General features: G+C 38.5%; 1 protein-coding gene across 1 annotated transcript; it reads left to right on the top strand.

Annotated features, from left to right (window-relative positions):
- The first annotated feature begins 27,192 nt into the window (after positions 1-27,192).
- On the top strand, positions 27,193-28,491 carry LOC149250936 (uncharacterized). Its single transcript, XM_089453794.1, has one exon. It carries the CDS (start codon positions 27,193-27,195, stop codon positions 28,489-28,491), a length of 1,299 nt encoding a protein of 432 aa, XP_089309920.1.
- The last annotated feature ends 43,598 nt before the right edge of the window (positions 28,492-72,089 follow it).

Below are 72,089 nucleotides of genomic sequence, written 5' to 3' on the forward strand. Positions count from 1 at the left end.
CTTATTGTCCATGGCATCTTATATGTAATTCATACTGGATATGAAAAGTTGGAAGTTTACAATGCAAGAATGGGTATGGATGCTCTTTAGGTTTTTCCTACAAGCAGAGATGCAGCAGATCAATGTGTTGGTAGAGTAGGTAGGATAGGTTCTGGGACATGCTATCGTTTGTACACCGAGATAGCATATCAAAATGTAATGCTGCCAAATATGGTGCCTGAAATCCAACGTACCAACCTTGGAAATGTTCTTTTACTACTCAAGTCGTTGAACATTGAAAACCTTTTGGATTTTGATTTTATGGATCCTCTTCCACAAGACAATATTTTCAATTCAATGTATCAGCTTTGGGTACTTGGTGCACTTGATAATGTGGGAAGATTGACTACTCTTGGAATGAAGATGGTTGAGTTTCCTCTTGATCCTCCCCTTGCAAAAATGGTATTAATTGGGGAACAACTTCATTGTGTCAATGAAGTCTTGACAATTGTTTCTATGCTTTCTATTCCTTCTGTTTTTTTCCATCCTAAAGGTAGGGCTGAAGAAAGTGATGCAGTAAGGGAAAAGTTTTTTGTGCATGAGAGTGAGGAGTATCTATTCAACCAAAAATGCATTGGGCTTGCACTTGTGAAAATTCCATTAAGTTTATAATTTCATGCCATACAAGTGGGGAAAACATGTTAATGGTGGATGGTTTTCCAACAACGAAATCTAAGAGCATGAAGTCTGCTATCACAAGAGGTACTATGCTCTGAGGTGCAAAACCTCTAGGAGTCATTTGGCAGGTTATGCCTTTTTATTATTGAAAATGAGGATGATAAAGTTTGCAAGCACAAAAAATATGTTGTTGTCAAATTGTGGCTGCTTAGGAAGGATATATTAAATGGTAGTGGTTCCAACCATGCGAGGCAGCTCGGGATAGACATATTAAACCCCAATGGATCTAACTTGAATCCCCAAGCTGGTAGATTTATGATCGTTGTATTGGCAAGAGGACAACCTAGCAAAAAAATACCAAAATAGGAGAAAAGGTGAGAAAGAAAAATAGAAACGAAATGGAATTATATTAATGACATTCATGGCCAAAACATGTCATTGTAATGAGTAGATTCAGGGGTGAATATTTTTCACCAAGAATTCTCCAAAGTATCACCCCCCCGTTTTAGTCAATGTATGCTTGTGATGTGGATTTCAATACTCCTCAATCTTCTGAAGACAAGATTGAGAATGTTTTGGTATTTTCTTGTCATGTCATAACTACATTTAAGAAATCAATGAATCTTCTAGAAATACAAGTGTGTAAAATTTGTTCTAAATTTTCTCTACTTCATATGAATGCTAGAAATGGTGAACCAAAATAAATGTTGGAAATTCTCCTCTCTCCATCTCCCACCCTTGTAATACTTTCTTACTCTCTCTCTCCCACTCCCATTCATTTCCCTGATAATATTTGCTCACTCTCTTCCCCTCACCTCACCCTCATTTCCTAGATAATATTTGATTTACACTCTCCCCCCACCAACACCCTTAATAAGATTTTCTCACTCTCTCCATCCATGAGGGTGGGGAAGAGAGATGAGGGTTGGGAAGCTAGGGGAGAGGGGGGCAGCAAATATGATAAATAATATCTGCTTACTCTCTCTCCATCAGATTGACCAATTAGACAGGATTTTCCATCTATGCCATTTCCTAGAGATTGAGATTGAGGAGCACTTCATCTTCCATTGCCTAGTTTAATATGAGGTCTGAGGATACTTCTGTGATCTTTTTAGAGAGACACAGATGCTTGGCAGTTTCTTTAAGTACCCTGAACATATATGCTTGCCCTTATACATGGAGGAGGCCCTTTGTCTCTGCTGATCTAACCTCCAGCCACATCAGCATCCTTGACCAACTCCCACCCAGCGGATCACTTCCTTTATTATGGTGCTCCTTACTAGGGGCACTGAGTTACAGATGGATAGAGATGACCCCTTATCAGTGAGGACTTGGGGTACTGTTTTTAGTATTTATTTTATAATTCTAAGCAAGAATCTGAGATAAAGGTTGGCAACAATATCCTAAACAGTGATGGCATGATGACAGTGATATGGATAAGGTAGATATATCAGTGAGCAGTGACTATATTCTTGACTTAAATACAATGACTTTGGGGCATAGCAAGGCAGTGACATGTTAACCTTTTGACTGAGTTCACTAAGGAATAGTGACCAGTATGACAATAAGGCTTTGACAATATTATGCGGAATAATAACCTTCAGAAAGGAAATCACCTTGTTTGGAATAATGTCCTTGACCTTGATAGCAATAGTGAGATAGCATGGCAACAATCTACAAAACATGGTTATATTGTGGTTGAGAAATACTTTGATTTGCATTGCTTGTATTTTCACTAGTTTATCTAAAGTATAACATAAGAGATTTGGAATAGTGCCAATAAGGACTATGAATCAGTATTAAGACACTTGTGGCTCAGTAATATTTGTAGCTGTTAGTTCAAAAGGAACAGAGCAGTCCTCTCCAAGTTAAAATCCAAAGGAATTCTCTTTATATCTTCATTTAGTTAGAAATATTTGTGATATCAAGGTATGATTCTACAAAGTTGAATTTATTATTGAATGGTTAGCGCATGTGAAAAAGATTTTCTGGGCATGTTTGCTGATGGAGTTGCAGCAAGATGAGGGTAGTTTGATGAAGACTGAACTGAAGTAAAACTTCAGAGAGAGCTATAGACTCTCTAGCAAAATAACTTGATGATAAAGACAAGTAATGTCCACTGATTATGATGACTTTGATGATGCCTTTAGCTGCATTGATGACCTTGGCATATGGGCCTAAGGGTCTATAGTAGAAAAAGGACAGGTGGCAGGTGGCTCATTGATTATGTTTAGAGGAAATTATGAACTAGCCACGTTGATTAAATTATAAAGACGCCATTATTGATGATGCCTAATTAATGACCCTCCCATTTATTAATATAAAAGGGAGTTGACTTTTAAAGTCAAGATAGAAAGGCCTAGCCTTGTTTTTTTTCTAAACTTAAAAGTCCGATGAAAAGGAAAAGCAACGGCTCTAAACATGTATATCTTGTGGAATCCCTGGTGTTCTTGATAAACACCTTATCAGCCATATGTTCTTGGTATTCCAGTTCTATAAATGGGCATGAAATTTTCAACTTTGTTCTTGTTCCTTTAGTTCTCTCATTTCCAGTGGTGCAATGTACCATTATTTTCTCCAACCATGAGCTAGTGTAAAAAATTAAATATACTTTGCATTGTCAATTATATCCTTAAGAAATTGGTGGCTGTAAATCTAGCGTGTAGAGACTGTTTTTGGAATATTAGTGTTGTGGATAATTTTGATACCATTTTGAAAAGGATTTCCCAACATGGAAGATATTACTACGGATGTCATTTCAAGAAGTAATTCTTGAAGGAAATCCATTAAACCATTGATGGAAATTATAGGTTCAGTATGTGGGAAAGAACAAAATGGTGCAATTAATATCAAGTCACCATTGGAAATTATTCTAAGGAAACTACTATTCTATATGTTGAAAGTCATATTATAGAACAAATCTTTTTAAAATGTCTGAGTTTGGATGAAGAATGCTCTTCTTGTGGCAGTTTATTGCATTGAACTACAAAAAACTAGGATTTTTTTGTGAATATGGGAGAAGTTCAACAATGCAGGTTCATCCATCAATCATCTAGCATGATAACTATGAAAACATCTACGAGCAATAGGTTCCTAGACTATATGAAGGTCAAGATTGTTGTTCATCATCTTTCTTATTGGACTATCTTCAAAAACAATGGTGCATATATGTATATAATTTCCATCTTCAATGGATCTAGATATCAAGGGATTAGGAAGCAAATTTATAACAAGGAAACAATGATTGTGTTAGAGAGACTTTGAAGTAATACTCAAAGAAACTTAAAACCACAATTTTGAAAAAATGCCATATTTCTAAAATTTGGATATTTAGATTCATTTAGGAAACCAAATAATAAACGTGCAATGGGTGAGTATTCCCTCCCAAATGGGGATGAATTCACCCCTTAATAAACACATGATACAAAGAGGCCTATGATAGGCTACACTTCAAGAGTGCTAGCTACTATACATGCCTACTAATAATCTTAGATTCTTTCCCAAATACATTACTTACGAATGGCTAGTCTTCTCAGAACTTTTTTATTGGTGCAAGGCAAAAGAAAAAACTTATGTTATTAGTTGCTTGATTCAAGAGATGGCTACAAAAAGGAAGGTTATAGCATGATGCATACACATTACATAATACAAATCTTGGCATGTGGTTGGTTAGAGTTTGCAATGAATCTAGAAATTGGAAAAGACCTCTAAGAGATAGAATTTCACAAGCTATGAGAGAAGGGACTTAATACATGCTCCATATTATGTTATCAAAAATATCTCATTCCCAGGGATAAATATATTAAAGGCTTGTTTTCAATGGTCCAATTTGAAAAAAATTTCAGAATGATACCAAAAAAATGTCCAAGTGGAAAAATCTACCATGGTTGTTCATTCTCAAATTCGTTTTTTTTTATGGTACCCTGTTGTGGTCACCAACAACCCCCCTCTTTGTTTAGCATTAGAAATAATATCAAGCAAAGGGGGACCCTTAACAAAAAATCTCAAAAATATTTTTATCAAAATTTTTGTATTTAACTCCCTAAAAGCTATATCGCATCGCAAAGAGAAAGTGAAGCATTTTTTCCTATGCGCGTAAGTAAGCTGCAATGAAGCGATGCGACATTCATCACATTGCATATTCTGAAAGCGCCCTTAAAAAGAAAAACCTAAGGAATCGCCGATGGCCGATATGCGACATCGCATATCACAAACGTCGCAAAAGCAGCACTCAACGAGCAAATGAAAATTGCGATATTGCGATTTGCGATCTGCAATCCCACAAACAGCGATTTTGCGATTTGCGATCTACGACGAATGAAACTATTAATTGCTGCGATGCGAATTGCAGAAACCACTCATCGCAAAGTTTCTTCGGCATGATCTGTAAACCCAAAATCGAGCGCGCACCTTAAGGGAAATTAATGATTACACGCCTGCGTATCCAAAGATGATTGTGTTTCATTTTTCGAAGAGTCAAGTCATTATGAGTGTCATGATTATGCATTCATTAGAGTTTAAAGCTTTCATGTCAATCTTTTCGTCATGTCTCTTTTCCTTTGCGTAAACTGTAAGGCAGCAACTAATATAAATCTATATGCAGGAAACATCTAAGGAAAAGGGGAAAGCGCCAATACTAGAAGAACATAGAGGAGATGCCTTCGCAAATGAATGCCGCATGCAGCAGAGCCACAGATTCTAGAGTATCACTCCACAGACACTGATGAAAATAGACTATCCAAGACTCAGAGTCAAAGGCGCACAAAAGCAGCATGTTTACAAAAGATCCTGAAGCTCAGATTGGATAAAGAAAAAAGAAAAATGCTAAAAAGGGATGATGCTTCAGAAAAGCCTGGAACAAAGAATGGAAGCAATTTTCAATACGTAAGATTGTCCAGGCAACGAAATCCCTAACTCATTGAGTCATTTACACGGCCAGAAACCGAAATAGCAACAGCACAATCAGTTTGAAAGAAATCTGGGTTATACTAAGTATACACACAACAAAAAACACCCAGCCAGAGGAAGATTTTCAAAAATATCTTCTAGTTTGTCAGAAAGAGGTGCCAGCTTTTGTTATTTCTACTTTTATCGCCCGAGCAAAAGGAAAAGACAACCATCCGACTCTTTCCAGGCGAACCTCACATTGCTTATAGCACTAAGGAGCAGATACAGAAACAGTTAGAAATTAGATTCAATTTTTAGAAATAAATTTGTTTTAGTAAAAGGGCGGTCATTTGAAGTCATTCCCTAAATTTGTGTAATTAAGATTAGTTAGTTAGTAGTATTTAACCCTTCTCATGGCATTTGGAGAAGGGTCTGGAAATTTGTCAAAAAACTTGTCCTCAGAACATGCACTTTTGCACCCTTGGAGGGGGTTTTTGATGAATGGATGGATCGAGATTTATTTATGTTTACATTTTAATGTCTGCTACTGATGTTTCACTTCTGTACTCTTAGTAGATGTTAGAAGTAAGTAGAGATAAATCGTTATTGCTTGAAGTTTGTGAGTGAAATCAGTCATAAATGGTACTTTTATCTCTTGATTAATTTCTGCTCATATTCTTAGAGTGATGTACAGCTGATTTGTTTATATGTTAATGTATGAATGTCTGGATTACCATTTGGCACTTTTTTATGGTGGAATCATTTGTTTATGCTTGACATATGAATAACTGATTATGTGATATGCTGTTCACAACTGTTTTGCCTAACTTCTTATGCAGAATGGTTCATCTTAATTGATTTATATTCTTATGATAGCTGAATGATCTTTATTACCAGTTGTTTTATGAAATCTTTTTAGATCGCATAATGAAAGAATTTTACCCCAGGTTAGTATAGATTAGATGTGTTGTTTTTGTTAGATTACAATAGCATAGAGTCAGTTTAGAGTCTAGAATTAAATTAGTTTAAAATTACCTTTAGATTATTACCTTCAAAATCTACACACACACACACACACACACACACATCTTTTAGATTGGGAAGCTGGTCCCATCATCCCCATTCGGACCCGCTACACCAAACAGGCAAGGAGCCGCCAACCAGGTTCCCGACCGGGTGGGTATCCCCCTTGTTGTTGACCCGATTTCGGGGCCCTCAACATATTTGGCACTAGAAGGAGGGCACGAACTATGAATGGCAACTAAGTCAAAATCTAAATGCCATTCTGAGAGTAAATCACCCTCATCAACTCCCCCGACTTCTCCACTACGGTTAAACCCAGAGTTAGAAGTCGCTCGAGTATCCACTGCTGCTACCTACTCCAATATATCAGACCAACTCATTATTGAACCCCCTGAAATTCAAACTTTGATTCGTAAACTCCAGGGATTCTCTATTTTTTCTCATAGGTCTGATAAATCTAACAGCAGCGTGACTTCGTAGTACAATCCTGCTCAACCTCTGACCAGATTGAAGAGTGAAAAATTTGGTATTCAACCAAGTGAACTCCCTCTCCCTACTAGGAAAAGAGCAAGGAAAGCACCACCAGAGTCTGACCGTGAGACTCTTTCATCCACTTCGTCCATTTCAACACCCTCACCGCGAAGTCAACCACCCACATCCTCATCCCAAATCACTCATCCATCTTCCACAACACTTCCTCTTCAATCATCAAAGATCATAATACCTTCATCTTCTCAGCATCAGGGACCGTCTTCTGCACTCTCATTAACTAGCGGCTCAACGATGGCCCAGTCTCCATGGAACAATCCTGGGGCAGTTTTAATACCTCCACCCCTAAGCCCAATACCGGCCCATCCTGAGAAGTGGCTACCTAAATTCAATCCAGAAAAAGGCATGCTAGCTGAAGAGCATATCAATAATTTCATGTTTTCTGTTAATCTCAACGAAGTTACCAACGAAGATGTTGTCGTCCGACTTTTTCCTTACACAATGCAAGGAACAACCGGGTCATGGTACTTTTCGTTACCTTCCGGGTCCATCACAAGTTGGGACATTTTTCAAAGTCAATTCCTCACCAAGTTTGGCGATGACAGATCAACAGTGTCATTGATCAATGACCTATCTAATCTTAAAGCTGAGGCTAGAGAACCCATTAAAGATTTCAATTTACGGTTCAACAAGATTCCCGCTGCTTCTCAACCTAGCGAGGAAGTAAGATGTGAATGGTACATCATGGCCTTACCATCTAACTTGGCTATCTTCGTAGATAGGGCAAACAAGACGACCTTAGTTGAAAACTTAACTGAGGCGTTAGCAGTAGAAAAACGCGTAGTTGCCCTAGAAAAGAGATCTGCAATAGAAGAACGCAAATCTACGAAGATCTCTTTCAAAGAAGACACCAAGAAGAAGCAAACGAAAGATCCTTTCGATATGGAAGGATTACAAAAGGTGTTAAAGGCCATGTCCAACGAGATGATTGATATAAGAAAACAAGTAGCAAAAACTTCTTCAAAAAAGCCCTACAGATCTTTTAAAAGAAACCTTCCCATGGAGGTGAAACCACCCAATTCTGTCTCAAACGTCGAATCTGAAGAAGAAGAAGAAGAAGAGAATACCACTGAAGGGTAGACCAATGATGAAGAAGTTGTGGAACTAAAAGGAATGTGGGATTTCATCCTCCCACAAGAATAGGATCAAGAAGCATTTCCGGCTAGCACACGAAACAAAAATCAACTTGATCCTCCCCAAACTACCCCTAAACAGAAGGGCGCAAGCCCTGCAACAAAAGATAAGGTCGCAACAAAGAAAACAACCGCTAGAGCGACCCAATTTAGCCCAGTCCAATCAGATCAAGTACCTCCATCAAGAACACTGATAGTTTCAGATGAAATGGAGTATAACATTATCGATGACATGAAAAAGACTAGGGCTAATATCACTTTGTACAAATTGAGCAAATTGAAACATCAACAGAAAATAATGATGAAAGAATTACATGTCGTGCCTACTACATCTTTGCCTACAGCTGTAGCTTCCCATAGCATGGGAAGACCTCCAACCAACATGATCAATAAGATTGATCCGAATGACATTGCCTTGATTGGAGGAAGGTCAAGATCCCATACTCCTCCTTTTCTCCTCACTTATGAAATTTTCAATAAAAACGTACACAATTGCCTGATTGATTCTGGTGCTTCAAAGAATATTCTACCCAGATCAATATGTGCCAAATTGAATGTTCAGCCTCAGAAATCCGCAGTACGCATAGTTCAACTTGATCGATCTCAAGTCGAAGTGATTGGTGAACTTAACCAGGTGACCATCAGATTGTCGTCTAACCCGAAAGTATGTCAGGTTATCGACATTCTAGTAGCTGATATCCTTGAATTCTATGGTTTAATTCTTAGCAGGGATTGGTCCGAGAAACTCCACGGATATTTCTCAACCGACTGGTCGCACATGTGGTTACCCTACAACGGCAAACCCAATCAAATAAAGGTTGAACGAGAATTGCACCAAAAGTACATAGTGACAGAATTGGAAGGAGAGAACGAAGCAATAACATACAACAACAGTATCATAGGCAATTACTCGGTAGATTCTTTCCTCGGCAATTTCAATGCTCACACTTCACCTTACTTAGAAAATTCAGTTGTGTCCCAAGTTGAAAATTTTTCCCAAACTGATGATTCAAAGTGTTTTAATTTTTTAGATAATTCTGTAAATACATCTTTATTTTGGAAATTATATTTTGATGGCTCTAAATCTAATGAGGGAGCAGGAGCAGGATGCGTTCTGATTAGCCCAGACGGAAACAAGAACATGCTCACGTGCAGACTTGAGTTCGATTGCACAAACAATACAGCGGAATACGAAGCCTTGGTGCAAGGCCTATACAAAGCAATCGGCTTGAATGTTAAGTATCTTCAAGTCTTTGGAGATTCCGAAATTGTCGTCAAACAGGTACGTAACACCATACATTTCCTGTCAAGTCATTTAAAGCACTATCAATCTTTAGTACAAGATCTGACTTCACATTTCATAGCATTCAATATTTCGTCAATCCCAAGACTCCAAAATGCGAGCGCAAACCTGTTAGCTAACGTAGCCTCTAGACTGATTCCCTTCGAAGATTTTAGTCCCGATAGGTTTTCAATAGAATTAATCTTTAAACCATCCATCCTTGACAACATCACCAACTGGAGAGTATTCAATGATGATCCAGACATTGTAAATTTCCTCACTTTTGAAGGATCCTACTCAAATCAAATAACTGACGAAGACCATCATGATCACCAAATTCAGCAAAATAGCACTGATAACGCTATACCTAAATCGGTGGTTAAGTTAGAAGATTTATATGATTTGAAAAGTCGGTTTAAAAGGTTTGCCAATTCTAAACTCTATAGTTCAACTCTGAATTATGAATTAGTGAACCTAGGAACCGATCAGAAGCAGCAAAACATTAATCTAGGCCACGGCCTAGCCCCTGAAGAAAAATCAGCGTATATCCGTCTTCTGAGACAATACAAAAACGTTTTTGCATGGAATTACGATGAGCTGAAAACATACAACACTTCTATCATTCAACACACTATCCCTATGATTGACAATGAAAAACCTGTCCAGCAGAAGCTCAGAAAAATCCACCCCAACTTAGAAAATCAGATAAAGACTGAGCTAAATAAATTGTTGAGAGCCAGAATAATTTTCCCAGTCAGACACTCCAAATGGGTATCCAATATGGTGCCTGTTAGGAAGAAAAATGGAGATATTAGAATCTGTATTGATTTCCGGAATCTCAACAAAGCCTGTCAGAAAGATAATTTTCCCCTCCCACCTATGGAGCAAATACTACAGGCAGTAGCGGGCTCATAATTAATGTCTTTCCTGGATGGATTTTCAGGATACAATCAAGTGCTGGTACATCCCGATGATCAGTTGCAAACCACATTCCGAACCAAGTGGGGCACATACGCATATCGGAAGATGCCATTTGGTCTGATCAATGCCGGCGCTACCTTTCAGAGAGCCATGGACATCGCATTTAAAGGTTTAGTCAATAAATCGGTAGTGATTTACCTGGATGATATAACAGTGTACTCCAAGAAGCGAAGCGACCATCTCAAAGATTTGAAACAGATCTTTCAAAGATGCTTAAGGTATGGAATTTCACTTAACCCAAAGAAATCTTTTTTCGCATTAAGTGAAGGGAAATTTCTCGGATTCATAGTGTCGAAATCTGGTATTCACATTGAACCTGACAGAATCAAAGAAATTTCCAAAATATCCATACCCCATAACAAAAAGGCCATGCAATCTTTCCTTGGACAAATCAATTTTGTAAAAAGGTTTGTCCCGGATTTTTCATGTATTATTTCTCCCTTACAAAATATGATAAAAAAGAATTCAAATTTTAAATGGGGCATAGATGAGCACGAAGCATTCAACTTGATCAAACAAGCTATCATCAACGCTCCATCTTTAGCTACCCCAAATTTTTCAGAATCTTTCATCTTATATACTTTTGCCTCAGAGAAATCTTATGTCGCGATTTTGACTCAAGTAAATCAAGAGAAGGCGGAAGCTCCAATCACATTCTTTAGCCTGAACTTACAAGGTGCTGAACTCAATTACTCAGAAGTGGAGAAACAGGCTTATGTTGTTTTCAAAGCGATCAAATATTTCAGACCTTTCTTACTCAAAACCCGTACCAAAGTCGTAGTATCGTTTCCAGCGGTAAGAAACCTTTTGGTACAGAAGGATGTGGGCGAAAAGAGAGCAAATTGGATTACCGCTCTACAAGAATACGATCTTGAGATCAAACTAGCAAACATCGTAAGGGGTCAAGGCTTCTGCAAGATGTTAGCTGGAGCATCGCAAATTCCTGAGAACTCATCTGAAGAGGTACACACGTATGAGGTAAGCCTAAATGACGCAGAATCATTATATGTGGACACCATTTATTATCTTAAGAACGGGTATGCTCCATCGCACTTGGATCACACCAAGAAAAGAGCTTTAAGATTGAAAGCTAAACAATACCACCTCATAAATGATGTTCTGTTTAAAAGGAATTACGACTCTGTACTTCTTAGGTGTCTTGAGAAAACTGAAGCCGAAAAGGTTTTGCAGGAACTCCACGATGGAGCAGCAGGTGGACACTATGCTGGAGAGACTACTGCGCATAAGATCTTACGTGCAGGATATTATTGGCCCACGCTGTTCAAAGACTCATACAATTACGTAAGGAAATGCCAAATCTGCCAGACTGCTGCAGGGAAACAAAGGAAATCGTCCATGCCACTACAGCCGGTCAACATCGAGCAACCATTCAGCCAATGGGGCTTGGACATAATAGGTGAGATCGTTCCTCACTCTTCTAAGCAGCATAGGTATATCCTCACGGCAACAGATTATTTTACTAAATGGGTAGAAGCAGTTCCTCTCAAGACAGTTAATTCTGAAAAAATTATTGAATTCATAGATCAATTTATCATCACTAGGTTTGGATTGCCAACGGCCTTAATGTTTGATAATGCATCATACTTTTCTGGAAATGCAATGACTGAGTTTGCATTAAAAAGAGGGTTCAAATTGAAATATTCTGCTAATTACTATCCACAAGGTAATGGGTTGGCTGAATCAACAAACAAAAACCTAATCAGGATTATCAAAAGAACAGTCGACCAAAACCAAAAGAATTGGCACAAAGCGCTGGTAAATGCTTTATGGGCAGATAGAATCACGAAGAAAGCATCAATCGACACTTCTCCCTTTAATTTAGTTTATGGGAAAGAAGTGGTTCTTCCAACTCACTTAGTCATTCCCTCTTTGTCTTTAGTACAACACATCGATGAAATATCTACTTCCTCTTTGCAATTAAGACAAATGGAAATAATCAAACTAGAAGAATGCTGAGAACAAGCTAAGAAAACCCATGCTCACCACCAAGCGATAATAAAATCCTCTTTTGACTCAGCCATCATAACTAGAAAGAACTTTCAGATGGGAGATTTAGTTTTGAAATGGGATAAGGCTCATGAAGAAAAGGGCAAACATACGAAATTTCAGAAGCTGTGGCTTGGTCCTTTTCAGATTGTAGAAGTCATAGGCCCATCGACGTTTATGTTGCAGGATTTGGCAGGTAGAAGAGATTCTTTGCCTGTGAATGGACAGATTCTTAAAATGTATTTTCCATAAGAAGATCATTCTTCTATTTTTGTAGGATAGTTTTAGTTTCTTTTATTTTGTTTTTTTTTTCTTTCTTATAAATAAAATTGGTTGTAAATGATCATTGAATAAGATTCATGAAAGAGCACACTAACTCTCTATCAGATTTTGATTTCACTTGTACAAATAGCAAAACTTTTCGAAAAATCTGATTTTTATTATTGACAAATAGAGTTAACTTTAGCCTCAATAATGATATTAGTTTCAACCTTTCAAAAGACTTTGATGAAATCAACCTTTGGTTAAAAATTGTTTTATCCCAGCACAATGAAAGGTATCATCAATAATAAAATAAATATTCTCTGTAAAACTGTTGTTTTCAAGCTCTATTATTGTCGTCCAGAGCTTTCTTAAGGAAAAACAATGACTTCCTCCCTGCAAAAGGAAACCGCAGCATTCAGAGAAACAATCCGAGAAAACACTATATCTCAAAGAATAAGAGGTCTCATCACGAGCCAGCTTATCATGATCACAGATATTATAACTTGCTGACTTTGCCAATACTGTCTATCAAAACAGGGCAACGACTCAAGATTGTTGCAATCAAAAGAGAAGGGGTCTCATCACGAGCCAGCTTGTTCAGCAAAAGTGTAAATCAAGTGAATGACTGTGTCATAATTTGGCCACCAAACCAAGACATTGTTCTTTAGAGAATAAAAAAGGAAAAAGTGTCAAAAAGTATTTTTCTCTGAAATGTTGTAAATAACCTCAAGCATGAAAAAGGATCATTGTTGGATAACATCGTAACCTTGTCGAGGCTATGGACGCTTGCGGGTAGCAGAGGCTCTACCTACGACAAATGAGCATATTTTAAAGCCAGTACGCAGAGAAGACCTTATTTTATCTTTTAAAAAGGACCAAGTAATGTCTGGTATGAATGCAAGAACTAAGCCTGGGGAAGCAGACAATTAGACAAAAAGAAGGGTTGAGACAAAGTATCATTGACAGGATGAGGGGTAATCTACTCTATCTGTCCATAACAAAATTTAGACATATGAAAATTTTTCTGTTTCGGAAGTGGAAATGTCAATAGAAAAGCAGAGATAACTGGTTCTTCACAGTGAATCGCCATTGTTGTGGTCACCAACAACCCTCCTCTTTGTTTAGTATTAGCAATAATATCAAGCAAAGGGGGACCCTTAACAAAAAATCTCAAAAATATTTTTATTAAAATTTTTGTATTTAACTCCCTAAAAGCTATATCGCATCGCAAAGAGAAAGTGAAGCATTTTTTCCTATGCGCGTAAGTAAGCTGCAATGAAGTGATGCGACATTCATCGCATCGCATATTTTGAAAGCGCCCTTAAAAAGAAAAATCTAAGGAATCGCCGATGGCCGATATGCGACGTCGCATATCGCAAACGTCGCAAAAGAAGCACTCAACGAGCAAATGAAAATTGCGATATTGCGATTTGCGATCTGCGATCCCACAAACAACGATTTTGCGATTTGCGATCTGCGACGAATGAGACTATTAATTGCTGTGATGCGAATCGCAGAAACCACTCATCGCAAAGTTTCTTCGGCATGATCTGTAAACCCAAAATCGAGCGCGCACCTTAAGGGAAATTAATGATTACACGCCTGAGTATCCAAAGATGATCGTGTTGCGTTTTTCGAAGAGTCAAGTCATTATGAGTGTCATGATTATGCATTCATTAGAGTTTAAAGCTTTCATGTCAATCTTTTCGTCATGTCTCTTTTCCTTTGCGTAAACTGTAAGGCAGCAACTAATATAAATCTATATGCAGGAAACATCTAAGGAAAAGGGGAAAGCGCCAATACTAGAAGAAAAGAGAGGAGATGCCTTCGCAAATGAATGCCACATGTAGCAGAGCCGCGGATTCCAGAGTATCACTCCACAGACACTGATGAAAATAGACTATCCAAGGCTCAGAGTCAAAGGCGCACAAAAGCAGCATGTTTACAAAAGATCCTGAAGCTCAGATTGGATAAAGAAAAAAGAAAAACGCTAAAAAGGGATGATGCTTCAGAAAAGCCTGGAACAAATAATGGAAGCAATTTTCAATACGTAAGATTGTTCAGGCAATGAAATCCCTAACTCATTGAGTCATTCACACGGTCGGAAACCGAAATAGCAACATCACAATCAGTTTGAAAGAAATCTGGGTTATACTAAGTATACACACAGCAAAAAACACCTAGCCAGAGGAAGATTTTCAAAAATATCTTCTAGTTTGTCAGAAAGAGGTGCCAGCTTTTTTTATTTCTACTTTTATCACCTGAGCAAAAGGAAAAGACAACCAGCCGACTCTTTCCAGGCAAACTTCACATTGCTTACAACACTAAGGAGCAGATACAGAAACGGTTAGAAATTAGATTCAATTTTTAGAAATAAATTTGTTTTAGTAAAAGGGAGGTCATTTGAAGCCGTTCCCTAAATTTTTGTAATTAAGATTAGTTAGTTAGTAGTATTTAACCCTTCTCATGGCATTTGGAGAAGGGTCCGGAATTTTTTCAAAAAACTTGTCCTCAGAACATGCACTTTTGCACCCTCGGAGGGGGTTTTTGATGAATGGATGGATCGAGATTTATTTATGTTTACATTTTAATGTCTGCTACTGATGTTGCACTTCTGTACTCTTAGTAGATGTTAGAAGTAAGTAGAGATAAATCGTTATTGCTTGAAGTTTGTGAGTGAAATCAGTCATAAATGGTACTTTTATCTCTTGATTAATTTCTGCTCATATTCTTAGAGTGATATACAACTGATTTGTTTATATGTTAATGTATGAATGTCTGGATTACCATTTGGCACTTTTGTACGGTGGAATCATTTGTTTATGCTTGACATATGAATAACTGATTATGTGATATGATGTTCACAATTGTTTTGCCTAACTTCTTATGCAGAATGGTTCATCTTAATTGATTTATATTCTTATGATAGCTGAATGATCTTTATTACCAGTTGTTGTATGAAATCTTTTTAGATCGCATAATGAAAGAATTTTACCCCGGGTTAGTATAGATTAGATGTGTTGTTTTTGTTAGATTACAGTAGCATAGAGTCAGTTTAGAGTCTAGAATTAAGTTAGTTTAAAATTACCTTTAGATTATTACCTTCAAAATCTACACACACACACACACACATCTTTTAGATTGGGAAGCTGGTCCCATCATCCCCAGTTGGACCCGCTACACCAAACGGGCAAGGAGCCGCCAACTAGGTTCCCAACCGGGTGGGTATCCCCATTGTTGTTGACCCGATTTCGGGGCCCTCAACATACCCACAATGTCATACATAATGACAAGTGTTTTGGTAGTATTAATAAGTCTATGCTATCTAGGCTAGCAACGAAACACATCAGAAACCTACATTAGCTTTAATCTTACAAAACTTGAAGTAGGAAAACAACAATATCAAATTAAAATAGGATGGAACAAGCTAGGCATCAACAAAGCATCAAGGGACACTTTAATCTGCATGAAATCATACATCATAGCAATGTCAATGTAGAAATATTGCTTGCAGAAAGATGTTGAGTACTATAGGGATCATGGCATCACTCTTTACTTAAATAAATTCTAAATATCAAGGTAGTTATAGTAGCAATACTTCTATAGAATCCCAAGATCTTGCATGTTTCTATACATATCAACTAGAAACTAGTAAAGGGTAGAAACAATGTGCCAATTGATAATCCAACAATGTTGAACTAAAGCCCTTGAGGCATTTCCTTCTAGGTAAGGTAAAATGTTAGACTCTTTAGTGCTAAATGTTACAACCTAAGTTCTATTGTAGTTTATTGGAAACAATGATTAAATTCTGAAGAGTGAAGATGACGTTGGAAAACTTAGTTGCATAATTGAAGACATATAATGAACAAACAAAATATGAGTAGAGTTATCAAAGAACAAAGTGTGCATCTTAAATTTGTGACATAACATTCTACAAAGTGAGCTAAGAACAACATGTTTAGAATTACAACATTCCTATAAGCCAAATTCGACCTCTGATTCAATAATGCACACCAAGGCTCTTCTTTGACATGTGAATTACAGTAGTTGTAGTGGAGATATAACCTTGAGTTGGCCCATCTTCCTATTACATTGATTTGATGATAAATTGATAATACATTTTCTATATTTGATGGCAAGTTTAAATTAGACTGAACTATAATATGATATATCTTCTCCCTTGATTGATGGACAAGAAAGGATCCAATCTAGGACTACTAGATGGAAAATCAATTGAAGAAGATGGAAAATCAATATTTTTCCACAATGCTTAGTGTTCATGCATGTAGTTTGTTTAGGGAAGATGATGTCATGCTAGAGGGATGCCTTGATTTATAAGAAAGTTCAGTGGCTTTTTGGATTTGTTCAAAGCAGGGGAAATGTGGCTCTATATTGCAAGGATAGACTTTAGATGACCATGGTAAGTAAATCTCTTGTAAATGAGACTATCTAGTGAGAGAATATCATGTCCATTGGCACTCTACTAAAGCCAAGGTCAAATTATCGAAGGTGTTCAAAGGTCAAGGACAAGAGAGATATTTATTTTTGCAGCTTTAGAGAGTAATCTAATGCTGTCAATATTTGGATGGCTCCAAACACCAGGTATGTAATTTCACCTAAAACCAACCAACCCTAATAACTTTAGTTTGATATTTCTTCTATGGTTTGTATTCTACTCTCCAAACCTTGATAATGCTCCTAGGGGTTGTCCTCTACTCTATGATAAGAAATTAATATAACAAGCTCTATGGTATAACGTGGCAAGGGTAAATGGAATTCACATGGTCTATAAGTAGAGTTTGAGGATTTCATAGCGTGTATTATGAGATAAGTGTAATATACCCTATAGAAACAAAGAGAAATGCAAATAACATCCATATATTTAGTATAAGGTAATAACAATACTCAATGCAATTTTAATGGTAACCAAAATAAGATACCTTCATTATTAGGAGCGCAATGTTCACTTGGCTCTTCTAGGAGGGAACCTCTAGTAGAGTAAAGCTTAGTTACAATAGTAATCCAAGGCATCCTTTACAATGTTTTTACCTCTATATATACTACTTTCTAGCATTCTAGAACATTCTAGAGGAGGAAAACCTTCTAGCAAGTCCTCTGATAATAGTTGTAGTCACAATACTACCATCATTGTCTAATAATGATTGTATTTCTTATATAACCATATATTAATCTATTTGTTAAGGGTTAGGGAGGCTAGGACCCTAACATGTCCTCCCCCTTAGAGAACAACCTTATCCTCAAGAGTTGAGATGTGGAAATTGGTGTATAATGTTAGCAGCCTGGAAGGTGCCACCTCAAGTGGTCTTTCCTTCCATTGTATTAAAACTTATTGAATGGTGTGGTGGTAGAGATGTCTTTCATAGTGCTTGAGGACTACTTCTAGCTACAACCAAATGGAGCCTTCTACATCCAACTCTGATAGACTAGTTATGACAATGCAATTGGATCCAAACACTTTCTATGTGGGGCTTGTTTCACTTGACTACTGTACGTGTGGCTTGAACAACCCATAATTTATGTGTTTTGGATTTTTTAATGGTAGAGAACTGTGTTTTACTTCTCCATTGGTTAGATTAGTGGACTTCCATTAAAAAAATAGATAAACATCTCTTTATAAATAGAGATGCATTTCCTCATTGGTACTCATGGTTGGAGTGCAAGAGAAATACCTAAGCATTCTGATATTTTGGAGGTTTATATATTTAGAAAAAAAATAGACCCCATTATTTTAACTTCACCTAGGGAGTCAGGTCAACCTAATAACCACCTCCTTTGGGTCAGGATGTAAGGGGGTGTGTTACAATATTTTGGCTATTATTAATTGTTGGGCAGTGTATCCAAGCTCAAGTTTGTTAGGTCAATGGAAGATAGGGAAGAAGAAGTCCTCCTTGAGGTTACAAACCCTAACCAAGATAGCAAGGCACTTAATGATTAATAATAATTTGGTTTGTGAATATTCTAAGGTTTGTTTGAGAACAACAAAGGTACAATTGAGGATCATTCCAAGCACAATAAGCAGACAAAAAAGGACTGGGGTTAGTTTGTGTTCAAATTGGAAACTAGGGCCAAATTCCACTTTCGACATCTGATTTGATGAATATGATTATTACATTAAATTCCTCTTTTCGAGAGGACCAAATTCGACATAAATATCATCAAATTTGGACAAGGAAAAATATGTTTTTGAATTTAATCCCTCACAGTCGGCTTGGGGTAAATTATTCAAGTGGAACCCTTCTGCAAATCCTATAAATAGAAGTGTCCTCCAAACATATTGTACACATCCTATCACCCATTTTCTCTCTTTGAAATGGTTGTAGAAGGAAGGATAGCTCCAACAAAGAAGGAAGGGATAGATTGACGTCTTGGTTGGGCTGTCTAAAGGACCAAGTTCCTTAGGAAGGAGGCCGCGCCTATTAAAGGCTTGTTTGAATTTGTTTGGACTATTTTGTGGGTGGTTCTGCATCTACAACAGGCCAGAATTGTAGAAGAAAGGAAGTCGCATTCATGAGGGACATTTATATGTTGTTTGGGCTTATCTTTGGTTGGGATTTCTCTCCTATAGTAGGACGCAACACTAGTTGTGTGCTTTAGGTGGGCCGCATGCCTAGATCACCTTAGACAAGGGACTGAAGGAATGATAGGAGGCTACATGACTTAGATTTATTGAATAGGAGGTCGTGTCACTTGTTTTGGGGTTAGTTACTATCCCAGATCAACAACGAATTGGAGAAAAAGTGTTTGGAAGGAGGTTGCAGTCAAGGAAGAGGTTTGGATGGTGAGGAAAGGGTGTTGTACCAGCTTGCCAACAAACCTTACCAGTGACCAGACTTGTACCAACATGTGAGGGTGCTTGTATGTAGGCAGATCAACTAGAAGGAAGACAATCTAGAAGGAGTGAAACATGGTTGTAGTAGCTTGCCATCAAACCCTAACCAGAACACCAGAATACAAAAGATTTTACAGCTGTATGACTCAAGCCTAAGAGGACACGAATTGTCTTCTCGAGAATTGCATTTATGAGTTATCTATGTATCTAAGGATAGTGATATTGAATCTCCAAATTGGAAAGGCAATCTTTCCCTTAAATTATTGTACTCTCTATGCTGAAAATTTGATATTAATAGTAAGAAGAATTGATCAAGGCTTTTCCCCATCTTGGGGTTTTTCCCTAGCTTGAGCCATATCCTTGTGTTCTCTCGTCTTGCTTGTCTTCTGTATCTATTGTTTATGTTCTTTCTTTAGTTACTATCAATAATGATTCATATGATTGCTAATGGAAATGATATTGTCTGATAAATGGGCTAACATTAAATATTGAAGAAACTGACCTAAGCAAAGAACATGTTAACCTACAAATTAACATGGTATCAGAGCTCAGGTGAGGACAAGCCCAAGAAAGATAGAAAGAAATCACTAAGAACTTCATTTCAAGCCCTAGTAAGGAAGGAGAATCTATAAAGATTAAGGCCTCATTCTGGGCATGATTTCTACTCAGAGTATCTATGACTAAGCTTAAACCTTATCTAAAGAAAGAAAATATTTTAAAGGGCATATATTCCCTGATCTGGAGGACTGAGGGTCTAATCTAATAGCCTACACCAAGGCAAGTTATCTTTCAAACGAATTAGAGTTATGGGTTCAACATATCACAATTTAGGGGGATCAAGTTAATAGTGTTTTCCCAAAGGCCCGAATTTCTATTTGGAAATATTTTTGAAGTTGTCCTTTGATTCGTACAAAAAGAAATTATTCAAAAATTAATCTTGTGATTATTCTCTAGCCGCTCAGCCCAAGTGAAGAAAGTATAATACTTAAGGATTTATACGTCTTCATCCTTGATTGAGAAGGAATCCTTACCTCTGCAAATTGAAGGACAGACAAGAAGCCAACAAAAAAAAGGGTTTCCTCAGACCAAGTATCAATTTTTGAAGTCCTAAAACTTCAACATTATTTTATCTATTTAATTAGTTTGAATAGAGGTCTTAATCCATGAAGAAGGATGTTCCGAGCTTGGTTAGTGTGATCATATATCAAACATCATCCATCCTCAGTATTTGGAATTTAAGTATTGTTTTCTGAACTATGGAATCTAAGCACACTTATTGATGCTTTGTAAAAGTCCAGTACATCTTGTAACCCTTCATCTTTTGGAAGGCAGCTTGAAAAGCTACAAACTTCAAGCAGTATATCATAGACAACATCTTTGGTATGACTGAATCATATGTAATACATGGCAATCAGGTTCATATTTTTGTATTATCATCATCTCAAACGAGTAAGTTGATGCACATTGTATAGTTATAAGAAACCTGCAGTATGTGTGACTTCTTGTCCCTCTACAATAAATAACACTATTTTGGCATCTCACTTGCAGGAAGGTTAACATTGGCATCATCACACATACATACTTACAGTCAACATTAGGAGAAGTATTGGTATGGAATACTTGTAGTCCGAGAGAGTTATGATATTTTGATAAATTATTGGTGACAATATCATATTAAAATTCTGATGTCAAGGCTTCACAATTAAAATTGGGAACAAGTCATGGGCATAGGTAGTTTGAACTTCTCTTTCCTCATCATTCAAATAAAGACTATAAAAGAAGGAGCAGTGTTCCATTATTCTAATCATAATGAAATTCAAACCTATATCATAAAGAAAAGGGAGTTGAGTCTCATATACGAAAAGAAGACCTACGATGATGGATCTCTAGTTAAAACTCATTACCTTGCTCCACAATTTTGGATAATAGCATAAAATTATAATTTGAGAATGAGAGGATAGTCATGGTGAAAGGAAGAACACCTTGTATCTGTGCATTAATTTGCAACAAATCTATAATCTGATCAAAGCCTATAGCCTAGAGGTGATTTACGTCCAGCGTAAAGCTTCTGAGAATTTTATTTAAATTTTGTTACAGGGCATCGTGGTTGTGCATATGTTGTTTTGATCATACTCAAGATAGAACTAAGTATGAGATGACCTCTTCTGTTAGAATGCTATTCTTCAACACGTATAGCCATAAGTCCTCACAGATTGTTGATGTTGTATAAGGAGGTGTGTTGCAGGCACATATGCTACAAAAATAATGCCTTAAGGAGTCAAAGATTAGTAATGATCTTTGTAGCCATACTCCTCTCTGGGACTTGCCAGTGCTAGAAAGGTCATATGCATACACATAAGGTGCCTGGAAACCAATGAAGAAGTGTAAATCCTCTAGATTAAAGGAAAAAATCTGAGGGTGCTCTATGATTGTTTCATCTTCTGCAATTTTGTTTCCAATCAATCTATTTCTCTTGAAGTATTTTAATTGAGATAGAAGAAATGACAACTGTTGAAGGATAATACAATGAGTACCTCTAGAAATGATCCTTCTCAGTGAAGTCTACATCTCTAATCTGAGTTTTCTTCAGATTAAAGTCTGAGGTTCTAATAAAAGATCAAAGATTGTTAAAAGGGACAGTATGAAGAAGCCTAGCACCTGATGAAACCGTGTTGGTAGAAGTCATCTCGGCACCTTTGGGTACCCTTGGAAGTCTGGTCGTTAAGAGAAGAAGTGCATAACACTTTGAGGCAGTTTCTTGTAATGACCCTTATTTGCAAGGAAACAAAGGTACCTTGAAGAAAGATATGGATGCCTGAATAAGAAATCATGAATTAAGTAATTTGATGATTCAAGGCTAGGCGAACTCCTGAAGCAAGGCTTTAGAGGGAGCGACAAAATCCCTGATGACTTTTCCTACCCAATAAATTTTGATAAATGTAAGTTATGTCAGTTGGGTATGATGACTATGATGATCTCTATCACCTCAGAAGGATAGGTTGCAGATATCTCGATGTTTATGTATGGACGAGATATTTCTATTAGAGTATAAATATACAGTAACTGATGATGATGATCCTCATGTTTATCAATATAAGAAGAAGTTGACTCTTAAAGTCAAGGTGGAAGACCTTATCATGTTGCATTGTTCCCTACCCTTAAAAGTTGTTGGTTTGCATTCATATATCTTGTGGATCCTTATTTATTTTTATGGATAAGCCTCATATATTGGACAATTACTTACTGAGGTATGTCTGTGACTCTATTATCTATGATTTGAAGAGCATTATCAAACATTGCTATATTGACAATATGTGACGTATCTCCTGCGATCCACCTTTATTGCATGGATGAATTAAAGACTGAAGTTTGTGGCTCTAGGAACTCCATTGACGCTGAAAGAATAAAGTAGCAAGCATGGCTTATTATGAAGACATTTGAGAATCTCTTCAATAAGTCATTTGAGCACATATTGGAAACCACCACTTGGCATCAAGTACCACTTTATTTGGGATATGATCAAGATCCAACAATATACGATGGATGTACAGGTTTACCACCATCCCTCTCAAAACCTCCTAGAAATATTCTTTCAAAGAGAGGCGGGAAGTCATGGATAAACCTTACTATGAGGGTCTCGGGTTGACATTAAGCTCTGGGAGCTCCTAGGCGCTTGGGGTGCTTCTTTAGCTATAAACAAACATAGTGTGAGTGGTTCACCTTCTCCTAAAGGTGCGTTGTTTACAAGGTGAGTGTTTCATCTTCCCCTGTGATACCCCATGATGATTGACATGTGTGTAGGGTGAGTGGTTCACCTTCCCCTACGATTGATGACACATGTGTGTAGGGTGAGTGGTTGACCTTTCCCTACGATTGATAAGATATGCATAAGATGAGTAGTTCACCTTCTCCTATGGCATATAAGCAGGATGAGTGGTTCGCCTTCTCGTGCGAACACCCTAGTGAGATATGCATATAGACATTTGCTAGTTGTCACATGTGGACATGTCGGTGGGATGTGGTTCATCCTTTTCCCACATGTAGGATGCACATTCCCTGCGATCGATGGTTGACATGTCGATGGGACGTGGTTCATCCTTTCCCCATGGGTAGAATCCTTCCAACAATTGATGATTGGCATGCATGTAGGATGTGGTTTACCATTTCCCTACAATGGTTGTGACATGTGACTGTAGGATGTGGTTTATCCTTTCCCTACACGTGGTTGTGAAATATGTTTGTAGGATGTGGTTTCTCCTTTGCCTACATGTGGTTGTGAGTAGGATGTGATATATTCTTTCCTAGCTGGTGTTCCAGCATCATCCTACCCATGTAGTCTGGGACACATGGGAAGTATCTCTCATCTCGTCAATGAGTTGGGAAAAGTGGTTAGGGACCATAGCACTACTGATGGACGCATCATGTATTGACATACTCCCTATGAGTAGGATGCATGATGTTCAAAAACTTGATCACTTGCAATCAAGTCCAAACAGGGTTCGGGCCAGGATCAGGAATACATACTCATTCTTCCCCAATAAAGCCACCCTAAAATGTCAAGGTCATTTGATCTAATAAATTTCCTATATTATAATCAAAACAATGTGTATAATTAAGATCTATTAAAACTCCATTTAGTCTAGCTTCGAGCTATCTAGATATGAACTTCATGCAAAAGACTCTAGCTGATTGGAAAGATACCAGTAATATAAAAAAATGGAATTTAAATAAAGGAATAACACATTTATCATAGGTCCCAAAATGCTTCAAATCCAGGATGTCTGGAACTATAAAAGAGAAGAGGGTCAAACTACTAATTGTATTGACATCAAATCCCAAGAAAAAATTACAAATAGAAAGGAGAATGAAGCCCCGTGATCAAACCTATTTATCCATCTCTAAAGACTAATTAAATAGATGTACCATCCTTTTAAGTAATGTCTTGTCACCACTCAAATTCTCACTACATTGAAAATTCTAAAGATGCCATAATCATATGATCCTGGAGGCAACTACTAGGCAAGCCACCTGCTTTGACCTTAGAAGCCTCACCTAGAAGTTGCATCTATGCTCTTACATTTATGGTTTAGACTTCTAAACATGGTGAGAGCTTGAGCAATAACAAAGCCCCACCCTTCACCAACAATAGGCATGCATGATCACTCTAATTGAACCTTGAACATAATTTCTTAAGCAAGACATAATAATCTATGTGTAAGTGGATAACACTATATGCAAGGCATACTTAATTGTAACTAGATAGATAAGATTAATTTTGAAATAAACTGCATGTATCCACCTTGACTAGTGTACTATCTTGGGCATGATAATTCCTTTACTATAAATAATTTCCAACCAACTATAACCCTGCAATTATGATGCCATGTAACACCTATTTGATTTCTAACTTATTGTACATTTAGATTTTGCACCAATAAATGTAAATTCCAGGTTTCTTGTGAGCAATTTTGAAGGAGGTTGGACTTGGTACAATTGAAAATTGTTAAAATTGGAAACTAGGGCCAAATTCCATGTGGGCCATCTTATTTATGGCAGTTGATATTTTTCTTGGATTCCTCTCATCGGGAGGTGTAGGATTGATCTAAAGATCATCTGATTCTGATAAGTATTCATGGAGATATGAATTTATTTGTCTTATGGGACAATTTGTCAAGGTCGGCCAGCAACTAAACTGCGCCTACTTGTGCTCCACATTTTAGTATAAATACAAGTGCCTTGCAAGTAATTTGTACACAGAACTCTCTTGATATTTCTTCTTCTCATTTTTAACAATAATCATTAGGATGGAGGGATGAGAGCGCGGAGGGAAGTGAGGTTCTGAGAATCGGCATTAGGGTTTCTGTACTCACCTGCAACGGCAGGTCCTCAGGACAGAGGCCACCAGGTTCAGAACGCGGCAGAGTAGATTACCACAGCCCGAAGGTTTTGACAGGCGGGTTCAATGAACCCCCATCAGGGGGAAGGAGGGGCGCCTCCTTCAATAAACGACAACCAGCAAGGGAATCTCGAGGGTTCAGATAAAGAACAGGAGCATAATGATGGAAGCACAGAAAAAAGTCAGCAGAAACAGACTGAACAAGCACAGCAAGACAAGCCGAAAGTAAGCTCCTCCACATGCAAGCCAGTAGCTACACACAGACCAAAAGTGGAGCTACCTAGTCATCGTATCAATGCCAGAATTCAATATATGAGAGATCATGCTTTCATAGGCAAATTTATTGGAATATGGCCAAACGAGAAAGCGTTGAGAGCCTGGATAAATGTCAAATGGCATCCAAAAGGACACATAAACTTGCATCTAGGGCCGAAGGGATTTTTCACTGCAGTCTTCAACTGCTTGGAGGATAGAAACAGAGTTTTCGAAGGAGGGCCTTATTTCTTTAACTCTACTGGGCTATTTCTCAGAAGATGGATTGAACATTTCAACCCTGATAAGGAGGACCTGAGCTGGGCATCGGTGTGGATCAGTCTGTATTCTCTACCATTGGAATACTGGGAAGAGGAGTCTCTCAAAGCGATCGGTAAGGTGCTGGGCGACTTCGTCAAGGTGGCAGAAGATACAAAGACACAGAGATATACCTCATATGCACGGATCTGTGTCTACATGGATCTGAAACAACCTCTTCCTGATACGGTAAGTCTCTTTCATGAAGATGTGGAATGTATCCAGTTAATTGATTACGAGCATGTTCCCTTTAGGTGCAGGAAATGTCATGACCTAGGACACCTCTTCAGAGACTGCCCATTAAATAGCAAACCCTCGGTTCAAACTGAACAGGAAAACCCATCGTCAGATGGTTTCACTAAGGTGACAAATCGTAGAAGAGGAAATAAAAAATCAGTAGTTACTACAAAGATACCTCCAGGGGATCAATCAAAGCCTTCTACTAGTAACAGCTTTAAAGCACTAGCCAATGAAGATTTGCAAGACCCAGACAATTTAACCTACAATAAAAGAGAACCTACACAGGAAAAAATTGAAGGATCCCAATCGAAAGAAGGGGAAAAGGAGGTAGAACTAGAAGGCAATCATCTCAAGACAGCTTCAAAAGCCTGGAGCCTCCCTGATATGAATATAGATGGTACAAACCCCAGTGTAGAAAATGAGAAGGAAGGCGATGGTAACTATCAAGAACCTCAAATCATGGAGGAGGATACAGAATCAATAGACATTGGCGAGCTAGATATCTTGGGCTTAGAACAAGCATGTAAAACAGGGAACTTCAACAAAACACCTGATAGACAAGTGGATAACCTAGTGGCAGTCCTCAATAAAGCCCAAAAAAATATTCACTAGGGGTTCAAATCAGCAGCCAATGGGATGGGAAATTCATCACCAAAGATAGTAAAAAATGAGGACGGAAAACTACTTTAGAGAGAACCATCAAGATTGGAGAAGTATTGGTAGAATCAGGCAGATATGCTAAGCTAACCAAGTATTTCAATACCAACCCCAAGCCTTCTCAATGAAGTTGATCTCATGGAATATTAGAGGGCTTAATTGCCCAAGGAAAGGAAGACTATTAAAAAACATGTTAATGGAAGAAAAACCAGCAATTCTCTTTCTGCAGGAAACAAAGTGTAACTCGACAGTTCTGGAAAAAATAGCAGCAAAAGCCTGGCCAGGGGGGACAGTAACAGCTGTTGATGCTCAGGGAGCATCCGGAGGACTTGCAGTGCTCTGGGATGCAAGAATGATTCAACTAGCCAACATACATGCAAATAAAAATTTCATCCAAGCCATCTTTCATATAATTGGAACCAATATCTATGGTCACATAACTAATGTGTATTTTCCTCAAGAAACCCAGCACAAGGTTGAAATTTTGGATGCTTTAACGCAACTTAATACAGAGAGGAAATACCCGTTATGGATCTCTGGAGGAGATTACAACATGATCGCTTCAATGGAGGAAAAAAAGGGAGGGCGTTGCAGAATAAACAGGGAAGGATCTCTATTAAAAGACTTCATACAGAATAACTGGCTTATAGATATTCCTACAAATAATGGCCTCTACACTTGGAACAACAAAAGGGCAGCTCCAATGCAGATAGCATCGCGTCTTGATCGATTTCTAATCTCTGATAATGCAGTTCATGTAGGAGGAGAATTCACAGCTTCTATTCTTCCCTTCTCCGGTTCTGATCACTGGCCAATAGCCCTCCATTGGAATTGCCCTGGTTGCAATACAAGGCGTCCCTTTCGATTTGAGGCTTTTTGGCTATCTCATCCGGACTTCAATGAATTTGTCAGAGCATCTTGGCTAAAATGCAATCCGACGGATGGTACAAAAATGTCCATATTCCAAAGGAAGCTGAAATACCTCAAAGGGGAAATTAAACGCTGGAATCACTCTGTCTTTGGCAACATTTTTAAAGCTAAGGAAATCCTCAATCAAGAAATGAAAGTTGTTCAGCAAAGAATGATATCTGAAGGACGCTCGGAAGAACTTAGCAAGAAAGAGCAGTCCCTAGAAACTCAATTCCTCGAGCGAGAGTCACAGGAGGAAACTCTCTGGAGGCAAAAATCGAGAGTTAGATGGCTGAAGGAGGGTGAAAAGAATACGAAATTATTTCACAAATCTACAGTGCAAAGAAGAATGATTAATCAAATTTCTCGGGTCACTAATGAACAAGGAGGAAAAATTGAAACACATGAAGGAATAGAACAGGTGTTCCTCAATTATTTCAAGAAGATGAATCAAGAGCCTGACATAAACAGAACAGAAGCTATTGAAAAAATCATCAGACATATACCCAAATTAATTACTGAAGACCATAATACTCTCCTTCTCAAGCCTATAAGCCTTCAAGAGGTTGACGATGTTCTGCATTAGCTCAAAGCAGGGAAAGCACCAGGACCCGATGGCTTTACCTCAAATTATTTTCATCATTTCTGGGATCTGGTCAAATGGGAAGTGTGGCAGGTGGTGGAAGAATCACGTACTCTAAGATGGATGTATCCAGGTCTGAACGCAAAATTCATAGCTTTAATCCCTAAAGAAGAGGAATCCAACACTCCGGATAAATATAGACCGATTTCTTTGTGCAACATTATATACAAGATTGTCTCCAAGGTGATAGCTTCCAAATTGAAGCCCCTGCTTCCCCTTATCATCTCTCCAGAACAAACTGGTTATGTAGAAGGAAGGCAGATTACGGATGGGATAATTCTAACCCATGAAATAATCCACTCTCTCAAGCACACAAAAAAACCAGGTATGTTGCTCAAAATTGATTTATCTAAGGCTTTTGATAGTATTAGTTGGGAATATATGCAAAAAATCCTCCAAGCCTTTGGTTTTGCCCCCTCTTGGATTAGATGGATCAGTAGTCTTATTTCCTCCTCGTTCTTTTCTATTCTCATTAATGGAATCCCGTCGCCCACTTTCCGTCCTTCTCGGGGAATTCGCCAAGGGGACCCTATCTCGCCCTTCCTGTTTGTCATCTTAGCTGAAGGATTAGGACGTAGCATTAAAGAAGCTCTCCTTTCTCATCATCTCAAAGGTCTAGCTTTCCACCAAGCCCCTGCTTTTTCACACCAGCAATTCGTCGATGATAACATGCTATTTGGTCATCCGTCTGTTCAAGAAGCTCGAGCTCTTAAATCTATTCTTGCAGACTTCTCGGAGGCTTCTGGAGCTCTCATTAACAAAGTTAAATCCCAGATCTTCTTCTTCAACACCTCACCCACCACCCAAAGATCAATTGCCCGTATCCTTGGCTTCTCCATCGCTACCCTTCCGTCTAAATATTTGGGTGCTCCATTATTTGCCACGGCTCTCAAGCATTCCTCATGGAACAATCTTTTAGAAAATCTGGAAGCCAGATTGTCCCTTTGGACTCATAGAGCGCTTAATATGGCAAGCAGGCTGGTACTAATCAAAGCAGTTCTACAGACCATGCCTCTTTACCTTTTTTCCATATTAGCAGCACCTAAATGGGTCCTCAAAGCTATCAAACAGCTTCAGCGGAATTTCCTATGGGGGAAATCGGGGCCAAACCGAAAATGGGCACTAGTCAAGTGGGAGAAAGCATGTCTTCCCAAAAAAGCAGGAGGCATTGGACTAAGAGACCCAGAACATAGTAATATGGTAATGGGGGCCAAAATCTGGTGGAAATGGCTCTCTAATCCCAGTACACCTTGGGCCTCCCTTTGGACAACGAAATATGCAAGCAACAAGTCCATGGAGGAGAGAATTAGAATGTCAGAAGTCAGTAAAGGATCGGTTATTTGGAACTCAGCCATTCAACATAGAGATATAATTCAAAAGCACAGTTTTTGGGAGGTGAAGGATGGCCACACAGCTAGGTTCTGGGAAGACTCATGGCAGCAGCTCCCAAACCTCAGAGATACAATTCCGGAATTGCTGATCAAGACATAAATCAACATGAGAAGGTGAGCCAGTTTTGGAACTCACACAATGCCCAAGAACACAGAAAATGGAAAGAGGCCAGGCATATAATACCTCACAGCCCGGAGCAAACTCAACTCTCCCTCTCCTTAGAACTTCAAAAAAGGAAAATACTCACTTCGGCAGGCTTGGATACACTCAGATGGGGATATGAGGAAAAGGGCACTTTCACAACCAGGGAAGCTTATAAAATAATTATCAAAGAAAAGATAATCAAAGACAAATTATGGGATAAGATATGGAATCCATCCATATGGCCGAAGGTCTCAAATTTTCTATGGCTTCTCTCTCACAACATGATTCTTACATGGGACAATCTCAGGAAAAGGAATTTCTCTGGACCATCTATTTGTCCCAACTGCAAACAGGAAGGGGAATCAACATTACATCTTATGCAAACCTGTCCGCTGGGGAGGAAATTGTGGGAAAAAGTTACATTCCGCTGTCAGAAGGAAGGAAGAGTGATTGGGGACATCAAAGGGACTCTTCGCACCTGGCCCCAAGAGCCATATCAAAGCAAACTCTTAAATACACTATGGCAACTCATACCAGGATTACTAATGTGGAATATTTGGAAGGAGAGAAATAGAAGGATATTTAAAGATCAAGCACAATCGATAGAGCAGATATGGAATGGATTGCACCAGAACATTAAAGAAACTCTATCTATTAAAGGATGGTCTAAAGAGGATTTCCCATCTCTCCCGCAGGAACAAGCCATATGGGACAATTGGCAGATTCAATTAAAACATCCGGTCTCTTCAAATGATAATTCCTCAAAGCATCTAGATTCTCCATCAAGCTGGACACCACCACCAATCAATGTGTTTCAACTTAACTTCGACGGAGCCTCGAAAGGGAATCCTGGGAAAATGGGATTTGGTGGAAGCATCAGAAACTACCAGGGAACTCCCCTAATAACTTTTGTTGGCTCAATTGGTTGGAATACCAATAATGCGGCGGAACTGGAAGGTCTATGGAGAGGGCTAAATCTGGCGCAGGAATGAGGATTCTTTCCCCTTATAGTGGAAGGGGACTCTCAGATTATTATCAACATGGCCTCAAAGCTTATGCAGGGATCTCCGGTATATAAGGTGAGTAGCAGTTGGAGAATGGCCACTCGACTAGAGCTTCTCAAACAATGGCTTACTAATCACCAAGCAATTTCCTTTAAACATATTAGAAGGGAAGGGAATAAACTGGCTGACTTTCTTGCCAACTTAGGAGTGGATAGTGGAAGGGAATTCTTTGAAGGCTCAATTTCCAGTATAGCATCAGAGAATCAACTCTCCACCTTCAAAACCATAGTAACCAGTGATATGCAATCGAAGGAAGGCTCACACCCGGATGCGGGTGCCTTAATGAGCTGTTAATGCTCAAGCAAGCGACGCCGACATCTGGCATTACTGCAGGTTAGTTTGGCGGTTTGTGGCAGAACATTTACTCGCATTTATGATGCATTGGGTTCAAGACAAGCGGGGTAAGGATTTCAGGATGGTGAGCACAATTTGCGGTTCAGTTGGTCTGGTCTCGACATTCTCTCTGGTATATTCAGGCAGTGACATTCCCTGGTGGTTATGTCCTTAGAACTTCGGCGCAAGGCAGAGCATTTGGAAGCCACCATGGCTCCATAAGCACTCGCATCTAGCCAGCTTTAGGTATTTGGTCTTGCTTCTTCCTGTAGGTATCTGGTATAGTCAGTCATTTCTCCTCTGGCCCATCTCTGTAAAAGGTCTCGTTTCGGTCTTTGTTGAAGGTGTCTGGGTAGGGTGTTGGGTTCAGTCCATCAGTGCTGGGCTATTTCTCGTGGTTGTTTATACTCTCTGTGCGGAGTTATCCCTGGGGGTCTTCAATTCAGAGGTATGTTCACTCCTGTTTCTTTTAGATTGTGGCGAGTCGTCTCCATTTCTCCCTCAATCCTTTAGCCCTTTCAATTTATCAATCCTTTCTGCAATGGCTCGGCGTCGTGGTATTTCCCGGCGGGGTAGTAGTTCAGGAGCTCGTGGAGGTGTTAGGGGTCGTGGTGGATCTGGTCCTCGACGCATTTCCCTGTTAGCCTCTGTCTCGCCGGCCTCACCGTCATCAGACCACTCCGGTCCATCCCTAAACAGTTCTTTTCACTCTTCCCGCTTCAAATTTAAAAGTAGGCTTAACAAGCCAATTATCTCCGCTATCATTACAATCATCTTCTCAGAGGAAGAAGATGAGCTCACAGGCTCTGTTGAAACCTCCAAGGACAGGTCTCTTTCTCATAATTCTAGTGACTCTCAAGGAAGCATGGCGGGTGATGTCCTCAATAATCCCGCGGCACTGCAGGCTGAAGGTCATCAAGAGGATTCGCGACATCAGCAAGCCTCTTCTCATGAGGATATCATTGCCTGTGCGTCGGCGCAATTCTCTGGCAGCGTTCTGCATCTTGTGACTCCTCCAGGCTGCAACAAGATGGAAGTAGAAGATAATGTGATGGTTCATTGGGTTAGCTCTCCCAGCAAAGCAAATGAAAAAGATACAGACTTGCCACCTCAGGCATAACTTCCTCTGTCTCAGCAAGTCATCTCAGGATTGCGGTTTTTTTGGATGTAATTCTCAGTGGGTATGGTTTCTGATATTTTTAGTATGGTTTTTTCTCATCTTCCAGCTTATGATTTTGGCTTTCCAACTTTTTTTAATAGTTGCATAGAACTGCATTTTGTAATAGGGCGGCTGGAAACAAAGTGGCGATCCTATCTAGCTCTATTGGTTTTTGGGCTTTTGCTTTTCATCTATGTAAACAGAGGGCTAAGTGTTAACTGCAACAGTTTTTTTGGCAGAGGGTAGGCTACAGCCCCCTCAGATGTTCAAACCTCTTTGTAAATATTTTTTATCTTTTTTATACATAATAGAATAGTCTTTATACAGAAAAAAAAAAGAAGATATTTCTTCTTCTCCACTTGTTTTGCGTTTTAGTGGAAAGAAGAATCTCTAAGGTAAAAACATAGGTCTAGAAGGAGACCCTATACACAGCAAAAGAAGGATGCCCTAGCCGTTGTCATAATGAAGCGTAGCCGCAGGTATTGTGAAGGTTTGGCCATAGTTCAAAGGTAGATGTAGCACGGTGAAGGAGGCCTAACAACTGATCCTAAATGCAGTCTTATCATACCCTAGATGCCCTAATCTATACGTTGTTTTTGCAAGGGTTTGAGACAGCCCTTAGACAAAACAAAAGGGATACCCTAACCATAGTAAAGAGGCTCCCATACGCTTCCCTAACCTAGTTGTCTAAAGGATGCCTAACCGCAGTTGTGGAGATGCCCTAAATACGTAGCCATGGAAATGAAGGCAAGAACCCTAGCTGTAGGACTAAGGGAGAGGAGGTGCCCTAAACTTAGTTGCTACGTTTCCTAATGGAGATGCCACCTAAATGTTGTCTTAGAAGAGTGTTCTACACAAGGTATACCCTCACTGTCATGGAAGGAATGCTCTCACACTTAAACACTGAGATAAAGAAGCCACACCTTCAGCTATCCTTAACGTTGTTCTAAATAAGGATGTTCTAATTGTTGTTTTGATTGAAACACAATCATGAATGATAGATTCAATCGTTTTCTTAACAAAAGCCTATTGATGTCACTCTAACGTTGTCATAGAGGAGAAGACATTGGCATTGCTATGTGCTAGGCCATAGGCCATAGCACTATAGCTAGCCATCTTGGTCTTATGATGAATGTTGTAACATTATAGACATCATAGTATATGACAGTAGGATGCATAGTGTAGCATAGTGCACATAGTAGGATCGATGGGTATAGGATGCATAGTGTAGCATAGTGCACATAGTAGCAACGATGGGTACAAGATGCATAGTGTAGCATAGTGCACACAGTAGCAACAATGGGTACAATATGTATAGTGCACATAGTAGCAACGATGAGTACAGGATGTATGATGCAGCATGGTGTAGCTCAGTGACATTGGACATAGTGATGGTGCAGCATGGTGTAGCTCAGTGATGTTGGACATAGTGATGGTGTAGCATGGTGTAGCTCAGTGATGTTGGACATAGTGATGGTGCAGCATGGTGTAGCTCAGTGATGGTGCAGCATGGTGTAGCTTAGTGATGTTGAACATAGTGATGGTGCAACATGGTGTAGCTTAGTGATGTTGGAAATGGTATGATGGTGCAACATACTGATAGGCTCAACATGGTGATGAAGTCACCTTGGAGATTCAGTTGAAGCAACATGTCTTCAATTGAGTCTAGCTACCTCATGTATCATCTTCTTAGAGATGATCTCCGCTCTTATTTAGATAAGTCAAAGTGTTGAATTTTGTTGAGGCAACTAAGACTTTTACTGTTGAGGCTCCTAACCAAAATTCCTATTGGCAAGGGCACTCTTATGTGTTTGTATTCACTCTTGATGTGCTTATGTTTCATATATTAATTTTATTTCTCCTTACCATAAAAAAATTGTCTATTTTACTACTACAATCCTTTTTGTGTTCTATTTATTTTATGTATTTTATATTGACTATCTTAAACTAATGACATCTACAATCATCAAATATTGTAATCTAACCCTGATTCATAATGAAAATCATAGAAACAAAGACATGAATTAAAAGTTAGCAGACATGGACAAAATACCACATTGTCATGTATCCTGTGGAAAGATAACAAGAACTTACATTAGGAAACCCTAACCACTAGTGACACATTATCTTTATGGAAAAAAGAGCATCAGAGAAGATGGGTCTAGGTGGAGTTCATGCATTCAAGTTCAAGTGAAGGAAGAGGTCCAATCTAGCTCAACACCCTAAACTGAAGACTCTAAAAACTCACTAGAAGAAAGGACCATTTTCAGACGAACGAAACTCCTCTTGGGTTTAATTATTCATGTGAACAGAAAATATTGATTTGTGAGCTGCTAAGAATGAAAACTAGAGTATTTATCACCCCAAGAAAATTTTTGTCCAATTTTAAAACATCCATGTCTAATTTATAGTGTGAATTTATTATTAGTTGTTTCATTCACTGCACAGGGGTTGTATATTGTAACTGTTAGATGCTTGTTGTAGCAGAGTATTTTGCATAAAACAGAGGGGTAGAAGCAATTTAACTATTTTTCTTGATTATTTTAAGTTTTTTCTCATTCTATTCTTTGTTTATTTTAATTTCTTCCCAAAACCTCTGTTGAATCTAGCAAGGGTGAGCTTTGAAAGCAGAGCCATATTGCAACAATTCATGAGTGATTTAGTCACTGTGTTTTTCAAAAGTCTTGTTTTTCTCGAGAATTCCAAATCAAACCCAGAGACGTGAAAAAAAACCTTGAAAACAACCAAATGACTAGAAATAAATGAAATGCATGCCAAGCAGACAAAATAGTTAATGAAATGTATGTGTTTTTATCATGGAAATAGGGGCATTTTGAGCATGCCCTAATTTCAAATCATATAGAGCTATGGAAAGAAGAAGTATCCAAACTTTTATTAAGATATTTAATCATAGATGTATAAATCTTATTAATAGGCAGGGAATTGAATACCTAAATTTCAGAATGATAACTCTCGAGAAACAATTATCTATCCATCTCTGCACAATGATGTTTCTCATATTAAGAAAATTGGCTAGCATGCATATTTCCTTCAAATCGAAACTCTAGGAATGCATATGATTCATCAAACAATTGATCATGCAAGGAAGGAAGTACTGAATTTATGAAATGAGTGGTCATAGAGTAGTTTTTAAAGGAAAAAGTTTTGATGTAGTATCGATTCCTAGAAACCATCATATCAGTTTCCATTAATCTCAGAAAACTACTCTGAAAAACAGATAAATAAGGGCACAAAGGGATGTTTCTCCCCAAAATTGGTCAATTGCAAAGGAGGGTCATCAATGATAAAAAAAACACTAATATCAGTAGGTGACTACTTCGTTTAGTTTAGGGTATATAGCATTGATTTGGTTCTCCTTGAATAGTAAAGATCAAAATCTTGATTTAATACGACATTAGTTAAGATTCATTTTCGAATAGTAGCAAAGAGAAATCATTGCAATTTCATACACCCTAAAAACTCGAATTACATTTTCATTGTGGAGGATTTAGAGAAAGTGTGTACATACTTGGTCAAACTTTAACGTAACAAGAGCGATGTCTGAGGACGGGCCAAAATTAAAAGCAATGGAGGAACTAGATCCATAGAAGAAGAAAGAATCCCCCATAGAAGAAATTGTGAACCCTCTTCACACAATTGTCTAGCTAGGTGACTCTGAGTGCGCCATCAACAGTGAGCCACTATCTCATGACCATGTAACGACTCTACTTTCCAAGTGATTCATCATACATGTAATTTATTTTTCTTGCCATTTGATGTTCGGGTGTTAAGCTTGTGCAGACAAAGAGCTTAATATAATGAATCCCGTTCAATGAACTTGCGCAACCGATATCATTGAGATCAAAACCTCGACATGAAAGCATGGTGATAAAACTGAAAATGGAGTGGATTAAGCTTGGGTAGACGAAGAGCATAATATAATGTCAAAACCCCGACATGAAAGCATGTCGATAAAACTGAAAATGGAGTTGTTTATAGAGTAAGTTTTATGGATAAAATTATTGATTTCTTTCTAGTGGGAATCATAGCACGGGACATGATGATGAAAAACAATGAATATTTTATAGAATCAGGTGGGATGACTTTTGACCAAGAGAAATAAGGGTATACTAAGATACGATGTGTAGTGCTTACTCAAATCACAATGTACATATTCAAACCATCAATATCAAACATTTATGTGAATAAAATTATGAAACATTATGAAACCACTCACTTTAGAATCTATAGCCAAAGAATTTAAGAGTTACAATAGAGTTTTTAAGTGATCATAATAAAAATAATACATATTAGAGATATTATATATATATATATATATATATATATATATATATATATATATATATATATATATATATATATATATATATATATATATATATATATATATATATATATATATATATATATATATATATATATATATATATATATATATATATATATATATATATATGGATATATATATCTATGTATGTATATATGGATTATAGATATCAAGCTAAATGTGGTCGATAAAGCAACATTTTCCTACACCTAGTGTCTTAGATGGCCAAGGAAAGGTGTCATCAAACTAGTTATGCATCCATCTATATACCTCAGTTGGAAAATGATTATTGTCACAAGAATCAGAAGGGTTGAGATGTCAATCAAAATTTAAAACTATCCTCTAAAAACTCATATAGAAAGTGGGGTAACAGGTCCTATGACATCCAACCTGCAATTTGCAATGGGAAATCCTCAAAAGTCTCTTCAAAGAAAGAATGTCCCATTGAAGGGTTCAAGAAGATGTATGAGGCCCCACCAATTTTATAGTTGAAGAAGTTTGAATATGGGTTTGTCAATTTTGGCCCTAAGTAGGCAAGGAAACAGGGAAGGAGGTGACCCCCTTAGAAGAGTTAGAAAGGGAACGCCACATAAGGTCTTATATAAAGATCTAAATCCAAGGACCTCCCTCATAGAAAGAGTTAGACATGTATTGAAAGAAAGTGGACAACGACCCATCTAAATCTTGATAATAAAAAAATAGAACATCCCTTGAATCCCATAATAAATGGAGCATCTACAAATGAGGTGATCCTTTAACTCAATCTCGTGTATATGGCAAATCTAGAAGATGTTATTGAGAAGAAGAATGTCATGATTATTAGTTTCAACTAGATGCTAATGTAAACCCACTTTAAACCCACCAAGGGGGATATGAAGGGAAATATCAAGTGTTCTTGTGTGTATGAGTTAAACAATAAGCCGCCCTCTCATTTGCATGAAGTGTTCCTAGTACAAGTCCGCCTTAGAGTCGAGGCCATGAAAAGATGAAGTCCAAGTACACTTAATTTGTTGTCTATAAATAACCTCTTTAACAACTTGACCCAAACATATAATGATGTCATTTACCTTGGAGGTGTATGTCACTTGAATTGTGTTACAACTTTAATCGCTCCCCCAAAAAAATGTGCCAGTCTCCCTTGTGATGATGCATCAACCCTAACAGAGAATAATCTCATTATGTAAAAGGAATTTAAACACAATGTAACTTTAATAGTGCCCTACTCACCTTGGCTCACCACTCATGGCAAATGTGAGGCTATTTCAAGCATTGATGTGGATAATATAATTTTATTTTCTCTTATGTGTAGTATTCTACATTGACACAATTGGGATTTTTAGCAAACAAAATATTTGTATCAAGGGTTAACTCCTTGTGCATTAGGGCTAAAGAGGTCGAGTCATTATGAGTGATCTATTCATTGCCAACTCCTCATGTGGGAGAACACTACAAGCTCCATGTCAACATGAAGTGTAGATATTGTGAGCAATTATGATTGAGGTTTTGTAGATTATCCAGTTGTTCTACATTAGGTATACATGGTAATAAGGGAATTACACACAAACACACACCCTTGAGACCAATGCCTAGTTCTCTAAAAATCAAATGATCCAAATATTCTTATTTAGAGGTGAAGGATTCTCCTAAGAGGTTATTTTGTTGGTTTGAGGCATTGTTTTTGGCCTTGGATACTAAGTGGTTAAGGGCTTCATGAGTTAAGAGTTAAGAGCCAATGGCTTGGGGGCCATGGGATTTAGGGTCGAAGGGCTTAAGAGTTAGGGGATTTAGGTGTTTGGGGTTAAGGGATTAGGTTTTAAGGTGTTTACGGGTTAGGGGTTAAGGTTTAAGGGTCATGGGTTAAGAGAATAAGGGGTTATTTCTTATGGGTTCATGGATTCTAGGTTAACAGTTAATGGCTTAAGGTTTAATGGGCCAAGGGGTTGATGGGTTATGAGTTATGAGTGTAGTGGTTAAAGGATTATGGTTTTGGGGTTTAGGGGATAGGGAGTTTCGTGGTTATGGATTAATGTCTTATGGGTTGTGATAATGGGGCCCCTAATCCCCTTATCACCACTATCAAGGGTTCCCCTTTCAATTCTTCTTGTTGCCTTCCCTCTAGGCCCCCTAGCCCCTGTGACATTAGGTTTTACGCCCCCTTATCATTCACTAATGCTAGGATTATAGATCTTAATAAACCATGCTTGGACATCCCACTTATGCCCATCCATGCTACCCTTGTGTCCCCTAGTCCCATTCAATACACCACAAAATACTCCTCCCACCTTTTTAGTCATATCATTCAACTCATACTAACATTATGAACCCAAAATTTGGCCCCAATGTCCCTACAACTACACCCTTGAGCCACCATGACTAAGGGATTAAATGCAGTAGGGTTAATGAATTGTGATAAGGGGGCCCATAATCCCCTTATCACAACTATTTGGGGTTCCCCTGTCAACTATAGTTGCTTCATAAAGAAGAGAAATGGAGAGAAAAAGACAAGTGCTAAGGCATGCTAAGATGTGTCAAGTGCTAGGGTGTGGCGCCAAAAAATGTTAGGGAGTGTTAGGGCCAAATTCCAGGGAAACACAAGGGAGAACTAGTTTCAAATGCATGGAAATGAATGAATATGAGTGCATAATAGGGAGTGTCAACGATGTCCATGTGTGCTAAGGAGGGAGTGACAAGGCATGCTAGGTAGTGCCAAGGCATGTTAGGGTGTTAGGGAAACATGCCACGACGTGCCAAGTGTCAAGGTGTGTCAATGCTTGATAACAAGTGTTAGTGAGTGCTAGGGAAACACAAGGGAGCACTAGGTCAAAATGCATGGATAGTGTTAATGCATACTGAGGAGTGTTAGGGAGTGCCAAGGCTATTGAGAAATCTATGGCACAATAATTAGGTGATTTATCTTCTTATGCTAATTGCTTGTGAATGCTTTTTACTTCTTAAGATGAGGATCTTCTCTTTACTTAGATTATTATAGTGTTCTTCTTCATCAAACAACTACCAATGCATAAACAATGAGGAGACCAAAGACAAAGAGAATAGGTGATCAGCTAGGGCCAAACCTCTCCAACATGAGAGGAAAACCCAAATGAATTCTTCTTCTTATAGAGACTTCAATTGACGAATACCAAGACCATGACCTAGACCCTTGACTCAATGACCTCTCCAAGAACAAGTCATAAGCCTCCTTGATTCAACTTCCTTATTTTTCCTTGAGTGAACGATGATCAAGATTCTTCCTCCAATAACTCAACTATCCTTCAAATTTCGGTTTCCTGGATCATATTTGTAGTTCTTGGCCCTCTTGTAGAAACTCTAGCATGTGTGGTTGACCAATCTTTTGAACCTTGATCTTCTTCTCTTGGATGCTATGACCTCTTATTATAATTAGACTTATAACCTTGCTTATCTTCTTCCTTGATTTGACTCCTTGGATAATAGCAAGATCTTCGACCTTTTCTACAATAGATAGTTCTTCCTTCCTTCACATGTGTGGACGTATTAGCCCTAAATCAAACCCATAAACAACACCAAAATATTCACTCTTAATTTCCTTCTCTTCTCTAGTTATCTTCACACTTCTTATTGCAGACTTACTTAAGTTGATTTGCTTGTCCACAAATTGGCGCCCATTTTCCCTATATATAGTGTTTCATCCATCAAAATAATCCGACTTGTGATATAGGTTAGCCAACTTGAAATTCTGGAAGCATTCTTAGGCCGACATGAAGAAGAGTTTGTGGCAAGGTCTTGGAGGGCTAATAAATTTTCTTTTACAATGGATTACATGCCCAAAATGGGTCTTCAATATTTGACATTGACTCTCTAAATTTTATGGCTTGATGACCAAACCTAATAGCTCACAATGTGAGCTTTAACTAAAAATAAAATTCCTTGATCATGAAACCCATAATTCAAGCATTACAAAAATAATTTTATTTTCTTCTTTACGTCAATTACGTAAAATCACAATTACACATGTCATTATGAAGAACAAATCTAGTTACACTTTTCAACGAGGGAATCACAAGGGGGAACTAGGTCAAAATGCATGGAAATAAATGAATAAGAGTGTGTACGAAGGAGTGTCAGCAAATTCTAGGTGTCCCAAGGATGAAGTGTGCAAGGAGAAGTTCATAATAGGAGTTGCCGGAAAAAAGCCTTTGGTTGTGATAAGGGGCTAGAAAAAGTATTTTCAAACAAAGGGAGACTTTGGGTTGGGCACAACATTGTTTTACCAATGCCTTGGTTGGGTTCCCAAGCCACAAAGGTAAGGTTATCTATGAGGGCATGACAACTACAGAGTGCCAAGGTGTGCTATGGAATGTTAGGAAGTACTAAAACATGCTAGATAGTTCCAAGGCATGTTATGCATGCCAAGACATGCCAAGTTCTAAGGCCTACCAAGATGTGCCAAGTGCTAGGGTGTGGGGTGAAGACATGTTAGGGAATGTTAAGGCTAGGTGTCAAGGTAACACAAGGGAGCATTAGTTTCAAATTGATGGAAATGAAGTGTTAATGAGTTCCAGGTGTGCCAAGGAGGGAGTGACAAGATATTATATATAGTTCCAAGGCATGCTAGAGTGTTAGGGAAGCATAACAAGGTGTGCCAAGTGCCAAGGTGTGTCAATGTGTGCTGAGTATTGGGGAGTGCCAAGGAAACACAAGGGAGCACTACGTCAAAATGCATGGAAATGAATGAAAAAGAGTGTGTGACAAGGAGTGTCAGCGAGTTCCATGTGTGTTATGGAGGGAGTGACATGGTATGCTAGGTAGCACTAGTTTACTGAACTCAACTCATCAAAATTTTCCCTCTAGCTACCTCCTTTTTACTTCAAGGTCTGCAACACTTAGGGTCTTTGATCAGTTGTTCACAACTCCATTTGTGAACAAGTCTTTTCTCTGCCCATTCTTGCCATACTATTGCTCCAAGATGAAAAGTCTAGGGCTATGGAGGTCACCCTTCTTCTCACTGACTCAATCCTCTACAATACAATGAACTAGGGCTAGTTGGCTAGCCCACTTGACTGCTACTTTAGTCCTTAAAAGTTTGCACATCCTCAATCCCAATACACCTACCCTTCTACCAGTATTCTTGTCCTTCAAAAGTACATGACTTAGGGATCTTCTTTGATAGTCACCTAACAACCCTCCAACTATACTAGGACTACCATCAATTTTCCCAACCATAGTCAATAATTTACCGATCTAAGGCCCACAACATGTCCCTCATCTACGACTCTTCAAATCTGCCACCTAATAGTGATTCAAGTCCTCTCAAAATCACTATTTTTGTGTACCAAATTCTTTATTGTCCAATCTATGAACAAATATGAACTACTCCTTTTATCATCCTTCTAACAATTTGTAGATGACTGAACTAGGGTCACAAATCATCCACTAACAGTCCATTGACTAATTGTTTTTAGGATGCTTTAGATCTTTGTCCAAAAATCTATTGAAAGTCCACCAAAATAAACTCCTCTTCATGTCAATGCATTCCTCATATGGCACATTTCTTCTATTCCATATTCTACTCAGGTTCCACCCTCCTTTGGATCTATTATCTCCACACATACTTGTACAAACCATGTTCTAGATGTTGGAAATACTGAGAGGGGGGGTGAATCAATATTTCTTTTCAATTTATCTTTTTACTAGTTATATCACTTATATTTAGAACACAAAAAGAACAATGATAGAATGAATAATTTTATTAATTTCTTATTTACAATAAATCAAGTACAATAATATGTGTAGGGCTCCAACCCTAGATGAAGACATCGATCTTCAATCTCCCAGGTTCCAACCTATAATTTCCAAGCACTGACTTGGACTTCCAAGGTTCCAACCATGTCAATTTTGAGGCACCAACCTTAAGGGCTCCAAACCTATATTTGGTTCAAGCTCCGACCTGGTTTCTTGAGGACTCTAATCCTCTAGGGCTCCAACCCTATCCTTCATGGTCTTCAAGGGTGTCTCCAAGACTTCTTCAAAGTTCCTTCAATACGTTGCACCAAACCTGCTCCAAAAACTGATCCTAGGATTTCCATGATCCTCAAGGCTCCAAAATAGTCTGTTAAGATTCTTCTCCCACACACAAGATCTGTCCACTTCAAGTCTCGTATGTTACTTCAATATTCTCACAAATTGCTCCAAGATCTATTTTGGCAAATGCTTCACTTATCCAATCTACCAATTGCTTCACTGTCATAGGTTCGAGATGAGGGAGTGAGTTTCACAAATTGTTGTCCTCACATTGAGCTTTAATGGTAATTGTTTCGAGGTATTATTTTCTCCATAGGTCCGAAGCTAAACAAGAGACTATTTTGGTGTCAGAACATTATCCTCCACTTTAAGATATTTGTGTTTAACCACTGAAGTTCAATGTCTAAGTATAAACATTACATGCCATATATACTTAGCTCTACGAGGTGTGCATGTAGTTTCCTTAGACATATCTCGTCTAGCTCCTCAAGAATCATTGAAATTCACTTGTCACAGGCCTTTTACTCTAGAATAGTTAAAGGGTAGACCTCCTCCACTATTCTACAATCACAAGTGGTTGCCACAGTTCTCTATGATTGTCTTCTACAAAAGCAACACCATATATTCGAGTTCTTCATATATGAGAAATGCCATAGAAAATGATATTTCTTGAAATTCGATCTCCTTCATAGATTTTTGACAAAGTGTTGACCTCAGATTTCCTTCGATTGCCTAAAGAATGAGATTTAACGCTTCATATTAGTGAGCTCCTTGCTTAAGGAAGAAGATCCAAAACTTTTGTCCTTGTTCTGTGATTCTTATCTTTTGTCTTTTTTGAATTTTATCATCAAGGTAACGAGTTTACTTTGGTATTTATAATAGTTTCAATCTTTGAAAGAAAACATGTCATTTTGGCATTGAGGGAGCTAACTTTTGCTGGTGAATTTGACCACACACATTTTAATGGCAGCCTTGCGCATGACACAAATTATTTTCTAGAAGTCTAAGTGTGAGTTTAGCATTGAATATCCCTAGCCTCATTTGATAAAACCTCAGCTCTTGAAGCATCTAATTCGGCCATTTGTCTAGTTTTAAGGAGAGCCTTTGTTTCTCAATTTGATAGACTTTGAGACCATTTTAAAAAATCATGCATGTTGTGGAGTAGTTTTATATAATGTATAAATTTTTTATAATCTAAATTTTAATTAAATTATTTTAAGACTTAAATTTTAATTAAATTATTTTAAATTTATTATAAAATTTAGGGTTAGGGTTTAGCTCTTTAAATTGTTAGCATTAGGGTATCATTAGGAGAGAGATTTTAGTGTTAGTATTTCATAGTCTAGGGTTAGGGTTAATTTGGGAAAGGGTTTTCTCATGTATTTAGGATCTAGGGTTTGCACAACATCTAGTGTTAGGGTTTTCTTCTAGGGTAGGTTTCATCAACAAGCAATGCTCGATTAGGTTATGGCTTCCATTCATGTATCTTAAGGGCATCATAAGTATTAGGACTTAAATAAATTTGTTAGGGCTATATCATAAAAGGGTTTAAGGAATGTATCACAAGAATATTTTCCATCTCCAACAATGCCATATTGGAATCAATGACAACCTTGACCAACACCAGATATGTGGTCTATAATGCAGAGATAAAGCTCGCTCTAAGGGTCACGACCCCTCTTCTTTTACAAAAATTTGTCATAGTCTTAAGGGCATACCTTATGGAATGAACATGATAGGAAACCACCCTAACTATGAAATTATACTTATATTCTAATTACTTTATAACAAAGCATATCCACCAATAGCAAAAACAACAGCTCTTTCCTCCATAAGGGACTCTACCTATCTCATGTGGATCCATAGATTCTTGGCATTTCTTTTACTGACTCTCAACCTGAACTTTAGATATCTATAACCCTCAAACTACGGTTACCTCAATCAATATTACACCTGAGTCTACTTATGTTCTGGCCCTCAATTCCAGTGTAGGCCCTCCTCAATTTGTGTTGATCGTTATCATAGACCTTGCAACCTACTGACCACCATAATATAGGGTCTTAGCCCTCTCTTCTATTTTAAAATTTGATGCGGCCTTCACACAAAAACACCACTGAAATCACATGCCCAAATTCTCATGTGCCATATCTTTTGAGCTCGATCTACCATAAGAGAACCAACAGTATGCCATCCTACTTCCTAGATCGAACCCATTAAGGTATGTGACATTCTTGTGAACCCTCAGATGATGATCTTGCTCTCGGTGGATGATCATGGCCTCCCTTTAATAACCCTTACTGAACCCTCTAACTCGGCCTAATTTAGGACTACATCTCTCCTATATTCCTTGATCAAATAATCTCCTTCTCACTTGATGTTCTAGCCTTCATACTAATGCCTCCTTAAATATATTTTCCTAGCTAGGCCTCTTAGGAACCCTCTAGAACTTACGAGTTTTATCCACTTAGACCTTATGAAATATTAATTTTCCTTTTTAATTTTATTTTAGATTTTAAACCCCATATTGGGTCCAAAACCCCTTCGCTTGGGTTCCTTTCCCACAAAGCCTTTTGTAACCGAACTCACACAAACCCAGCTCACTAGGCTTGTGGAGTACCTCCCTAGATTCATAATTCAACAACATATTCAAGTTGTAGTAATCGTAATTTGTTCAAGCTCTTGTAGTCAAGTGAGGACTTGGTTGGGTTCCCAAGTTGAAAATTAAGTAAGGGTAGTTGTGGGGGTATGATAGCTCGGGAGGGTCAGGGTATGACAAGGAATTAAAAGGTATGCTAACACATGTTGGAAAATATCAATACATGTTGAGGAGTGTTAGGGAGTTTCGAGGCATCACAAGGGAGAACTAAGTCAGAATGCATGGAAGTGAAAAAATAAGTGTGTGTGCCAAGGATGAAGTGTGTTTGGAGAAGTTCATAATAGGACTTTCAAAAGGCAATCCTATGGTTGCGATAAGGGGCTCTACATAGCAGTTTTAAACAAAGGGAGACTTTGTGCTAGGCACAACACTTTTTTTCCTTTAGCTATTATTTTTATATGATATGTGGCACATTTTGGCCAAATGCTCATGTTTTAAACTATTTTAGACAATTTCATATTGTACATTGTTGTTTATAAGTTTTGGGGCACTCGACTTGTGTCAGAATATATCATGTGTGTCTTGTGCATATTTTGGTTATTGCAAACTCTTAGTTAATGCTCTATTATATATATGAACTAGATATACATGTGAAATATTGTCTATGTAAGCTATGTTGGTTAGTTGCTTTATGGCCATGGCTAGATGTGATCCTTGTCTTGGTAAGTTCTTAAGTGGGACAAGTTGAGCTTGGACATGAGTGGCCTAAGATGAGTTATAGGAATTTCTTAGGTTAACAAGGTGCAATCTACTTGTAATAGGTGAAATTGGTCAAGTTATTGTGGCTGAAGCAGGCCAATGTCACATGAACTGCAATAGTTAAGGTCTTGATTGGGTTCCCAAGTCGTTAAAAAATGTAAGGCTAGTTCTACGGGTGTGAGTACCAAGGCATGCTAAGGAATGCTAAGATGTGCCAGATAGTGCGAAGGCATGTCGAATATGCTAAGATGTGCCAAGTGCTAAGGCATGCCAAGATGTGCAAGGGTGTCACAATACATGCTAGAGATTGTCAAGGCAACAAAAAGGAGAAACAAGTTAAACTACAAGGAAATGAAAGCATAAGAGGGTTAATAAGTCATAAATTTACCTTTTCCAATAGGGACATGTTAGGCACACCAACACCAGGTACCAATATGTGCCAAGTGCCAAGTGTTAGTGTATTCTAAGTGCAAAATACTCTTCTGTTACTTATCTTCTACTTTCCAATAGTTGATATCAAATAACTTTAATATTAAACCATGCTAAAGCATACCAAGGCATCTCAATGAGAAATAAACAGGATAAGACTTGCCAAGCGCCAAAATGTGCCAAGTGATAATGTGTGTTAGGGAGTGATACACATGCTATGAAGTGGCAGGGCATATTGAAGAGTTCTAAGGTGTGGCAGAGAGTGCTAATGCATGCTAAGGAGTGTTAGGGAGTGCTAGGGAAACATAAGGGAACACTAGGTCAAAATACATGGAAGTGAATGAATATGAGGCTATTCTGGGGAGTGTCAACAAGTGTTAGTTGGCATGCTAAGGAGGGAGTGACAAGGTATGCTAAGCACTGGTAAGGCATGCTACGGAATATCAGGGCATGTTAAGAAGTGCTAGAGTGCCAAGGCATGCCAAGACATGAGAAATGCTCCATAAACCCACTTCCACAAACCTTGTTGGTAGATTCCCCATAAAAAAATAAAGTATGACCATAGCTCCTTGAGTAAAAAAGGTCTTCTAGGTTGCTCCTCCTTCATTAGCCATATCTCCATACAATATGCAAAGATCTTTAAATAGGTGTCTCTAGTATATAGTTCTGTTTGTTCAAAAATCTTCTCATTCCTACTTCTCCATATGCCCCACAAAATATAGAAAGGTGATTCAGGAAAAACTAGTGTCGATTCGAACTGCTAGTCCCACTAAGATGGGTAGCTATCTTAGAAAAAAACAATCAAAGAAATTCGAGATTTCCTTTAGGTGTGATAGATAAGAGGGAAGAAAAGAGGACCAACCTGGATCTTTCACTTTGATCCTTGCTTGATTTCTCTTTCCCTTGATAGAATTCGCCACTCTTCTCCTACTTTTCCTACTTCAAAGAGTACCTGTAGAGTCAAAGTAACAAAAAACCATCAAAGAATCTCTATCTAAAACATCATAAACAATGCAAAATTAGAAACACATTGACCATACAATTGCATTCATAAACAATAAGATTCACAAATACGCGATTATATGGAGGAAAACTCAAAGAACTTTATTAATAGTAGCAGAGAGGATTACACCCTAGCTGTCTGATCCAGCATCATCCTCCCAGCATAGAAGCCCTCTTCACCTCATGAAAAGAAAGATCACCCAAAAATACAATGTCTCTTCTCACAAATAAACCAACAACAGTTCCTTACAAATTACAAAATTCCAACCTCTAGATCTCTCAGATGAGGGATCCATTTATAGATATCCTGCAAGGGTGTGAGTCAGCTCTGGGTTTTTGATTAGTGTCATTCCACTGATAGCTCTTGGTTCCACTTGGAGATTTCATTGACCTCTTACTCATCCATGGGCGAATTCAGAGAGGCAAGTGTCACAGGAGAAGTTTCTGGAAGATTCCATGATCATCCACTTAGCAAATTGTCTCTGCCATTTGTCTATTCTCACTCATCGCACCCCAAAGAAGTCCATTTCAGTATGCATCACACCTGGCTAGTGTGGAAGCCAGTATGCATCACACCTTGACCATGGAGCAGTCAGTATGGTCCAGTTTTGGCCAGTTCTGAGTAGTTTTTCAGGTGGAACTTCTAGGAAATGATGTAATCTGTTGACCATGATCCTTTAGAGTATGAAAAAACACTTTTAGGGACTGAAGAGCCCTTCGTTTATGGACATATGGGTTTGGGGTTGCAGTGCCCAAATATTTCTATAACAGCTGCCCCCTAAAGCATGAGGTCGTAAATCTTCTAATGTTGGGTGAAATGCTTTATCATGAGGATTCGAGGTATTCAAACTGGAAGGTGACTTGTATAAGATACAATACAATACATCATCATCATATTATTTTCATGATCTAGCTGAGGTGAGCATTCCCATGCTCAGCTTCATAAATTCATTTTCAAGTACATAGGATAGAGTGATTCTTCATACGAAGAGTCATCTTCTTTTACTTAGATGACTATCTGTGTATATTTTGTGCACATTTGATGTCTTTATGTTCCTGAATATATCACAGCTCGGATGGATGAAACTAGATCCGGGGTCTTCAAACTCGTTCAATCTTTGCCCGATTGTACAAGTCGATCCATGTGAAAAAGATGCTCTGAAGTCGAACATGGAAAGACATCACTTGATTACCAGCCAATAATGTAAGTTGTTAACAGGTATGAGAGGAATCACCGATAATGATAATGACCCTCAAGGTACCACAGTACAATATACGTGGTGTGAATATATGAGCCGATTTCAAACACCATGCAAAATCTTTCGGTCGAAGGTCATTGATGTAAACTTGTCGCCGGAAGTGAGAAACTTGTCGTTAAGGCATGCAAGCTTCAAAGTACTGAAAGGGTTGTTTCTAAGTCAACTTCTTGGATAATGAGCTGATGTCGACAAGAAGTGACCTGTCGTAGGAGGGCCTTGATGTATCCCACATCTACAATGTGAAACGAAGCAAATGATTTTTCTAGAGGTGAAAACGATCTGATGATATAAGGTTCAGGAATGGCAGTCATGAAAAATGAAGGGTGGAGGTATTGCAGTGGATGAGGCGTTTGCTGGATGGTGAATTCTCTGAATGACTTCTCTTGAACATGTCGGTGACACTGATATGGACTGGTATCATTAACCTCATGGATGGTATGGAAGACCAAAGGTGATACAGTGAACGAAAAAGCCAAACCCAACTCAATCATGGTGATGGAGTGAAAGTGTCATGTTCAAGAGCGACCTGCTACCAATAAAATTCTTCAAGTTTTCTTGCCTTTTTCCCCAATCATTGTTGACCAGTACCTCTTTATTTTTGTCAAGCTTGAGGAGGATAACATATGCTTGGTCTATAATTTTCCCTTTGGGCAAACCTGTCGTTCTGTATTTAGCGAGCCTAGCGTCAGTGAGACTTGTTCTTGTCTGGGTTGACAAGTTTGTCGCTATTGTTTTAACGAGTTTAATGATAAAGATAACTCGGTCCTTTTCTTATTTAGAGAGTTTGAAAAGGGACGAAAAGGAAACTCCAACAACACTTTTTTGTGGCATAATCCCTTAAGTCTGAAAAGGTATAAAATAATACGAAAGGGATGACTTTTCGATCACTTTAACGAGCCGAAAAAGACAAGTGCTCGATCTTTTTGTTTTCTAGTCCCTCAGATCCAAAAGATTAAAATATATGGGAGGGATGGTGTTCCCCTTACTTTAACAAGCTGGAAAGGCCAATGACTCGAAAATATTTTTATATTTAACGAGTCCAAAAAGAGTTTAAAAGGGACTCGTTTTTGAGGAACGACTGGTATTTTCGGGTAGCAATTGGTTCCAAGTAAGTTTGGAACTTCTCAAAACATGGTAGTGTGAAGAGAGTGGCAATCAGAATCAATCGTCGCAGCTGTTTCTCAAAAGGGTAAACAATCAAGTGGAAGCATATGATCGGCCAAATGAATGGAGGTGACGGTAAGAACACAACCAAGGTTCAAAAAAGGCTGATAATAAGGCAATCACAAAGGTTATTTACAAAAGGTGGTTTCATTTTTAAATGAGCTTGAACCAAGAGAAACTATGCTCAGTGGCAGGTTTATTTTTTAACAAGCTTGAACCTTGTGGAAACATTGCTCTTAGGTAGGTTTATTTTTTAGCAAGATTGAACCTTGCAGGAACATTTCTCTTACCATTCGTTTGAAAATGTCTCTTGGTAGATTTATTTATTAATGAGCTTGAACACTACTATAACATGTGCTCATTTCCTTTTTATGTAGGCTAGAAACAACCAAGCTACAATGCTAGAAAACTAAAAGGCTAAAGGGTTGAGAGTGCTAAAAAGCTAAAAAACCAAATGGTCATTTTTCGCTTGCATATAAAGATTTGCATGCTCCCGGGTCTTTTAGTAAAAGGAGAGTTTCTAGGTTACCATATTGAAGTTCCTGTGGTTAGGTAGGATTGTTTCTATCAGCAGACAAAAACTCTTCCTTGGCTTTGTCCATCGAAATAGACGAAGGTGAATGGTGTGAGCTTCCAATCACATAACATATAAGGAAATATCTACTTCAGATTGATCACATATCCAACAAGGAAATGATTTTTCAATCAAATATATGACCTTCAAGAAAATCTCTCTTTTCCTCTGGGTTTGCCTGCTGGAGCAGACCAGGGTGCATGCCCCCTAAACTTCAGAACATTCACCGAACTACCCATGGTAATTAGGTGGATGGAATGAAGGTTGAAGAGACATTGTTGACGCGAAGAGACCATTTAGGGATGATGGTTGATTCATAGCTGTGTTTGAACCAGGAAATGAAAGTTGGTCGACAAATTGCACCAATTGGCCTTCATGTGGAAAACACATCACTCGAAAGAGTGTGGAAACAATAGCTTCCATGCTATATATATAGTCACATCTAAGGAGTATATTATAATCTAAAATCCCTTGAACTACCATCACATTCAAATGAAAGGTTTTCTTTCTCAAAGTTATTGGTAACTTTGGAAGGATCCCTAATGGTCGACTGGTTCCTTTGTCGAAGACTGAAAAATTTTGTTTTTCAGGCAAAAGCAATGGTGAACCAAGCGGTTTCGAAGCAGTTGAGGAAAGGATACTCACTGAAGCCCCTTCATCTATGATAGTGCCAGACACGATCATTTTGTAAACTTGTACTATGATTCGGAATGGTACAATAGATGGAAGGCGGGGTTTTGCTAGTTGATTCCAATCAAAGAAAACGACTAGATTGCTCAGAGGAGGTACCGGATAAACGGTCGGATAAATCTCATGAACTGGGGGGGTTTCTTCCCATTGTAAAGGAACACGTGGATTTCCCCCAAGTTCATTAGACTCTGTATCAAAAAAAAGAATTTGAATAGTGTCGTTCTCATTCTCTTTGGAAATTGTATCATCCGAAGGTGGGCCTTCTTAAGGAAAGACTGGGTTGACTACCATATCGACCAGTTGACTTTGGTCCGGTATGGACTCAGAAGATTTACTTTCAATGATAGGTAATTCGATCGACAATTGAGTTATGTCAATTAGGTTTTCAACTAGTGAAGGACTTAGCAAGAGTTTCCTGTATCCAGGTGGAAGTCGCTGCGGTGAAGCAGGATGGTTATCCAAAATGCTTTAGGCTTCATCTAGAAAAGGACAACGGGGAAGAGTATGATTACCTTCACATAACCCATAAGGAAATTTGACATGTCCATTAACTTTGTTTTCACTAGCTGATGGTATGCTGTCAACCTAACTACTAAAGGTTGATGACACCAAATGGTGCGAACGGGGAGACCATTCTCTCAAGATCTGTAGAATGCAAGGGTAATCTCGATGGTAATGGTTTCCCTTGCAAATTATGCATGGATATTTTGGTTTGGAAAGTTTAGTGTGCAGATTTTCACCAGATGATGCATGGTTGTTTCCTTGTTTAGTTGGCTTCTTCTTCTTTTCCTTCCCTTTCTTTTTCTTCTCAGCTACTTGGTTTTTAGACTCACTAGTTTCACCAAGCGAAGAGGAAGAAGGGGAAGGAGAAATAAATGAAGTAGAAGGTAAAGGGGTAACTTCAGTATCATCTAGTTGTTGATTAGATTGTTGAGGAATTACGGTGTTTTGAATGATAGAGGTTGAGAAAAGCCATATCGGTAGGCTGATTGTGATCCCTAGAAGGGACAATGTAGCCATATATGGAGAACCATTATCTCCCCAAGAGGAGAAAGGACTAGAATTCCCTTCAAGAGGGATTCCTTGACTGGTGGACTCCATTATCTCAACCTCAGATCAACAAAGGAACAGGGATGTTATTCCGATTTAAATAAATTTTAAAGACGCTTTGACACAACTTGCTTTTTCAACTTTTAAGAGTCGAGAAAAAGCTAAAGGTGACTCTAGTTGCCTTCAATTTTTAATGATCCTGAAGTGACAAGTGCTCAGATGGACCTTTTCTTTTAAGGAGTTGAAAAGGAACGAAAGTGACTACTCTAGAAATCTAGATAGAGGGATTACCAAACCGATCGCAAAACTACAAAATACACCTTGGTGATAAATGATAGAGAAATTACAAAGGACTTATGTACGAAAATCAATCTCCTCAAATGCTGTGTTCAGTGCATTGCGATCGATAGGGTGGCAGACACAGCTTCCTAAGGATAAAGGATATCAGCCTATTGTGGACGGTACGGGGAACACAAGTCCATACTAACACTTGTCATATCAAAGAGGAGGAATCAACCAACCTTCAATGAAAATGATAGTTACCAGGTTTTACAACGCCGGAACATGTCTCTAGCCTAGACTTCTAGAGGTGTTGTGTTAGGTTCCAAAGCGTTTTTATGTTCATTGAGATTTATTTTAGAGTTGACCTTGCTTAGAAGTTTGTCTTTCAAGGTTCACCATGTGATGTAGATGTACAATTCCTAAATATTCAATCTAAAATGATAAACAGTCGTTTATTTTCTTTTAGCAATGAAAATCCTAGCTACAAAGGAAAGAAGATTATGATTTTTTCTTTCAACAGAGAGCATAGAGCACACAATAAATGCACTTTCCTAAATCATATTCCGTATGCAGTCAAAATGCAAATTCACATGTGTATATTCGTTTTCCGTTTCCTTAATGTGTGAATGCCAAAAAGGAAAGCTGAGTACAAATATGAACTATTTTCTTTTAAAGTGACATTTTGACAGTTTATTTTCAAAACGACAGGAAGACTAAGACGACACTTTTCGATTTCTAATTGAAAACTGTTTTCGACACTTCAAATACTAATAACTCAAATCAAGTACAATGACAAAAGTACAATCAACTATCTAGAAGAGGAAGACTTTACGACACTCTTCTTTTGATTCAAAATGACAATTACAGTTCGATTAAGCTACTTTCGACAAAGGAAGATTATAAATGATTTACAAATACACAAAAACATTTACAATTCCTAACTAATGGAGGCTGAAATATGTGAAGGAAGATGGTTTCAGCAAAAATATACTGATCATGAACAACAATACTACTGAATAGAGTTGAAAACAAAGAGGAAAAACCAAATTTCAAAGAGAGAAAGCAATATCACTCAATCATCGCACCTGCAACACAGGGAAATAGGGATGCATCTCACCTGCAACACATGGGAGGTGCAATGCATACAAGCTTCCCAGTTACAAACAGTGCAATGGACCAGGGAGCGAAACTGAGCTTGGTTTTTGCTCAAAATTTGCAGCTAAGTTCAGTGATTTAGGTTGAGTTATGAATGACAGTAAAAACAAAGTATAGGGGTATGACCTTATGAGGTTATTGAGCTACCACAAGGGAACTTAGAATGCTTTTAAGTCTGATGTTTAGTTCATAAACCAACCTGGATATTGACTAAAGCAGCATTCATCTAATTCGCAATTGCATAGCAAAGGCGTTTCAAAGGCTAGCTGGCTAACTTTAGGCTCTGTCTGTAGTTTATAAAGCAAACAATAAACAAACAAAATAAACTATTCATTCCCCAGTGGAGTCGGAATTTTGTTTAAGGGAAAACTAGTGTCGATTTGAACTGCTAGTCCCACTAAGATGGGTAGCTATCTTAGAAACAAACAATAAAAGCAATTCGAGATTTCCTTTAGGTATGATAGATAAGAGGGAAGAAAAGAGGACCAACCTGGATCTTCCACTTTGATCCTTGCTTGATTTCTCTTTCCCTTGATAGAATTCGCCACTCTTCTCCTACTTGTCGTGCTTCAAAGAGTACCGGTAGAGTCAAAGCAACAGAAAACCATCAAAGCATCTCTATCTAAAACATCATAAACAATGCAGAATCAGAAACACATTTACCATACAGTTGCATTCATAAACAATAAGATTCACAAATACATGATTATATGGATGAAAATTCAAAGAACTTTATTAATAGTAGAAGAGAGGATTACAACACAACTGTCTGATCCAGCATCATCCTCCCAGCATAGAAGCCCTCTTCACCTCATGAAAAGCAAGATCACCAAACAATACAATGTCTCTTCTCACAAATAAACCAACAACACTTCCTTACAAATTACAAAATTCCAACCTCTAGATCTCTCATATGAGGGATCCATTTATAGATGTCTTGCAAGGGTGTGAGTCAGCTCTGAGTTTTTTATTAGTGTCATTCCACTGAATGTTCTTGGTTCCACTTGGAGATTTCATTGATCTCTTACTCATCCCTGGGAAAATTGTTATATACCTAGGGTGGATAATATGGGGTACAAAGGGAGGTACCCAAGGGAATAATGTAATGGGCCATAGTAATAAATAAGGTGGTTAACTCGTATCATGAAAGGGACCACAAGTAGTTAGTAATAATGTAATGGGTCCATGGTATTAGATAGACGGTATTGAGGGTACCATGGTAATGACCCATGGTATTGTATGTATGTGGCCTAAATAGAGGCTAGAGACTCCACATTGAGGGGTGTCAAGGAATATTGTATGAACAGGCATATGGCTTGTGGAGTCTTCTCCTTCCTTAAGGAGTGAATGTATGGTGTTGCCCTACCTTAAGGGTTGATTAATAAAGAAGGATTTCTATCTATATTCAGATCTTGTTACTTTTGGTGATTATTTGCAGTTATTGGGTATATTGGTATCATTTCATATATTTTTATATCAGATCTATAGCAAGTGGTATCAGATCACTTTCTTGGGCCAAAGTGGAGATTTTTTTTTTTTTTTTTGAAGGATTTCTGGGGTGGCAAGTTTGCAGATCAGATCTATAGATTTTGGGGAAAAATATACAAAATATAATTACAGATTTGGATTCTTTGCGAAAAAATTCCTGATTTCAAAAAAAAAATCGGCCGAATAGGAGTCTAGATGAAGGAGATATCACTGATCTAAAAATCAGTGGTGTTGTAGACATTTTTTCGGGGCAGCGAGTTTGCAGCACAGATCTGTACATTTTGGGGAAAAATCTGCAAAATATAATTGCATATCTAAATTCTTTGTGAAAAAATACCTGATTTCAAAACAAAAAAAATCAGTGGAATCGGAGTCCGGATGAGGGAGATATCGCTGATTTAAAATCAGATCTTTTTTCAGAAATTTTAGTGACGGCGAGAGAGTTGCAATGTGGATCTGAAATTCCAGTGCCTAGATCGGGATTCCTACCACATGAGAAGATGCAGAATGATGGTTCCATTTCTAAAAATAGGTCATAATAGGGATTCTGAGAAATATTGACAGAATTGTGGCCATTTAAAATTGTAAGTGAGTTTTGCCCAAACCCTCTTCATGGAGAGGCTATGTTTTATAGGAAAAGATAATGGTCCTACTATTGAAGAATTCATACAGAGACACAAGTCCACACATGGGACACATTGGAAGATCCTAGTGGTGCTTAATATGAAAGATGAGGCTGAAAAATGGTGGTTATCACTTGACCACAAGCAGTTGACCAAACTTTCAGATGCAGAATATGAAAGAGTCCTTTTAGAAAAATAGTCTCGGGATATAAAAAAGGAGAATGAGACACATAAGGGGTTATTTTCTACGGGTGTCTCCTTATTGCAGGTTCATGTATTGATTCAGAAGGAGACAATCATTATGTCTATAAATCCGAGTTGCAAGCAAAATCTCATAAATGTCAACTTGGCAAAAAAATTGCAAGTGCCAGCAAAACATATTGAAAACACACAGGTTGATGATGAGGATGTTCAAGTGTATAAGGATTTGAAGATTTCTATGAATAAGTATGTGTTGCATGGTGATTTTTATACTTCAGGGATGGATAATATGGATGTTGTTTTGGGATATCCTTGGATGGAATCTGTGGGTACTATCAATATTTATGTGTAGAAGAAATTCCTGAAGCTCTGGTATAAAAAGAATAAAATTACATTACAGGATATTTCCATTAATAAAAGGGTAGAGTACATGGAGGATGAAGCAGAAGATGTTCTAGGGACTGACATATCAAATGATGAGCTAGTGATGATCGACAATCAAACACAAACAGAGGCTGAAGCAGAAAAGGTTACAGGTGCTGATACATCAGAGGAAGGCTCAGTGGTTGAAGTAATATTGGAAGATAAGACACCACAGCAAGCACCACAACATGCACCAGATAATAGTCAAGCTCCAGTAAAGGGTCGATTAAAGAAAAAGACATTGTGGGTTAAAAATTCAACATATCATCACCCACATCACCCTGCAAGAAAACAACCAGCAAGATGGCAACCAATTAAGGACAACAACCCTCACATGACGGATAGCGAGGAGCGAAGATCCACCTACTACACATCAACATAGAAGAGCTGCCACGGTCAACTTCCATCTCAAGTGAGCGAGGCACCAGCGAGATCGAGGGTTTATCTTTCTCTTGGATGGCTAGATGCACGTGCATGGTACCAGTGGACTACTATTTTGAGTAGATCTTATTATTTGTGTTCCTCCCATGTTTCAGGGATGAAACATGTTAAGGGGGGTGGAATGTTATATACCTAGGGGGGATAATATGGGGTGCAAAGGGAGGTACCCAAGGGAATAATGTAATAATGGGATGGGCCATAGTAATAAATAAGGTGGTTAACCCGTATCATGTAAGGGACCACAAGTGGTTAGTAATAATGTAATGGGCCCATGGTATTAGATAGATGGTATTGAGGGAACCATGGTAATGGCCCATGGTATTGTATGTATGAGGCCTATATAGAGGCTAGCGACTCCCCATTGAGAGATGTCAAGGAATATTGTATGAATAGGCATATGGCTTGTGGAGTGTTCTCCTTCCTTAAGGAGTGAATGTATGGTGTTTCCCTACCTTAAGGGTTGATTAATAAAGAAGCATTTCTATCTATATTCAGATCTTGTTATTTTTGGTGATTATTTGTAGTTATTGGGTATATTGGTATCATTTCATATATTTTTATATCAGATCTATAACACGAATTTAGAGATGCGAGTGTCACAGGAGAAGTTTCTGGAAGATTCCATGATCATCCACTTAGCAAACTGTCTTTGCCATTTTTCTATTCTCCCTCATCGCACCCCACAGAAGGCCATTTCAGTATGCATCACATCTGTCTAGTGTGGCAGCCAGTATGCATCACACCTTGACCATGGAGCAGTCAGTATGGTCTAGTTTTGGCCATTTCTGAGTAGTTTTTCAGGTGGAGCTTCTGGGAAATGATGTAATCAGTTGACCATGATCCTTTAGGGTATGAAACAACACTTTTAGGGACTAAAGAGCCCTTGGTTTATGGACATATGAGTTTGGGGTTGTAGTGCCCAAATATGTCTATAACAAAAGGAAAGGAATGATATGCATTGAAACCTTCAAACCATTGAGTGAGAAATCTCTAAATAGTAACCATGTTGCAGATTACATGTATTTTAAGCGTTTGAAGAACCCCACTCCACACTGAGATCACAAAAGGACATGTTAGAAATAGATGCTCCACGCCTTCTAAAAATTATTTGCATAAAGAGGATCTTCCAAGATCCTAAAAACCCCTTTTATGGATATTATCCCAAGTTAAAATATTATTGTGGGCCACCAGCCACATAAAACATTTTAATTTGAGAGGTGTATTCGATCTGCATGTGTTATGAAACCAAAAAGAATTATCATTCAAGCCACCTCGATGAGAAATATGTTTATAAATCTCCTTAACCCAAATCTACTCATTATACATAACACCTTCCCATTTTAGCTTTTCTTTCTTCTTAGTGAGTTTTAAACATGTTAGACTTAATTGTGTTGTGAAATGTGCCCATTCCACAAATAGATCCTTTGGAAATCCAAGCTCAAATGCATTAAGCTAATAACTTGTAACAGTAGAAGATCCTCAATCACAAGAGATTTAGTTCATAAAGTAAAGCCTTTTCTTATGTAAATGCTCAAGGATGTGAATAGAAAGAGTATGTATTTCCTCCACTCCTTTGATATCATCTAGTCCTATTTCTATCCTATTCCCCCTTCCAACCTCCCATCTCAGATTTCGTAGTAGCCAATATTTGTTTCTCATCATGCTTCTCCATATATAAGATGCCACTTTCTTATTTGGAGCCGCCTCTTTAATCCACTCCTTAAGCTGTCTATTTTTTAGATATTTCTCTTTAATAACCTATTACCAAATACCTTTGCCTTGGAAAGTTTTCCATAATTTATTGAGTACAATTAAAGCCTTAATAAAACATTAAGTGTCCTTTATACCCCACCCTCAATCCTTCTCATGTCTCACAAGAACCTATAAATAGACCAAAAGTATCTTATTTGTGGATTTAGGCCTAGCCCAAAGGCACCTAGCTATAATAGCATTAATTCTTTTGGTCTAAAGATAATGAGGGGGGAAAGATACTGAGCTTTGAGCCCTCTAATTGCAATGAAATCACCTCCTCCCCATTTGTCATTGTCTAGTCAATTTAATGTCCTAAATTTCTACATAAATTATCAATCCGGGTGTCGTAAAATAATGAAGTGTAGTGCACTATATGTGCTAAATAACCCTTTCTTACCTCACTATTTTCAATTTTATGTTTGTTTTGGGGTTTTGTTCTTTTGATTCCTAAAGTTCTGCAATGTAGTTGAAATCTTAATCTACTGCTGCTAAGAACCTAGAAAAATGAAGTGAGAGTCTAAAAGTGCTTTTTAGGCCAAGTTTGGAAGTGAGGTTTTCAAAACAAGAAAGTGAAGAACAAATTTTATCTTCTTGCTATTGTAAGGATTTACAAAATATGAGCTGAAAGGACTCTTAAAACTGTTGTCTACTTAATTACAAAACCAAAATTTAAGTGAGAAAATGGAATTGCAGCTATCTATAACAAACTGAGAATGAAATACTGGAAACAAAACTACTTCTGTTGTTTAATCTACTTGCAAATTTAGAGCTCAGTGAACTACTGACTATGGAACTGCAACTATACTTAAGAAAAAGAAACAAAAATGAAACTGCAGCTATTCTACTTGTCAAAGAAAAACTAAATGAAGTATTGTTATCACTTTGTAGATAATTTAGGGATAATTGACTCCTTATGATAGCAACATTTGAGAGATTCCATTCTTCATCATTCTAAAAGAAGTAAACATGAAAATGCAAGGAAAAACTCAGTCATTAGTAAAACATTTCACCACTTAGTCTTAGGTTCAACCATCAATGAAGGGCTTTTGGAAATATCTATTTAAATCATGAGTTAGTTAAATTGATAAGAAAATGGAATTAAGCTATCTAATTCTAAACTAATGAACAACAAGTAATCTCATTCATAAACACAACATTTCACCATTTAGTTTTAAGATTAATCATCAACGAAAGGCTCTGGAAATATTTGCTTATATCATGAGTGACTATACTAAGAAGGAAAAGGTATTGAACAACAAGAAATCTCATTCATAAACTCAATATTTCACCATTTAGTTTGAGGATAAACCATCAACAAAAGACTTTGGAAACATTCATTTATGTAATGAGTGACTATACTAATAAGCAAAGGCATGAAACAACTTAAATTCAAAAATTAAAAACTAAGGAACAACATAAGATGCTACTAACAACAATTTAAAAACTACAGTTAAGAAGCTAGAGAATAAGGGAAACTAAAGAACTACTTCTACACTGGAATGCACCTATCTGAGTTAGTTGAAACAAATGACATGAGATGCAATGAACATGGTGTTAGAAATGATTATGAACATAATAAAAAAAACATAATAAATGTATAGCTGAACTAAGAAAGACAATAAATGAAAATGTATAGAAATGAAAAGTAACCTCGAACATGCAGGGGCTGTCTGCAAGGTCAAGGACTAGCAACGCAGAATCACTTCACAAGCTTCAGGTATTCATATAAGAAAAACAAAGTTTTTTTGATATTAAAAACAGAGTACTGAATGTCTCGTGCTACAAGTGGAAATTACACTACTTCCTCCTTAAAAACATTAACTAGTTCTGCGTTCCAAACGCTGATATTTATAGGAAAAATACACAACTATTTTAAAGAGAAGTCTTCTACAACAAACACGTAAACAGGTAGTGTATCCGGAAATTTAGTCTTCGGTTGGCTTGAAAAGTAAATCTCCGAATAGTGGCTGTTGGATACTGGTTATGCAGGTGGCAAACGACATCCTCAGCTTCAGTAGTCTGCCTTGGATTCATTCGCTAGGAAAGGTGTAAAAACAGAGTTCTAGTTGTTGTAGGTCTTCTCTGTTGACTCCCCTTTGACCGGGGTCTTTCTCATTGACTTTGATCAAATGGATAGGACACCATCAATGTACTGAAATTTTCCCAGCTACACATATGGTTCATTTCTTCTCTCGACACCTGTAACCTACAAAAGTATGAAGATGGCTGCGAAATGGCCGGTTAGCTACAGAATGTGGCTATGTTCCATAGCTGAAAAACAAAAACCTATCCAAATAACACACATAATAATATAATTTGAAAATCACTTAAATGTACTCCTGGAGGCAACATGCAATGGCTTTTGATGGTTTAGGATGCATTTTCATGGGAAAACAAAGGAAGAAGGATGAATAAATTGCTTAAGAAAGAGGCATTTTTGCAACTCAACAATCATGAAATTCTTTGAAGATGTCAATTGTTTATGGTTTTGTCAAATATTGTAGGAAGTAGGTTACCATGAGCATCTCACAGGTATATTTGCCCTCACCTTGGAGGAAGACAAGGTCACCATTGGAGGGACTGATTTCATGTTTTCAGTGGATGCCATCTCTCAAGCTACAAGCATACCAAACCATGGTGAAAACGGGTTCAAAGGCATGAACCTAGACCTAGAAGAGTACAAACCCTACTTGAAATCACAGTACAAAGGAGATCACTCACATGTTTTCCCATTCAGATACTTGTTGGAGAGATATGCACCATGATGAAGGTTGTCATGAAGTTCTTCACATGTGAAGGAAAATTTTGTAGGCTATATCAATACCACATAAGACTACTCATGCACTTTACAACTACCAAGTCTCTAAATTTTCCCAGCTTCTTGTATATGATCCTATCCAAAATGTTTGAAAGGGTGCAATTGAAAGGAAAAGTGAATTATCCCAGCCTCTTTCACCATATCCTGATAAGGGTTATAGTACTCCATCAGTAGAAAGAGAATAACATGACATGGGACACCTTCATTGAGGCAGCCTTGAAAATGAATATAACCACTTCACCAAGCCAACACCAAACCATGTTAGTACAACCCATGGAGGTGGGGTCATCAAGAAAACATGATGAGCCTAAATTTTCCAATACCCACCTAAGCCTAGCTATCTAGCCTAAAATCCTTTACATTCCATTCATCTCTTGGTTGTGATTTCATAGAGAGAGCCCTCTCTGGTTTAGTAGGGCTAGATACTAAACTAAAAGCTTGGTTTGTGGTTACCTCCGTCGATCTCCTCGTCAACCTAGGACATTGTGGAGGATAACAGAGGACATGACAACTAGGGAGTGCCAAGGTGTTCTAGTGAATGTAAGGTTCCCAAGTCATGGAAAAATGTAATGCTAGTTGTGAGGTCATGACTGTTATCGCCCAGGTTGTTCCCTATGACTCCCAAGGGAATACGGCCGGGGTAACCACTAACCAATCTTTGGATCACAGCTTCTAGCCAAACTGTAATCAGAGAGGGCTCTCTCTTTATGATTTGTCTCTGTTATGATAGTGTTTTAGGCTAGCTATTATGCTCAGGTTTTGGTTTATGTTTTGGTTGAAGGATTTCTTTCAGGTCTTAAGATGTAGTGTTTAGAGAGTAAAGTGTCATTGGGCAATGGAGTCTGGATTTTGTGAAAGCTTTGAAATGCAGGATTGGTGGTGCTCAAACTACAGGGCCAATTTTGTATCTCAGACAAACAATTTTAGCTTGAGTGGTGATGTATGTCAACCAACAGAAAGCAATTAAGAATTTTCTATTAAGCTGGTGAGGTGAAAGTGAAACACGCTGCACAGGAGCAAACTTGAATTCCTGTGACAAAGGTCACTGTGAAAGATGGATTCTGAAAGTGCAGCAATTAAGAATTACACTTATCAAGATTGCATCTGAAGAAAACATCCATTAACAACACAGATTGAACTCAGGGTATTCATTGAATAAATCCTGAAAGTTATTCTTTTTCCTTGTTGCTAAGTATTTAAAGTTAGATAACATATATGGATTTTAACAAAACAAAATACATAACAGAGAGAGTTACAGAGATTTATTGTATGGTGAAATACACAGGAATCCAACAATTTTCAGCAGACACCAGAACGCATTCAACACTTCAGAAATCCGAGAAATTCCATCACTTTCTTTATTAAACTTCTGAAGGATTACAGCATAAGAACTTCTTCAGGAGAAATCAACAACAACCCTTGCAAGCTCATGCGAAGGGGACTTTATAGGAATGCTTATACAAAATATCTCAGGCATTGAGTCATCTGAGAGAGAATATATCTTCATAAATTGCTACAGAAAGTAGAAAAGAAGTTATTACAACTTTGAATGCAGCATAAATGCTCTTTAAGCCTGTCAGAGGATAATTTGACCTTTGGGGGTCATTGAGTCGGTTGAACCGCTTTGTTTTAACGCTGAATAATGTGTCTTTACTTTTCGCTGCGCTGTATTTTCTCGGCTCTGCCAGCTGTGTTTTCCTATTCTTGCTGTGTTGGCCAAAATCTTTGCTGAGTTGGCCAAAATATTTGCTGAGTTGGCTCAGCTTTAATCTTTGATGCATGTTGATTTTGTTTAAACTGTGCTTTGCATGACAATTGATATTTTAAAAAACAAAATTTGGTGAGTGGCTCCCTGTCTATAAAATTTTCTGTATTGTATTTGCCCACCAGTCTTGCGTAGGGAGTTGATGCCTGAGAATTGCATCCATAGTCTCCTCTTCCTCTGTATACTTGAAGAAATTGGGTGCCACATCAAACAGGTGATTGATCTCATTCATTATAAAAAACAGATTTTCTACCTTGTTGTAGACAGTCTGTCTTGTAGCTGGCCCTGTTTCTTCTGAGCTGCTGGGCTTCTCATTGATTTCATTTGTGGCAAATGCATTCACCCTTTTGGCATACTGCTCATGAATGAGCAGTCTCCCTGCGCTATTCAGTAAGCTAGGGAGTCCTCTATTTTGCAACACCAGGAATTTATCCATGAATCTTTTTACCTCAGTCTGCATGTCTTGGGTTCTTCTCTCCAGTGTCTGCACCAAATTTCTTAGTGTGAGAACCCTTTTGATTAACTGAATGGCCTCAGTCCTATTAGGAATTCCCATATTTTCCAGTTGAGTACTTGTTCTATTATTTAGCACATTGATCATTCTGGTGGCAATTTCAGGCATGTTGCCTAGAGCAACCCTTGACTTGTGAATTTCAGCTTGTGCTTTTGGGATGAGCTCTACCTGCTCATGGATTGTCTCTATATACTGCCATTGGTCAGTAATAGACTGGCCAATATTGGCCCATAGCATTGCCTTAAGTCCAGCTATAACCTTATCTAATTTGAGCTCATTTTCTAGCTCTTTTATTCTGTCTTTGAGGGCTTTCACCTCCCTGCCCTTCTCTGCCACTGCTTGCTTGGATTTGTCATACCTGTCATTCACCTTGGCTATTTTATCCCTGGTCTCATTTAACTCAGTCATTTGAGCTTCCAGGATTTGAATTTCATTCTTCAGCTTTTGCATATCCAGGCTTTGGGCCTGCTCTGTGGTTGTTGGTACTGCTGAAGTAGATGTTGCTGTCTGTTCAGTCTATTGAGGAGGAGGAGCAATGATAGGAGCAGTTTCTTCAAGATTGATGACCAGAGGAGGCTGAGAGGTCTGACCCTCTTCTCTTTGCTTCAGCGCTGTTTGCAATGCTGCTTGTGCGGCCTCTGATTCTCCCAACTTTTCTTGTGCTTGAATCAGCTGCTTATAAAGGGAAATCATCAAGGCTGTGGCATCCTGCTCATGTCTTTGCTGAGCTACTTCATCTGTTTGAGGGTGAATGGTGGCTGGGAGTTTGATCTTTTTCCTTAAGGCAGCCATGTCAGCATCCCTCAACTTCAAAATCTCTTGTATTCCTTTGATGTCCTTGGGATCATGCCCAATCTCAATGATTATGTCTTCTAAGGACCTTATTCTGTTGTCCTTTGCCTGGGATGATGCCCTCTCCAACTCCAGTTGAGAGGCTGTATTATTGAGGCTGCTTTCTAGCTTGTAATTTTCTAATGTTTTGTCTGCTAAAGCGGCATACACCATCTCACCAGTCTGTTTGTGCAGTTCAATTTTATCCATTGGGTGTATGTCCTTGGCCAGGACCTCCAGATTGGTTTTGAGGTAATCTGAGGTAGATTGGGGCTGCAGTGTTGTTGGCATAAAATGGCTCATGATCATTTTGCCTTCCTGTACATCAAATGTAGACATCAGTCTTTGTTGATTGGTGGGAGCCATTTTCAATAAATGGTTGTACAGCTGTATCTTGATAGGGTCACTCCTTCTTTTGATGTCTATAAACTGTTGCTTGATGCTCCTTTCTCCTTCTCTTTGCTGGCTGGAGGAGCTGACCTCTCCTCCCATGGTTCTGTCCTGTTCCTGCTGGAAGGAACTGGCTGAAGCTTCTCTGCTGGGTGGGCCCATGCCCATTGCTTGCCTTACTGCTATGTCATCCTCAGAAAAGTCATTCAACCTTTTCCTTTTCTCTCCCTGGTTTATAGATGATGTCAGGGGAGTTTCTCTATCCCTTTTTTTGTTTATGTCCTCTTTCTGCGGAGTTTGGAGGACCGAGGCATCAAAGGTAGTTTCTGGCCTAGGAGGTGCTATGTTTTGAGCCTGTTGCTTAGTGGAAGTTGGAGTATCAACTACTCTTTCTTGCTGTAAGGGCTGTTGTCCCTCATGTGGCCCTTCTTCTTGATGCAGTTCCTGTTGTTGTTGTTGTTGCTCTTTCTGCTGTTGCATTTCTTTATCCACCTGCTGCTGAGTCACTGGAAGTGGCTGCTCCTTGCCATGGAGTGATTGTTCTGTCTCCATTTCCTTTTCTTTGCCTTTGTGAGTGGCCTTGGTAGTTTGTTGTTTGGCAGTTGAGGAGGATGCAGATGCTCCCACTTGTTTGCTCGGAAGTGTGAATACATGTGAACAAAGTTCAAGGTTAGCCATCTTCCTTAGATTCCTTAGTGCCCTCTGGTTTAGCTCTTCTTGTGACATGGGCTCTTCTAAGGTCCCTCTCCTCCATTTTTCTTGGTTTGCATATTTTTCAATTTGAGGGATACTATGGTGATCATAGGCAGATAACTTATATTTGAGCCTCCTCATAGTTATAAAATGATTAGGGTCATAGGGTGTCCATAGGAAACTGGTTTGCAGGCCAAGGGACTCAAGCATTCTATCTGCTTCCTTCCATCCTTGCTCCCTCTCGTTATAGATAAAATGGCCAAGTTGGCTTTTCACCTTTAACTGTGCTTTTTTGCCTTTTCCTGAAAAGTGAAGCACATCAACCCTGCCAAATTGCCTAAAGTACTCTAGGGAAAATAACCTCATAAGCACATACTTAGGTAATCTGAATGGAGGCAAATCACACCCATATATCCTGATGACAGTGTGGTTTTGGTAGAAGTACCAATCCCCAATGTTGTAAGCTTTGGATAGCTGAAGAATTCTCTACATGTCATCAGTGAGTCTCGGAGGAGGTGAGCTCATCAGCATTGCCATAGCTGGATGGATGAACAGATCTATGAATTCACAGTAAGTGTATGGATACTCAGGTGTAGTGTGGAAGACAGAGGACCAATAGACCACTGATCTGGGATTGCCTTGGGCATCCATTCTTTTGATTGGAAAATGAAATCTCTCATGTTGATGGTACAAGATCAAATGGTAAATGTAGGAGGTGTATCTGAAGATCTTTTCTCTGGATAAATTCATTAGCTGCCCATGCATTTTGTCGGAGATGTAGGTGGCATAATCATAGCAAACTGGAAGTCTGCCCGGAGGGAACATCAGCATCATTACCAGCACAGTTTGGTCTACCAATTCTATTGAGCTATAGCCCAAAATCGGACTAATCATATCTACCAAGTCCCTGCCCAACTGGTTAAGGTATACTTGATTCAGAGGAGGATATTGCACAGAATCAGAGTCAATGTATAACTGATTTAGCTTAGTGATTTGGGCATCTGTCAATCTATTCCCTTGTGTTATCAAGTCTACTATTGACAAGGGGACCAATTTTTTCTGATTTTTGAAGCAAAGCATGTTCCTGATGGCTTCAGGAGTGATGTAAAAGAGAGCAGAACCAGAAGGATCCAACACAGACCTCTGGGTAGGGTCATAGTATTCAACACAAAGATGGATCAAATCAGGGAATTGATTGACTTGAGGCAACTTAAAAATAGGAAGAAAAGAATCCCATATACCCAACACATCTGCTCCAGTATCATGCTTGGCCTTAAGTTCATTGAGCAGGTGGATATGGAACTTGGTTCTCATCAACATCTCTTCTGAAATCTGATAATCCATATCTGCCAAGGCTTGCCATTCCAAGTTCCTTTGAGGGGCATTCAGAGGCTGGACATTTAGCACTACAGGTGTCTCCATTGCAAAAGAGGATTCTGAGTTAAGTGTAAAGTGGTTTCAATTGAGCAGGACAGTATAGAGGAGTGTCTCTTTACCTGGGAGGTGAATTTATAGGGGACAGAGAGTAGTTCTGATAAACAGCAATTGAAATACTGTTTAAAGCTAGAATTAGACCAATGCCTGGCCTCACTTTGTCTTTCTCTGTAGGTAAATTCAGTTTAAATGAGTCTTTCGCGAATGCGCGAACACAGTATTGTTTTTGGTTAAAAATGCGGGCAAACAAGGCTCAGCTAGTGTTTTTCGAGTTCACAACTATAAATGGGGCGAGGCGCAAGTGTTTCTGCCGGTCAATTATATGTTTTTTCACAATTTTAATTGTCCATGGAAATTTACAGACAAAACCAGGTGAAGGAAGGATTTTCAAGGATAAATACTAGGTTTTCAGAGAGCAATGGAGCGGAATGCAGGTGAAAATGGTGCGATGGCGGTCTCTTGGTCGAGTTCTGCAGGTTGGTGCACTGTTGGACGTGGAAAAAACATGCAGGAGCAACAAACGTATTTGCAGAAAAAGAACCAAAAAACGCGAATTTTGGCTATAATATTGATTTTTCGGACTTTTGGCGTGCTTTTCTGGTGACGTCAGCATGACGTCATCGGTGGGGTCAGGGCCGGATGACGTCAGCATGACGTCATCAAGTGAGGTGGCAGGATCTGAGTGGTCCACGGGGATGATGAAGTGGCAAGACACATTGGCAGAAGGTCGGGCGCAGTGGTTGACGCGATGGCCGGGTGGCGGTGACGTGGGATGATGTGGGAGTGACGATGGACAAGCGGGGTGGCCGAAACCGGAAGCGGTTAGCGGTTTTATATCGCACCGATTATGATACAGACGCGGTATTTGTCAGGCGTACCTCCGATGTGCTGTGGGGAAGACGCGTGGCGACCACATGACGTAACCCTTCTGACAGATATCGGAAGGTATCTGTCCGCCATCAAAGCCACTCCGATATCAACGAGGGCCGTCGGATCTCATGGGCCCGATCCGACGGTTGACGGGGGGGAAAAAGTGCTCGACCGGTACGGGGTAACTGGCGGACGTCGGAGCCGCTCCGACATGGATGAGAGCCGTTGGATTAGAGGCTCTCGATCGGACGGCTGTCGGATCAATGAAATGATCGGCCGATACGGAAGGGGCGGGGTTATTATAATATTCATTTCAGGATTTGTGCTCGGTCAAAAAACCTTAGGGTATGGCTTTTGTAAGGTTTTGCGGTGTATTTGTAAAATCACACATATGCGCCCGAACCATTGGCTAATCACAAAAATGGGTTTTTGTGTATTATTTGGCAATTTAGAGCGGGTAAGGGTAAAGCAAGGTTTTTGCAAGGTTTATGTTTGCAAATGGGGTGCAATGGGTTAAAAATGGGTTTAGAAAGGGGGAGGAGGGTTAGAGTTAGGTTTATCAACATGACCAGGTGTCATTTGATCCCTGATATAGAACTTATTGGCTATAATGCCAAGGGGAGGGGATATTTATACAACATTTGGGGTTTATACACCATGGTGTTTATACTAGTAGGGGAAAGGTGATATAGGGGATTTATATAGTAAAGTTAGAGTTAGTATGGATGAGGGGGCTGAATGAAGGGAGAAAATACTGAGCTTATTTGTGAAACACTTAGCTTAAAGAGTAGATCAAAATGAAAAGATTTTTACACAAGAAATGTGGCTTTTGAATGAACAAGAACCACCATGAAACCATAATCTTCTTCCATGAATCTCAGCTGATGAGGGAGTGTTAGTAATGAAATGGAAAGGGGAAGAAGGGAGGTTAGTCATGCTTTCTGCTTGCTGCAACTTGATGAAGAAGAACACCTTCTCAATTGATTAACTTTGCTTTGGTAAACAAAGTTAACACACCTGCAATGGTAAAGATAACCTTTCTGCAACCCCAACTACTTACCCAGCTACTTGCCTAGCATTTTTTATTTCTTCTTGAAGGGTGCACTTGGACTTGCAGACCCTTACCTGCCTTTTCTTTTCTTTGGCTTTTTCTTTATTTTTTCTATCTACTTCTACCCTTATTTCTTCCAGGGTCCCAGATTAAGTTGTTGGGAGCCTTTTCTTCTCTACCTGAACTATTTGTCTGCCAAGATTAAACAGTTTGGACAGACTCCTTTCTCTATTCTACAACTGAAAATTTAAACCATGGAATGATCCAGATTAGACTGTTGGAACATCCACCAAAATTTTAAGTCCATACCAAGCTATAAGCACAGACTGGATTCTCTTGGAAATATGTGATCTTTGAATCATCAAAGCAGAGCATATTTGGACCTTTCATAGCCAATCATGAAATATGAAACCTATTGGTATAGGTAGCTAACAGTGGCTCCACATGGGGATGGTGTTTCATTTGAAAGACCAAGAACAACAGTTCAGATTGCCTTGCTCCTTGATTGCTCTTGCCCATCTTGTGGTTTGTTGCTTTGAAGTGCCCAAATTGTGTGCTTTTCTTCTTGGTAGACCTCTGATTCTATTTACCTTTTGCTGGCAATCAATAAACTTGAAGAAACTGTATTTTTAAATCTAAACAGAAAATAATATATACATCTGCATATATACAAGGGAACCTCAGGCTGTACTCATGGGTAATAGTCAAAATAATGCTTCAGCATCCTGCCATTCACAGGACCTTCATCCAAGTCAGTTTCAGTTAGACTTTTAAGGAAATAGGTATTGTTACCTTGCACTGCTTGGACAGCAAATGGTCCTCTCCAAAGGGAGTCAAATTTTCCATGCTTTCCTTTGTCTTCTCTTCTTGCATCCCATTTGAGGACTTTGTCTCCCACACTGAAATCTTCTGCCTTAGTTCTTCTATCAAAGGCCTTCTTTAATTTCTCTTGTAGAACTTGAACTCTGCTGAAAACTTGGTCTCTAGTTTGCTGCAGACAAATGATTTGATTGATTCTTCTTTGCATATCATTTGGTTCAGCTTGGCTTTCTTGAAGAAGCTTCATAACAGGCACTCCTAATGACGAGGGGAACTTGGCCTCTAATCCATAAACCAACTCATATGGGCTGGTCCCAATTGATCTTTTGGTTGTTAGTCTATCTGCCCATAGGGCATTCACAAGCTTCTTATGCCAATTCTTTTTGTTCTCTTCCAGTACTTTCTTTATAATGTTTACAAGGCTTTTGTTTGATGATTCAGCAAGGCCATTTCCTTGGGGATAGTATGCAGTAGAATGGCCCAAAGTAATGTGAATTTTATGGCAGAAGTTCACCATTTTCTTGGATCTGAAAGCAGCAGCATTGTCTGTTATTATTTTGTCAGGACAGCCAAATCTAGCCAATATATTGTTTTCCAGGAACTGAAGAATTATTGAATCATTTGCTTGTCTGCATGGGGCAGCTTCAATCCACTTAGTGAAGTAGTCTATGGCTGTTAAGATCCATCTGTGTTGGCTTGAAGATGAGGGATGAATTTTCCCAATGAAGTCCAAACCCCATTGTTGAAAAGGTCTCTCTGTTGCAATAGGCCTTAAAGGAAGTGGCAGCAACTGTCTCTTTCCCTCAAACACTTGACATTTATGACATGAGGTGATGAATTTCTTGACATCAGAGAACATGGTGGGCCAGTAGTATCCAACCCTTATTATCTTGTCCACAGTGGACTTCCAGTACAAGTGTCCACCACAGTCACCTGCATGAAATTCTTTTATGATATTGTCAGTTTCATTTTCAATTAAACAGTGCAGCAGTATACCTTCATGGTTTTTCCAAAGCAGATTGCCATCCATCACACAAAACTTTGAGGTTTTCATTCTTAAGAATCTACACTTAGTTCTGGACAGTCCTGGGGGAGCACACAGTTTTTGTAACACATAACAGATATCTGAATACCAGGAGGATTGTTCAAAGGCTACATTGATCTTTGGAGTCGCCAGCTCCGGTTCACTGTCCAGCTGATTGATGTCTAAGGCTTGAAAATTTGTTTCTGTCATTAATTTAGCCAAGCCTTGGCCTTTTATTAGTTTTGTAGGTCTTATCTCAATGTCAAATTCCAAGATGTTGGCAATCCATTTTCCTCTTCTGTCCTCTAAATTTTCTTGGGTGAGAATGTCTTTGACAATAGGACTTGGCACATATGCTATAACACGGGAATAAAGGATATAAATCCTAAAGTCTTTAATTGCTTTGACTAAAGCATAAGCTTGCTTTTCCATGATTTGATACTTTAAAGGTGCATCTCTGAGAGCTTTGCTAAAGAAAGCAATTGGCTTCTCATTTCCTTGGTCATCTTTTTGTAATAGAACAACAGCAATAGTATGCTGGGAGGCAAAAGAGAAAATGATAAATTCTCTGTCAAACTGAGGATTGGTCAACACTGGGGTTTGGGTAAGGGCCAATTTTATACTTTCAAAGGCTTGATTGGCTTCAACAGTCCATTTTACTTTTGAATCTTTCTTTAGCATGTTATTTAATAATCTGATTAGTTCTGCTAATTTTGGGATAAACCTTCTTAAGAAATTGATTTTTCCCAAGAATCCTTGCAACTCTTTGACATTTCTTGGGTGGGGCATTTGTAGGATAGCCTGTATTCTATATGGGTCAATTCTAATGCCATCTTTAGAAATGATGTGGCCCAATAGCTTACCTTCTTCTAAACCAAACAGGGATTTCTTGGGATTTAAGGAAATCCCATATTTTCTGCATTTTAGGAAGATCTGTCTCAGATGTTTTATATGTTCTTGGTCTGATTTTGAGAAAGGTGTAAGGTCATCTAGGTAAATGACTA

This window comes from Pinus tabuliformis, chromosome 7 (genome assembly GCF_031772625.1).
Source record: "Pinus tabuliformis cultivar Carrire ecotype Pingquan chromosome 7, CPIR1, whole genome shotgun sequence".
In the NCBI taxonomy this organism is placed as follows: Eukaryota; Viridiplantae; Streptophyta; class Pinopsida; order Pinales; family Pinaceae; genus Pinus; species Pinus tabuliformis.

What these genes read in the sequence shown, in the direction of transcription:
- LOC149250936 (XM_089453794.1), top strand. Translation starts at nt 27,193, where the DNA reads ATGGAAGAAAAACCAGCAATTCTCTTTCTGCAGGAAACAAAGTGTAAC.